Source organism: Tetrao urogallus (assembly GCF_951394365.1).
Source record: "Tetrao urogallus genome assembly, chromosome: 6".
NCBI classification, from domain to species: domain Eukaryota; kingdom Metazoa; phylum Chordata; class Aves; order Galliformes; family Phasianidae; genus Tetrao; species Tetrao urogallus.
The window spans coordinates 53500332-53556142 of record NC_136819.1 but is presented as its reverse complement, the minus strand read 5'-3'; the positions used below and the strand labels follow the sequence as shown (position 1 = coordinate 53556142).

At 42.5% G+C, this 55811-nt stretch overlaps 2 protein-coding genes across 2 annotated transcripts; both read right to left on the bottom strand.

Annotated features, from left to right (window-relative positions):
- Positions 1–10908: 10908 nt before the first annotated feature.
- Positions 10909–12569, bottom strand: WDR89 (WD repeat domain 89; the record flags this gene model as incomplete). The annotated part of the gene is made up of 2 exons (XM_079536685.1): positions 12535–12569; positions 10909–12109 (listed from the first exon to the last, which is right to left on the bottom strand). Exon 2 carries the CDS (start codon positions 12076–12078, stop codon positions 10909–10911), a length of 1170 nt encoding a protein of 389 aa, XP_079392811.1. The 5' UTR covers positions 12079–12109; positions 12535–12569.
- Positions 12570–35642: 23073 nt separating this feature from the next.
- On the bottom strand, positions 35643–49405 carry SGPP1 (sphingosine-1-phosphate phosphatase 1; the record flags this gene model as incomplete). Its single annotated transcript, XM_079537940.1, has 3 exons — positions 35643–36194; positions 39108–39197; positions 48818–49405. 3 exons carry the CDS (start codon positions 49403–49405, stop codon positions 35643–35645), a joined length of 1230 nt encoding a protein of 409 aa, XP_079394066.1.
- Between the last annotated feature and the right edge of the window lie 6406 nt (positions 49406–55811).

Sequence of the window (55811 nt, the reverse complement as noted above, 5' to 3'; positions counted from 1 at the left end):
GTCTTAACAGTAACTGCCATAGTAATGGTGTGTCTTCTTTCCCCTCCTGCAGCAGGATGGAGCACCCGGTTCTGCTTTGGAAGGTGAAACCAAGAGGTTTCTTGCTTAGGGACAACACTGTTGTACATGTGGGGATTCTTTACTGGGAATCTTATGGCATCTTTGCTTGGCATATCCTCAGGAATTGCTTTGATAATTGCTCCACTCTTTTTACACAAGGTGCTCATTTGGTACTTGCCAAACCCTTCTAATGTCCATCTACAATTCATAACACTTTCTTGACACTCTATTTATCAGGGCAGCCAAGTGAGCAGGGAACTAGCTGCAAAAGCTGCTTGCTCCCTGGGCTCCCTCCTTTGTTCAGAGGAGCTCGTCTGAACTTTTATTACAAAAAATACTCAAGAATTAAGATGAAGACCTTAATCCAGTGTGACTTTCCACTCACAGAACTGCACCTGGAGCATGGACCACATCCACACAGCTCTGAAACAATCCAGTGCTGCTCACAGCTCATGTTTCGTTTCAGAGCCAAACTTGGAAAGCTCAGGCTAGCAGTTGCATTTTAAAGGAGCTGGTTTCGCCTTTTAAGCGTTTGAATTTGAAGTTCAAAGTTAGTATCTCAAATTAAGGAAAGCTGATAATGTATGGCAATACAGAGGGCATGATGCCTTTAATAGAATTATTAAACTGAATTAAAGACTACGTTTTTCAATAGGGAGAAAGAAGAGGGAGTAGAAAGGGGCCATGAAAGTTAGTATTCCTATCCAAAGAATTAAAAAATCAGTTCTCCTGATTGTTTTCAGTTAATTAATTCTAAGAAAATTCTAAGAAAACTGAATTTATCAGTGATGCTGTAGTAAATGAGCAGCTCTCAGCAGTCTGCCATCCTGAGTCTACCAGCGTATATTCAAATTTACTGCCTTACAGACAGATAGGACTCTGATGGACCAGAGATTGTTGCAGTCCTTCCACACTTTATGAGCTTATCTTCCTGAAGCCTCCACACATTGACAGGAACCATCAGACATGCCAAATGCTATCAGGTGTACCATTTGGTAGGTGCTAGAACTTTCCATTTGCCTGCTTCAGAATCTCAGCTCTAAAAGTAGAGCTTCCATCGCAACAAAAGAAGAACATTTTCCTCTGTGCAGGTGTTGGAGCACTGACACATGCTGCCCAGAGAGGTTCTGGAGTCTCCTCCCAGACGTGGGCCTGGCCTGCCTCCTCTGGGTCTCTGCAGGAGCAGGGGTTGGACCAGTTGGACCCAAACGTCCACAGCTTAGAAGCTCAAGAATGCTCACTGCAGCAGATATTTTACTTATTTTGGCTAACAAAAGATAGAACAAAATAAAATAAATGCCCCAAAGCCGTTCAAGAGTATTAGTACATAAATAGTAATCAAGCTCAGTAACGTGATCAGTGGCTATTGTGAAAGCTGTTATCTGTTAATCACAGTTTAGTCATTCCAGGTTGATTTCAGAGCTTTCTGTCAGTACCCCAAACCAGCTACACTTCATCTTAGCTGAAGTTATCTTCAAATAGCTTTCTAGATTAGGTTTTGGTAATTCAGGCTACGGATTACAATACATTAACAGCCCATTTAACAGCCACAGCAGATCCTACCTGGAAACTGAGACTGAGGAAATAAAAGCAGCAGTTCTTGATTCTGAACTTGCCTTCCAGTCAGAATCATTTTACCTTTTTGCCTCTGGAATGGAGACAGACGAACTAATTGAGATTTCATCATGTCATCGGGAGCAGCGAAATTCAGAAACACCAGGAACACACAGGAGAACAGCAGTGATTTTGCCCACATCCAGTTGGCCGGCAGTGAAGAGGAGCGATCCCATGACTGTGCAGCACAGCCCAAAACAGCATGAAGCATTTCCGTTCCCAATTCTACAAAAAGTCCTTTGTCACTTTGAGAAAACTCCTTTAACATCCTTTCATATCCCACTGGTCCCCTCTGAAAGCGGCCGCTAGAAAAGGTTTTGTGGGCTGAAGTGAGATTTGGACTAGATTAATGCGTGATGCTGAGTCTACATGCATACCAAACTAATTGTGTTGCAAGACAACTAACACTTGGATTTATTCTAGGTAATATTTTATTTGGGATGGGGTGCAGCTCAAATGGTAGAGGAAAAAGGCCAGAAAACTGTCGTGATCATTTAGTCTGGTAAGAGATACAACTCATTTCTCAAAAAAAATGAAGTCCAGTCTTAGTCCAGTGCCATCGTGCCCTGTAGGTATAGGCAAGTAGCTGGAATGGTTAATTGTGCCCCTATCCCCCTTTATAAAGTACCTTATTTCCCATTTGACTGATGTTTTGAACGGCGTCCCATTTCAGCTCACAGGCATTCATCCTGTCAGACTCTGACTATTGTGATAAGAGCCTTTTATTACCAAATTTTATCTCTGTATAAAGTCATTAGCTGAAGAACAAAGCCTGCAGCACTCACAAGCTGTGGAAGGTGGGATATTCCTCTTTACATCCTTCTGTCTTCGTTCTGCGGTTTTCTCCAGCACAGAGATGCAGTACAGGGTCTGGCAGGGGATGAGTTTGTGGTGCTGGGGCTCATACTGTCCACTATCAGATCTGGAGCGCAGGTCCCAAAGCAGCACATGCCCTCAGTACAGCACAAGGCACCCCATCTTTAGAGGACCTTCACTCACATGCACTTCAGAGAGGCCATGAGCTTCCTAGAATTTGAAATACATAGGATTCAGGCCAGCACAGGATTTACAACTTGCATGGGTTAAGTAGTGGTATTGGCACTTACTGTATGTTTCCTTATGGAGAAAGCAACAAATGCAAGCGAACTTCAATAGAAATGAAACAATGATAAAAACAAACATTGGGGAAAACATCAGAATACAAATTTGTACTCCAAACATTTAGACAGTGCTAAATCTAGATGTGTATCAGGCTAAGCTAACCAGAGACAGGAAGAAATTCAGAAATTGTCAGTCCTAGATGAAAAGCGTATTAGGTGGTTTTCTTTTACGTAGCTACTTCATAAGTGTCCCCTTCACAAAGCACACTTAAAAGCAGGTTCGTGGTGCAGGGGAAGCAGTTAACAGCACCAGCACCATTTCCTTTGCAGTGATTCTTCCAGCAGCGCAGCCGCCCTGTGCAGCACTGGTACAGCTGATGGTGCCCCACACCCTTGCGGTTGCACTGACAGCTTTTTCTGCTCTGTATTACAAAGCCTTCAGAGGCAGCATTGGTTACACCAGAGGATTCATAGTTTTCTGAAAGGGCAACAGCTGCCCGTGCTCCACCTGAGTGCAGCTGAAGAGTTGAGGTCTGCAGCTGAGTGAACACAGCTTTTCTCCCTTACATTATTTAACAATAAAAGGGAGACAGAGGCAATACGTGACTTTAGCCAAGTTACGATTTTTCAGAATAGTTTAGGGCATGTTTTATGTTCTGCAGGGATTTTCCATGACTTGGGGAAAGCCTAAGTGTGTACTGAGAAACATCTTCAACCTTCCCATAATAAAGGCCATGAGTGACTACAGCTACTTAAGACCTGCCTTGGTTTCTTTAAGGGCACTGTCAGTGGCATTAGTGCATTAAATACAACAACAGTAATCTGCCAGTAACCAAACAGACCTGACAGGAAAGCACCACGGGTTTGTCAAACTTCAGTGAAATTAAACACTTGTTCTGTCATCTCTGTTCTTTACAAATTACTGTGCAGCCTTCACACATCTCATGCTGTTATCCCAACTGTGCACAGCAGTAAGAGCCTCTGCTGTTTATAAAACACATCCAGGAACACAGCAAGCAAATCGAGTCTTCAGCAGTGGTCAGAAGGCAACAGCCTTCACGTGCTGCACCAGCTCTCACTTCAGCCACCTCTTTCGCATCCATTCCATTGCTCAGGCTCCACAGAACAGTTTGAGTTGGAAAGGACCTTTAAAAGTCATCTAGTCCAGCTCCCACCCAGTGAAGATGAACAGGGACTTGCTGTTTGCATTCCACCCTTTGGCTCTTCAGCAACAGACCGCAAATAAAAACTCATCAGTATTGCTTTAGCTTCACCCCCAGCAAAGAACCTTCATGTAACTTTTCCTTGGGGCCACTTGGGTCACAGCCTGGAGCCCCTGTCTCTGAAGAGGTTTCTCCCTCTTGCATTCAGCCCAACCCACTGCTTCCAAGTCAGATTTATTGCAGCCTGCTCACAGTGTGCAGCAGTCACACAGGCACTGCCCAGACACACTGAGGCCAGACCACGCAGGGACCACCTCATAGTTCCCAAATGGAGTTACCAATCTGTGCCAGAAGACTTTATGATGACTTTTGCTGTGTTGTGAACAGGTTGGGGATTTCTCAGCCCGCAGCCTGCCTGCCTGGCATTATCTCTTCACTCATCTATTTCTGTTCTCGTGTGCTTTACTCCCTCTGGCGCACTGGCTGCACCTCCAGCCACAGTGCAAGGTGAGCATGTAGCAACACAGCTCAGAAGCCAGTCAGTGACACTCACCGACAGTGGGAAGATTTTCTTGGGGAAAGTAAAGATAAATGCCACTTTATATCACTCGTTATAAGCTGGCATTCTATTCATAATGGTTCTCAAGAACCTCCTGCTCATGAAATGCACAATAACGAAACCATCTTGACAAAAAGAGAAGGCATATTGTATGTACTGAATGCTGCATTTTTCACACACCTGAACTGCACTCGGGTTCTAAGGGCCTGAAGTTTTAATTTCGCTCCTTGAGAACAACTATGTAACATGCCTTTAAAAGTGAGGGGGTTTATTTTTAGTCATACTGGAGATAATGGAAAAAACCTCAAATCCTGTCTAAAATCTGGGAAAAAATAAGCTATGAATGTCAGAACACCATTTCCTTCCAGAAGATTACCAATGGTTTATTATTCCAAGTGTATATTTAGAATATTCCACTTTCATAGTTGCTTTAATATCAACCACATTAAAACATTTCTGATAGCTGATTGACCGCCTCCATAAGCAAATCCCAAGCTCCCACACCTGTTCCATTACACCGAGTGCTCACAGCATCCTTCCCATGTGTGACACACACGTGGAGCCTCCGCACGTTTCTCAGGCACACAGACACAATGCATGAAGAACACGTGGCCCGAAACGTCAGCGAAACAAAAAAGCACACCCTGCTTTTAGAGCACTCGGCAGTGTCCCTGCAGCAGCCTGGTGATTAAAAATGGAGTTTTAAAACTCTGTGTTTCCTGTTCCTGTGGTGCTGAGCAGCTCTTGTGCCACGAGTTAGAAACCAAACATCAATAACGATTCTCCCTGTTTTCTGCTGTAGGTCACCTACATGAACGTACTTTATTCCCCTATGCTTTGGACAGACCAACTGAACATTCTGGTTTGCACCCACGTTAGGTAACACTGTCATCTTTCTTCTCTGAGGTTTTGTGGAGGTCTCAGGAACACACAGAGGACAAGAAACACCTGTGTGGTGGCTCAGCTATCCAAGCAGCATGGAAAAGGCGTTAAGAACTCGGGGGAGGGGGAGTTTTATTTTGCAAACAAAAGGAAAGTTCATTTCCTCTGTTAGCGCACCAGAGCATTAGGTGCAAAAACACGCCTGGAGCTCATGAAAGACCTTTACTTATGTCTGAATCTACCAAAATTCTTCACAGAGCCATCTGAAAAACATTTGATTTCTCCTTTACAAAATACTACAGAGATTTTCTGAACCGTTTCATCAAGAAGGCTGTTAATAAAAAACACACAGACCAACAGAAATTGTGAGCTATAATCAAATCTTTTGTTTGGGTTTTTTGAGTTTGGGGTTTTTTTTCCCCCGTATATTTGAAGAGTATTGACAGAACAGTTAAAACTGCCTTCTTATTGCAGCAGTAGTTAACTGTCCACATGCTGACTGCCATGTAAATAAATCCAGTGATCAGCAAGTGAGCTTGGTATATTGCACACACCTGCAAGAAACCACAAGTACTTACACTGTATCTCATCTGAATGCAGTAATGGGACATTCCAACAGTTTAGAAAATAAATGGGCACAAATTCATAACTGAAGCATGATGAAGGTTTGCTTTAGAACGTAGGGAACAACAGTGAGGTGAAAACAAACACAAATGTCCTGGATGGCAGCGAATGCAGAAGGGAACAGACACTCATTGCGTGTGCCACTGAGCTGGCTCCTAACAACCCAGAGCTCCTCCACTCACTGTCTGGCCATCCTGGCAATAGACCACAACACAAATGTTAAAATAATAACACTAATAAAAATAAGTATGGATTCCGGCTTATTTTAGCCTAGATGTTCTAACAAAACATCACCATTCATTCCTTGGCACGGGGATGGGATGCCTGTGTGCTCCTACTGCGTTCCTTAATCGCCTCAACACTTTATACTCTTTGCAAAGGTTAGGGCAGCAAGTTTGATCTGACTGTAAGAATTAATTCCAACAATCATGTAATTATCCTGTTGCTGTAATGACAAATGCCTACACAGAACGACCCGAGATCCCTGTGAGTGCTGCGTTGTTTCGTATCCAGACAGATTCCTCCGACAGTATCTTAAAACAAGTTTAGCGTTGCAAATGCAGCTCTACATCTTCTTGCTGCAAATCTACAGCTACACAAACTTCTGGGAATAAACACTGCAAAGAACTTCCCACTGTTTCTCCTGATCCCTCAATTTACCAGTCCTAAGTCAACTCCAAGTTCGTTGTTACAGCGAAGCCCTGAGGCTTCCTTCCTCAAGTCCATCCCACAAATTGCTGTTAGAGAACACTGGTTAAGGTGCAGACACTTCCAGGTATCTTACCTGTTACATGTGTGTTCAGTGGGTTTGAATCTGAAGCAGCAAACAGTGGCATGCATTGCACTCCTAAGAGTTCAGTTCTACTGATAATTAACAATTCCTGTATTAAAAACATCAAGAAAAGTCAACTGTAGTTCTGCATTTGTGCTTCAGCTTTAGTCTAGTGTACTTCTCAGCATTAATCGTGCCAGATTGCTACTACTTAGAATGTAACAATCCTTTGGCGATCTACTGAAATTCTGGTTGGTTTTTGCTTGTTTGTTGTAACATTTATTAAATATTTAACCTCCTCAAATGATTTAAATTAGCACACAGAGCCGTCTCGAATTCCTCCTAGCATTTCTTACCACCAGTTCTGACTTCCTATGGCAAAAGGCTGTCCCAACATCACCCTTATAGGATTTTTAGCAGCATCAAATCTTTATTCCAAACATGAGAGGGTAACATTGATATTGAACTGAAAACTTAATGCATTCCCATAAGACGACTGGTATCACCACGCTCACTTTCTCCTTTTTCCATGTCCCAGGAAACCCAGTGGTGCCTGCATGGTAGAGGCCGTAGTACTGGCTCGACCCGTGGCTCTCCTCACTGGCACAAGTTAAGAAAGAAAACCCAACCCTTGTGAGCAGACAGCTTCTGCCTCTCCTGCACGCTTCACTGCTGAATTGTTCATCCCACAGACAAACAGGAACTGGCTTTTATGCTTGAAGGGTGTTTATATTTTGCATAATTTAGTGAAGGCCCTATCCTGCTTCCATCAAGCTCAAAAGCAAAAGCAAGCTGTTACACTTGTGCCAAAGGAAGCCAAGGAGCCTCACAGACAGCCCTGACCAAAGGGCACGGGGGTCCGCCTGCCTGTCTTCATCCATTCATCAGTGTAGTAAGTAGGAGCCCCTCAGCCTACACCATGCTAAGAGAGGAAAGGGACAGGATTCGCCCCACTCCAGAAACAGATATCAAAGCACTCCTACCTCTGCTCACCTGCCCTCACCATTACCAACTTTATTTACATTGGTCAAATAACTCCTGCTGCTCCCCCAGAGCAGGGGAAAATCCTACACCCAACTGAAATAGATTGGAGATTCATGATCCTTGAGCTCCCTTCCAACCCCAGCCATTCTGTGATTCTGTGAAATGCCCCACTTGGAATGGGATCCATCTCTGAAGGTAGGCAGAGGGAGCAGCCCCAGGCACAGAGGGCAGCGTGCACGTGCTGGATTTAACCTGCAGAGAAAGGAAAAGAAACAAAGGGGAAGATTAGGAAAGCTCTGACTGTGAGTAAATCCGTTTTCTTTCATATGTTCACTAATATTCTCCTGCTGCTCCAAAATATGATGCTCTAGGTTTATTCTCATCTCTGAATAAAGATGGACGCTTTTCTGTGCTCAGGTAATCTATCTGGATTTTTAATTTTCATTTACTGGAAAAAAAATCTGATACTGAATTAGATAAGAATTAGAGCTTCCCTTGGGGTGAAGCAGTTAACACAATGAAGATTTGTGACTGCCTGCAACCTGCAGTTGTAATTATATGAGTACCATACAGGTCAGATATGTTTCTTAACAACACCGAGGGCAACTCAGAGACTTCCAAACGAAGCTAACAGGTGGAATACAGTCAGCCAAGTCAACCTGCCTCACTTCAGGTCTGTTATTTCTTTAGTTCCATATTATATCCGTTCTCTGTGGTCTATGAAAATTTCAGTTTACAAAAGCACACAGCATCAATTAGTTGTTAACATGTGGTTTCCACCCATGTTTATTTTATGGATATTAATCTGAAATTAAGTCAACATGAAACTAAAAAGCATGCAGCATTTTCAGGGGCAACACAAGCCTGAGTCTCCTGACAGCTGAGGAAAATGCAAACAGCCGTGGGACTGGGAAAAAGTTGTGTGCAAAAACCAAGGTTGGGGAAGGCATGGCTGGAGCTGGTAATTTGTTATGGATCAGTTTATTGCAGAAACAACAGAGACAGGCTGCACATTTCAAACACTGCTACCAGAACTCCCACCTCTGCTGCTTTACTTGGCAAAACACACATAGTGTCTCTCCCAAAAGACATTTTAAAGAAAGAGGAGGCAACCAAAAGCTCCCTCACTGTGCATTTCCATAAAGCACACCCACCATTTATTCAAGAAATGAAGTGCTGGCCAACGAGTTCATTCCACTGAGCATGCTGAGGTACAAGAAGAGTAAAGGAACTCAGCCCAATGGCCTGACCTGGTCAGAGGGCTCTGAACCTTTCGGCCCCACTCAGTCACAACATTCAGTTCCACTGTCCCAAGCGATGACTCTGTGACCTGGGAGGACAAAAGAGCTGAAAGGGCACGAGGTGCAGATGTGTCCCAGCCACAACACTGTCTGAGCTGTCTCAAAATTGCATGAAGTCATTTAAAAAGCAACAGATGCCTTTTGTGACCTTCCATTTATAAGGATTTTGGGTGCAATTTGAATTTAACACCATTTTTAAAAGAAGTTTAAAGTGACTTTTAAATCAAAGCTGCAGCATAAAAAAAACCAGCAGGGACAGAAACAAGTGAATCACAATGAAGTCACCAACAGGCAGACCCAGCACTACTGCAGATGCACAGCTGTGGCAGAAAGACATCAGTTTGTAAAACACACCACGTGAAACTCTGGTACTTGTTTGAATGGGATTACTTCCAGAGATGATGAGGGCATCTTTGGCACAGCCATAACCACAACTCGAGGTACGCTCTGTAGTCCAGAAACAGTTTTTAAACTCTGAGCTGAACCTCTAAACCTGACATTCTTGTTTTGAAAGAATTACCAATCTGTGCTGATGTGGAAAACCTCTGAATTCTTTTGCCAGCTGTTCTATAACATCACAATCCTTAAATACACTTTTGCTGCTTCCAGTTGTAGTTCACATATGTTAAGTACAGTGTAATTACCAACCAATATTTGACTGCAATGGTACTCCAAGGGCTGGAGGTAATTGTGTGTGCAGAGCCAGATGCACAGATTGGAGTCTGCCAGTGGAGCAGAATAAGCATAAAAACTCAAGTGTTTCAGAACAAAGCAATTTTTGCAGCACTTAATTGCTGTTTGATGGAACACTAAAACAATCCAATCATCGAGAGATGCCTGCACATAAGTGGCTTCTCTGTGAAGAGCCATTCCTTAAAAGACACACGCTAACTTCTAAGAGGTTTTCCTAAAGCCTTCTCACATTGGCCTGTTATTCAGTAACCACATTTTCAGAAGACTGGTTTTGTTTTTTAACATCCCCCCTTGAGCATCTGATAGCAGCTTATTTCAAATGCAGGACTGGAGGACTCCAAGCACAACTGCTGTCATCACATCTATTAATTTCTTTAACTCCCTGACCATCTCCCAGCTTCCAGGTGCACCCACTGAGATGCTCCTACCAGCAAAGAACGAAGCTGCCTGGAAGATTCCTGGGTATTTTCACAAAGCAAACACACCCTAAGTAACACCAGTTCCAACACTTCTCATCCAGTCAAAAAATCAGCTGTGCTGAGTAGTGCATTCCCATCTGGTTGAATACATTCATATCTTCACTATAAAAAATATGATTTAATCAAATGCTGCTTTACAAGCTTGTTATAAACCAGCAATATGACAATGCAAAAAGTACTTATTTTCTGTTTCATTAAGAAGTAATTCCCTCAAGCATTAGGAAGCAACGTAAAGTCTTTTAATATATTGAGCAATTTCATTAAGTTCTCTGTAAAGAAAGAAAAACACAGCTTGAAATACAAAAGCTTTTAAAACATGACAGGGAATTTCACTGGGAAAGTAACAAATTATGCAAGTCACAAGCCTATATTATGCATTAAAATGTTGGCTGAGACACTAAACAACCATAAAAAGTATTTCTGTAAAAACTGATTGAAGATGTATTCTTCATGAACCAGTGAGCAAACATTTACTCTTCTCAGATTAATATTAGCAACTTCAAAAAAAAAAAAAAAAAAAAGCATTCCTCTGATGACTGATGTAAGTTCCCAAACAGAATTCATGTATTGCAGTTCTTTCCACAGAACACCTCCAAGTAAAGCAGCAGCCAAGTACTGCCTGGAAGGATGAAACAAACAGAAAAACCTCTGCAGAGCAGGCTCCCATTCCCAGAATTTTATTTTTTCCTGCTTTTGAGGGAACTGTTGTGAACTCTCACTCTCTTCTGCACAGAAGAAGCAATCTTCATGGACACCTTCTTTGCCAGGGAGCGTTCCACGGCTCCGGGCCTCCACAACAACAGCTGGGCATCCTCTCCTCCTGTCAACAGCGACTCCTCTGCCAGGTTCCAGCAGAAAGAGCGAACGGTGGCAGAGTGCCCCCCTGGAAGGGTACCCACCAGGCTCAGCCCAGCGGCGCTGCAGCTTATCAGGTGAACGTCTCCTGTTGCCGTTCCTCCGATCAGAAAGAGTCTGTCTGCCTTTTCATGGTACATCCCTCCTACCAGGTAATTTAAGCTGCCATTTTCAATGCAGACTGAGTCTCTGGCATCCAGAACACGCAACAGCATTATTGGTTCTTCAGTATCTAACTGAGCAAGGTCCCACCAACAAAATCCCTCATCGTGGGTCGTGCAATAGATCTGTTCATAATCTTTCCCAGACCAGCCAATAAAACTTACTGATGAATCTGAATTACAGGTTGATATCAAAGCATCATCTTCGTTGTCCTTGTTAATGTCAAACACATTCACCAAGCCGTCAGTTGACCCAGAAACGACCAAACTGGGTTTGACAGGATGAAAACAAATCTTAGTGACATCATCATTGTGACTTTCAGAGTACACTCCCAAAGGTTCCCTCATTGTGCTGGCACAGTCTGTGCTGCCTCTCGCATCCCAAAACACCAGGAATGTATCCGTTTCTACTTTTTCTGTTCCAGCACAAATCATGAGATCACTGCAATTGAGATCAAAACTGATAAACACGTTGGAAGGATAGCCACTAAACACCTGCGCAGCTTTCTGAGTTGCTAAACGAATATCCCAACATTTTACTGTACCATCACTGCATGCAGAGAACACCAAGCTGTCACACGCATGTGCAAATCTGACGCCGTTAAGTGTCCCAGGACAGCTACTGTACTCCCGCAGGAAGTTCAGTGTTTCTCTGTTATAGACCCTAATGGATTTATTGGAACATGAAACTGCCACAAAGCGACTGCTTTCAGACTGAGCAGATCCAGAGATGTCTATATCCAGCAGGTAAGCAGGCTCCTCACTTAGCACAGAGCGCTTTGCTATGCGCAGGCAGGCAAACTGCTCCTCGATCTTCTCAACTGCAGACATCTCAAACGCTGTTCTTGAAGCTATCAGGAGTCTGCAGTAAATAAAATATGAGGTTTAATGATAAAAGTCTGAAACAACATTAGCTTTACATACATAGGGATGAAAAGGTTTCCTGCACAGAGCTTATGCATGAAATCAAAGGTCAGTCATCCTGAAGTCCTGCCTACCATTTTATTTACAGAAACAGAGAACCACCCAGAGCTTCCCCCAGCAAAGGAGTTCAATCTCCTCTGATCGTAAGCACTGCATCACATAATCCCCTCAGAGGATTAAATAGGCTGCTTGTGAATGCTGTGAAAGTCGTTTAGCTACATTTGCTTTGTTGTTTTGTTGTTGCTGGTTTTGTTTCTCTTGTAAGTAAATATTAAAGCAACATCCTCTGCAAGTGGAAGCGCAAGGAAGGCATGGTTCCTACCTGAGGAATAACTTCTGCTCTAAAAGGCTGCTTGCACTCACAGCCCACAAACAGTTGTATCACTGCAGCTGCAGGAGACTTCTGGGCCCAACTTCTGCATAGGCAGAGAACAAGGCAAAAAATGGAGTAGAACTACAGCCTGAAAGAGACAAATGAGATACTTTTTGCAGCTATTCAGGTGCTCAGTGACACGTGCAAGCACCCATTCAGCACACCACAGGCTACCTAAACAGGCATGAGGACAGCACCACAATTTGGGAGAACTAAGCATTTTCAACAGTTCTCCCAAGAACCAAAGCCTTTCCCGAGGCTCTTAAATAAAAACATAGCCCTGGCTCTTATTGCAACTGGGGAAAAAAAAGCCTTTCCTTCCAAGGCAATTTTTCTCTGGCATTATTGAATTATTCTAGAAAAAACAGTATTTCAACGATACACGTGGATATTTAAATTTAAAGGAGATGTTTACCATCAAAATCAACAGGTGGTTTTGGTCAGTTCACAAACTTGGATCACTTTTCAACAAATGAAAGGTAGTTGGGATATAGAAAGGAAGCATAATCATCCACACAGACGATTTCTCTCTCACTTACAGGCTCAATTAGACTTCTCTTCTGTGTTATAAAATGAATTTCAGGGGAATCACAGCAGTTCCCGTGGGGGTCAGCTCTCCTCACTCCAATGAGACTTGAGCTACGAGATATGGTTTAGTGGCTTGTGGTTGCAAGGGCAGTGGGAGGACAGTTGCACTCGATGATCTTGTAGGTCCCTTCCAACCTTGTGATTCTATTATGGATGTTTCAGTTAAGGCAGAGAAGGGTAAAGCAATACTCCAAAAATGGACTTATTTCCTTACAAAGTAGGCCAGCGCCCAATGCCAGTGGTCACACACATGGAAGGATTCTTTCTGGAAAAATAGAAACCAAAGAGAAATCAGGCAGGCCCAAAATGCAGGAAAATACCATCATGTCTCCCCAGCTGTCCCATCAATTTTTTTTCTCCTAATTCCTCAGGCTGGATTTTGGGAAGGGGATGAAATGAGCAAAGTGCTGCGTACTCATTGGCTTTGGCTCATTATTTTAATGTTCCACAGGAGGCCAGCAACAAAAGAAAAGTTGCTATGACAAAACTGCATTCTGCTTGTTTTTAACATGGTGTTGTTGGTAGTTTCAAGGCCTTGCCTTCCCTGCTCTGTTTGGTACATACAGATACACAACGCACCACGTGATAAACGAGCAAATTCTTAACAAACAGCTTAAGCAGACCCACTCGTACAAGCTTAATTCTCAAATCACAAATAATCTAAGCCATCCGACCTGGTAATATCCTGACAAAAGGTCCCAGGTTAATCATTTACATCAAAGCAACCTTTCAGAACACATCTACAAGTCATTTTTGCCATCAAATGCAGACATCCTGTGGAAACTCCTTTCCCCTCCAAAAAGAAGAATTTCAACATGTTTTCTGGCACTGTGTACAGCCCTACCCACAGAGCCTGCTTCTTACATACTCAAACGGGACAAGACTTCAGTAGAACCAATATAAAAGCAGACAGCTGTTGAACGCTGCTTGCTCAACTGTGCACAAGGCTAAGGCCCAATTGTAACCAGGTTTGTTGAACTTTATTTCTGAAAAATCACCAGCTGTGAAAAGGTAGAGACTGCAAAAAACACACTTCATTCAGATTTAATAATACTCTCAGGGAAGTAAAAAGAGCCCAAGGTAGTGCCTCAGCTTTCACTCCCAAATGATACAGGTGGAGCTGTTTTACACTAGCAGAAAACACCACATATTTTCCAGATAGATGTGTAACATACATCATCAGGAAGGTGCAGCCTTCCCTTCTACTTCCCAGCAGCAGTTAAGGAGCTGCAATACCACATTTGATGGCAGCAGGGTTTTTTGCTAAAAACTCAGTAAAATATCTGTCCCAGTAAGACGGTCTTCAGGCTATTATGAAATTGGGATTGAAGGTTATATAAACAATTTGTGCTCCAGCGTCAGGGTGTAGCTGCCAGCCCTTCCTTTTCAGGAGGGGAAGTCACTGTTGTACTTTGATGGGAAAGTTTAAATGGCAGGAATAGGATCTGTGTTAAATTTATGGGACAAATAGGAAACAATGGTCTTCCAAACACAATAGAAGATCACTAAGCATTGGACCGCTGCCACCTCGAAAGCACATGTCGCTCTGCACTGCACCAGTGAAGCGCTTTTGGTTGGGCACTCCTCAACTTTGACAACCCAGGTATCCACTTCATTACAGCCACCAGGCACCCAGTGCCAAGTAAGCTGCTTGGAATGCTTTGGTCATGGCACAGGAGCCACTCACAGCAATCAGTGCAGAGACCTGCCTGCGAGAACCTGACACCAACCCGGCGGGGGGAAGGGAGCTTGCTCTGGAACTGCCTCTGAAGAAGTGACAGAGATCCCTTGGGAAGAGAAGAGGGCTTGGCTGCTGCTACCTCTTTTCTTTAGGATATGCAGTTGTTAGTAGAACTCAGGATCTTCCTCTGTTCCAGCTCACAGTAGCCCAAGGTTTGGATCTGCGAATGCAGTCTCAACACTGGTCTAGTATTGAATGTGGAGGTTGGCCCTACCTGTGGCAGGGAGGTTGGAGCTTTGATGATCCTTGAAGTCCCTTCCAACCTGAGCCATTCTCTGATTCACTCTATGAACAGAGACAAAAAGCAGGTGATGTCAGCATGATAGGAAACACCACGGCCTGGATTGCACAAAAGTATCTGGCCCAAGTGTCTGGCTAACGCCGCTCACTTTCATCTTCAGCGACTGCCACTCTTTGCATGGACTGCATCTCCCACCACCATCCTCATCAAGGTGAAGCCACGTGTTACAAATCAGCCCTACTTTACGTGATCCTCCAACCTACAGCTGCTTGATCTCTGCTCTGCATTTACAGTTCTCTGTAACCTCGGAGCATCTCTTTGATATCGCAGCACACCATTAATGGTAAGCTTCTCTGCATCTTGAGAACTCAAAATAAATACAGTCAACTGAAACAGCCTATAATATTTTGACCTCCAGGATGCCCTACAAAGTTCTGTTAAAAAGAAATAAGCTTGGTTTATAGAACAGAAGGCACGAAGGGGCAGGAGTGCCAAAGAGGAAGAAGTTTGCAGATGCTGTGGTTATACATTTCTCCCTAGTGGAGCATGGAAATAAACATACAGCAAGACAAGATGCAAGCAGTCACAGGTGCCCAAAGCAGCCTTCCATAGGCAGAGAAAGGAAAGGTAAGCACCTACGAGCACAAACTAAATGTTCCATTTTGCCTGAGCATATACTGCTGTGCTCTTTGTGTATTACTCCAAACCTCACAGCCTAAACTCAAGCCAGCAGGCTCGTGAGTCCTCTCCATTGCAGAAAGCTTCTCAAAAAATAAAGCAGCAATTCCTAAGTTATTCCTTCTCATTGTGCACATTTGCCAAATCACGTAGTTCTCAATTCCAAAAGGGAACATTAGCTCTGCAACATACAGCAAAGTAAAATCACCTGTGAAAAAATACCACAGAAAATGTGGCAGAAATGGATCTTTGCCTCAAAGACTTGGTCAGTGCCTGAGAGGAACTTGTAAGAGAAGAGAAATGAGTAATAAAAAAAGAAAACGACCTGCAGATTTGGCAATCTTCTCTGCAAAGGTCAAATACCAGAAATAGCAAGGGATCTGAACAGCAGTAGATGAAATCTTGCGCTGTTCTACTACAAACAATGCGAACAGACCCTCCCTTTATTTTCACAACTATCAACAGTTCAAGAACAAGTTAAGAATAAACCTGAAGCTCTGGATAGTGGAAAGCAATCCACGCATGCAACATCACGTGTGCTCAGCATTTTAAAACAAAAACAAAGAGCAGTGTTGGTTGAGGGGAGCACATCAGTGCTGCACTTCACTAATGCGAAACGCCTTTGGAGCCCTCTCCTCATTGGCACCACTTCACAACAGAAGATGGATCAGCCAAATGATCTAAGAACAGAGGTGAAGCACAGCAATCCCATCAGGCACACAGAAATTCCTACAGGATATGCACTCCTGTACTTGGTTTTGTTATTGTACTGAAGCAGTAAGATGAGGTGTTTTTCCAGCATTCCCATAAAGGCATTTTTAGGGCAAAGAGGACAGCATCTCACCAAGCACACAGGAAGGGAATATTGTGCACCAGAGGCTAAGCTGAAGTGCAGAGATGAGATGTAAACTGCCAAGAGAATTATTTCATGCTTTTAAATCGCTACGTCTTGTTTCCAAACAAAGCACAGCAAGAATAAAGCTCCTCATCTCCTCAATTTGGCATCTGTAGCACAGAGAAAAATACATTGAGAAAGCAGAGGGGAGGAAAAAAAAGATAACAGCACTGCCACAACAAATTCTACAAAGAGAACAAAACCAAGCAAACAGAGATAATAAACTTTCTGCATTCCACTAAATGAATTTAATCCTACCAGCACGGAAATGGCCTTAGCAGCACTGATTAGAGGAAAAAGTACGAATCAAGGAGAGAACAAAGGGAAGCAGTCACAGGAGGTTGTACGTAATTGTGATAATGCTCACATTATTAATTTTAGAATCACAGAATCATAGAACGGCCTGGGCTGAAAAGGCCCACAGTGCTCATCCAGTTCCAACCCCTGCTGTGTGCAGGTCACCAACCAGCAGACCAGGCTGCCCAGAGCCACATCCAGCCTGGCCTTGAATGCCTGCAGGGATGGGGCATCCACAGCCTCCTTGGGCAACCTGTGCCAGTGCCTCACTACCCTCTGTGTGAAAAACTTCCTCCTAACATCAAACCTAAACCTCCCCGTCCCAATTTAAAATCATTTCCCTTGTCCTATCGCTATCCACCCCTGCAAACAGGGTTCCCCTCCTGTTTATACGCTCTCTTCAAGTACTGGAAGGCCACAATGAGGTCTCCCCACAGCCTTCTCTTCTCCAAGCTAAACAAGCCCAGTTCCCTCAACCCTTCATCACAGGAGAGCTGCTCCAGCCCTCTGCTCATCTCAGTGCCCTCCTCTGGTCCCGCTCCAAGAGCTCCACATCCTTGGACTGGGGGCCCCAGGCTCGGACGCAGCGCTGCAGATGGGGCCTCACAAGAGCCAAGTAGAGGTGGACAATCGGCTCCCTCTCTCTGCTGGCCACCCCTTTTTAGTGCAGCCCAGAACACAGTTGGCCTTCTGGGCTGCAGGCACACACTGCTGGCTCTCATCTTCAAATCTAAATCAAAATTATTGAAATACGATGCTCAGATAGCTGAGCTTCCTTCTCCAGAACAAGTTTCAAACCTTCTTTCAAACGGATCGGAGGGCTTTCTTGTTTCTAATCTCTGCTCATCCGCTGCCACACACACGACAGACCTACGAATTGAGGCGCAGCCACTAAGTCCTCTGCCACCTAAATCCAACTCGGACATGAAAGCGGGGTGTGACTGAGCACTGATTGCCGAAGGAGGTTTCCCAGCAGCGACCTCAGCAGGTTGACGCTGTAATTACACCCACGTGCTGGAGTGGTCCAGCATAAAAGAGGAGGGCACAGTAATAGAAGGATACAGGGCTTTGCTCTTAGGGCTGCTCCTAAAAGAAGATGAGAGAACCTACAGCAGACACATTCCTACCTCATAAAGACAGGAGATTGCGCAGGAAAAGTTAAATTAGAGATAGAGATAGATTAGATTGGAGAATGGCTGCTGGGAAACCCGTCCTAGCAAGGCCCTCAACTTCCAAGAGTGCCTGCAAAGCCACCACAGCCAGCCAGCCTGCCTCAAACCATGAGAATCCAAGTCTCAGCCTTCTGCATTTGTGCTTATCTCACACCACAGAAGAATCCTTTCCTTTCTCTTATGAGCACTTCCCATTGCAGACATCACATCGACCTCGATTTTTGTAGCCGCAAATGTAGAACAGGAGAGAAAGAACTAATTAGTCTCTCAATCACACAGGACCAGCAGCAGCTGGAAATCAGATGTGTAGGGTACAATACACTACTGGGTGCAGTATTAACTCTGCCTCCATTCACACTTCCACAATACAGTCATTATCAGCTACAAGCTGATATCAAAGCTCTCTCTGAACCTGCCTCCTCACTAACAGCATTTTCTTTTGTTAGGAGAATCAGCAAGGTTCAGCTTGGCGCTAGGGCTGAGATGGCCTGCACACTGATAAGGAAGACAGAATTGAAGCTATTTATCCGAATGAGAGGCTGGACTTGAACCAGATGTTGGCGTACAAACACTGTCTAGCCTGATGACAGCCAAGCAGCCAGGAAGCTGCAACATTTACTCTTTAGTTTCTGAATGTGTGTGCTACTGGACCAAATGCAAAAGGCACAGGAACACTGCAACCCGTGACCACAAAGTGCTTCAAGGTCCCTTCAAGCCTGGGATCACAATGCAAGACTCCTAACAGCAGTGACCTGCAGTGCCATTTTAAATCAAAAGAAAGCACCACACAGACGGGCAACCCCCAGGATCCAGCCTACAGAGGAAGGCAAAGAGGAAGAATTACTTACACAGCTGCATGAATAATTCAGTGGCTCTGAAATAAGAGTATTTATTTCCTTTGAATTACACACTGCTACTCGGTATCAACATCCTCATATAAAAAAAAAAATGGAAATGTGGAGACTCTTCCCACAGACTGGTAAATTTTGCTGAAATACTTCCAAGGAATTTATTTCTACATCACAGAGGAAGCCTGGGAAACTTCAGCCTAAACTTAGCAGCAATCAGAATAAAAGGATACAAAGACACTTAGCTACAGCAGGAAAAATAGCTCCTGCCATCACACACTGGTGCCAAATTACCTATAATGAGATGAAATGTTTTATTTACCAGGAGATTTCAGAAGTTCTTTCACAACAGTAATTTCACTTAAGCACTCTCATTCTTCAAAACAAGGCTATTATGTTTTCAGGACGCTTTTCTTAAAAACCCAAGCCTAACTCAGTACTGCAGTTCACATCTCCACTAGGAGTGCTGCTGGGAAGCTGATAAGACGTTCTCAGCTAAGCCCAGACGTGGCAGCTCTACTTTCCAAAGAACATTCCTGTGCCTGACCACTTCTAACTGCACCAACATCCCCAGTTCCAGACGTGTTACGCAAGGAAAACAACTGCAAAACCCAAGTGGAGGAAACAGCATTGCTGTCTTCCCCTCATTTGCTTCCCAGGAATGTGCAAGTTCCGAAGGTATCCCCACCAGTCACACCCTGCAACATCCCCGTTTGATATTTAGCTAATGCAGAACGTCACCACATCAACATGATTTGTCAGAGCCTCTCCAGTATAAAAGCAACAGTGGAAACTGGAGATCCCTGTGTGCCCGTGACAGTTCACAGACGATCGGTTTCCAAAACAGCTCTTTGTGCACGACAGCTGGCAGGCTCTGGTGAACCATTACCATGCCCTAAGGTCGCTTTTCAGTGCTTCACAGCAGACAAAAGGAAAAAGCAGCCATCCAAGCGACAGCAGTAGGATGAAAAGGCTGAAATAAAAGTTTTTAGAGCTATGTCCACTCGATCCTGTTGAAGGGAATTTACCTTTCAGCTTCCATACAAGATAGTGAGGCACCAAGTCTGCACGCACTGTAGACACGTGAGGCATTCTCTTCAGCTCTTTGTTTTCAAGGGCCTTTCAGCAGTGTTCACACTTGACCCAGACACAACACTCCTGTACTGGTATCACCAATGCACTACACAGACATAAAAAGGGAAAAGTGATTTTTTAACACTCAAATACACGTTGATTTTGCAGCATACTGCACTGAAAGTTCATATTCTGTATGAGAGAAACTTCGGTCTCAGTTGTTAGAAGCAGAAACGAGGAAGGGAAGGACAAAAGAAGTATTTACGCATTAATACTCCTTCACTTTCTGAGCAAGAGACCTATTGTATGTGGCAACACAGCCGAGCCCTGCTGGCAAATCCTAACCAGAGCTGTGTGCTTTTGTTAGCACCCACAAAACCTCAAGGATCTGCAGTGGATCCACAAAGACTTTTCCCAGTATCTTCAGCAGACAGCACTGCTTCAAAACAAGACAAGTTGAAGTAAGGCAAAAGTTTCATGCATCTTAATACCCCTGCTCTCCAGCCCTATTTGTTCTCAGTGCTTCAGTCAATCCAAATCTCACAGGATCACGGCAGGCTGCCAGAGGGACTCATTGCTGAAGCCAATCTCTTGATAACTAAACCATAACGTAGCCCAGAGGACGGGTTAGATGATCCAGGGAATTGACTGTTTATTTTACAAGACGTAGCTGGGATGCTTTGCCTTGTATAGCTTGGCAGAGACGGAGACCAAGAGGGCATATGATTACTATCTACAGATACATCAAAGGAATAAATGCAGGGGAAGGAGGGGGCTACTCAAGAACAATACTGGCACAGTTTAAGACTATAAACTGACCATAAAAAAGATTGGAGCAGAAATCACAATCAAGTTTAACCGTTAAAACAGTTCCCGGTTGGAACAGCAGGGGCAAAAGCTCTGATTTACTTTATCTGTTTCTGCAACCCCGTCGGCCTGGCACCCACAACTGTCCCTGCACAGCCAAGAACAGACAGGAAAGCTGACTGAAAACCAAGCCACTGTGAGATAAGCGGGCTCAACGCTTCTTTCTGGAAGACACCAAACTGGCAGCCAGGCGGCACACGGCACAGCAGCTCTCACTGCACGCTGTCACAAGCAGAACTAAGCCCGCTTCCAGCCTGTGGTGGTTTCCTCTCCCCATGCACTTGAAATCACAGGGATAAAAACCTAACAGCTTGAGCGTGCTCCTACTGCATGGCCACATCTTCTTATAGAGGCCGAGCGGAAAACACAATGTGTCCCTCTCACATCAGAACGTTTAATTGACGCTGCCAGGAGAGCTGGGGGCTCGTCCTGCAATGACTGCAGCCCTCAGCACCACAAATAGCCAGCAGCGTGGCTCAGATCGATCACACGCACAAGGAACTCAGTGAGCTGACGGCACCAGCGTGCAAGGGACAGAACGTGTCATTTCACACTCAGCCCACTTGATGTCACTAATGACCAGCAGTCAGACAGCTGAACCAATCTGCTCAGCGCTGACGTCTGACACAACGGGAAGACTCAAAGAACAAGAAATCGTTACAGATTAGCAGATTTTTAAAGGAAATATTAATGTGAAATTGTTAAAATGAGCTTTGCATAGCTGGTATTTGTTTCCTTCCACCACTTACAAAATATTCTGATTGTTGAAAATGCTTGAACATCCCTAAAAGCAGGACAGAAAATGCATTCTAAGCTGGAACTTTTAAAACAGCTTAATCAAACCACTCAGTATTTGTCCAGCAATTCAAACCACTTTTCTTAGCGCTACAGATTGACTAGCTTTGTTTTTCTGGTGAGCTATTTGCCCCTATTACTTGTTTGCTTCTGAAATACTTTGTCAGAACTCCCACTAAAATATCAGCTAAGAAAGAAATACTTCATAGAAACATTTAATCCAAACTACTGAAATTTAAGCTGAAGGTAAGATTTCAGCATCAGACATCTCCCAGTCTAAAGCTCCATCTACCAAATAAACAACTTTGAATATACTGCTTCATAATTCTCCTTTCTCCCGTTTGTTTCCAGGCTAACAATGTTCTGCAGTTGGTCTCATTCATGCAGTTACCTTAGCTATTTAACCAACCCTACAGGGAATGCTCTGAGCTTCTTTACAGATCGCACTGAATGCATCCCATCTCTGCACACTGACTGCGAGTCAGCAAAGCAGCGCTCACAGAATGGCCAGGGTTGGAAGGGACCTCAAGGATCATGAATCTCCAACCCTCTGTCACAGGCAGGGCCACCAACCTCCCCACTTAATACCAGCCCAGGCTGCCCAGGGCCCCATCCAACCTGGCCTTGAACACCTCCAGGGATGGGGCATCCACAGCCTCTCTGGGCAGCTGTTCCAGCACCTCATCACTCTCTCTATAAAGGGCTTCCTCCTGACATCATCCTACCTGAATCTTCCCTCCCTCAACTTGAAACCATTTCCCCTTGTCCTGCAGTTATCAACCCTTTCGAACTGTTGATAGAGCTCCTCCTTGCTGCAGATTCTGCCACGGGCAAGTGGGAAGGTGGTAACAGCTGAGAGGGGAGGGAAAAGGGAATGAAAAGGAGGCCACAGGAGGAAATAAGCGAGGAGGACACACTGAGAATTTATGTAACCCTTCTGTTAAAGGAAAAGAGCACAGCAACAAGATAAGGAGAAGGAGGTAATGAAGAAGTCTGTAGTGTGTCAGGGTGAACTTTAAAGAGGACAAAGGCATGCCGGAAGCTGAACTTCCTAACCTCAAACAGCTCAGGCAATGGTAGTGCTCCCACACGGAAGCCCACACTGCTGTAAAGATGCCAGCGCAGGCTCTGACGGCTCTCGCCTGCCTTCCGCTGTCCATCCTGCACATCCCAAAACGCACCCATGTCCAAAAGCGGGCACGTCCGTGTCTGGCCCAGCAGCCCCTGCGACAGCAGTGACAGAGCTGCTGCCATCGCACAGCAGCCACAGATGACACAGCCCAGCTCCCCCCCAGAAGCACCGGAACTTCACAGCAGACTTGGGGCCCAGCAAACGTACACCCCTAGGAGACAACGAACTCGGAACCACACCGTTACAACCGATTGCAATCCTTATCGTAACCCGGCGTTTTCCCTCACGCACCCCCTACCCAGAGGCCGCACGCCGCTCACCTCAGCCCGGCGCCACGTGCGCCCCGCCCGCTACAAGTCCCGCCCTCAGAGCCCTCCCCTGCCGCCCCATTGGCTACTCCTCCCGCCCCGCCCGCCATAAGCCCCGCCCCAAAAGTAATCCCCTGCCGCCCCATTGGCTGCTCCCACCGCCTTGCCAGCCGCCATTTTACCTCCTCGGCGGCAAGGGAGGAAGTGACGAACCGGAAGGGGCGGGGCGCACCGCAGCGGCCTAGTCCGGTTGCCATGGCACCGCCTCCTTTCTACCAGTTAAAATTAGATTGGTGGTCTTCACCCCCCCTCCCCCCCCCCCCAAACGCTGTAAGTTATGATAAGCAATGATATTCCCAACCCCGCAGGTTAAGGCTTAGTTTTTACCAAATACTTTTTTTTCCTCCATCACCAGCCTGGAACTACATTTGCTCCCACAATCACTTTTAAAGCCAAAACCTAAACATTTGCACTGATCTCATGTTTTTCTGGCAAGGTAAAGCAGCTTTATCTAAACCAGAAAAACATGACCGCATCATGTGGGTAATTAGCACAGAACATCATCGAAACCCATGCAAACCACATAAAACACTCCTGCAGTTTAATAGACTTAAAGCTGACAGGTAAAGCGAGCAGAACTTCAGCCAGCAGCTAATTCAAAGCACTGACATCTCAGCTGCTGCCCACTTGTGTGGTAAACCTTAATTCTACATGCTCCAAGTAGTGTTGCTATCACCACAGCTAGCTGAGCACCTAGCAACACTGCAGTATCCCGATGAGCAGAGAAAGCCCATCTCTGTGATCACCTCAGTACTGCAGAACGATCAACTCGTATTTCACAGACACGCTGCTGATTCACCTAGACTGCAGCTTAATGACAGCTTGCTAAATTATTGATTAGAACTAAATTTAACAGTTATTTACATTTGTGAGGAGCCGCAGGCACACAGTTCCCAGAAAGCTACCTGCCAAGCAGGTATCCCAGAGGACGGACCTGTTCACCAACTGCCATGAAGAAACACCCTTGGTTTTCTTTTTCCCTTTATAATTTTTTTTTTCCTGAAATACAAAAGCACATGTGACAATAAAAGCACAAAGAGCCAAATTACCATCCCAGTGTTTTTGCAGTTAAATGCCTTCCATAAGTCTGTCACCCAGCACTACAAGCACTGCTCAGATTAGCAAGTGTTTCTTAAGGTTTCAAACTGAAATCTGTTTACATTAAAGAAAATACTGAATTTAATACAGTAAGGCTGTATTGTAAGTTTTGACAATACAATGAAAGATATTTTTAGCTGACAGTTTCATATCTGAGTTTCCCAGGGTGATCAGTATTGTCGCAAGCTCAACAAATACCTTCTGTTCATAGTTCACATAGTGAAAACAGCTGCAAGATCAACTGGAATGACATAGTTCTACAGCCACATATTTGGCACTCAGTACTGCCAGATGAATCCAGCCCTATTAACTAAGTACAAATTTCATGATGGTACACCAATGCTGCTGAGTCACAGCGTGTGTTTGCTGGAAACATCTGTAAAATTCATCACAACAATTGCACGACTGCCTCTGGAGATCTCTTAACTCTGGACAGTCAGTTCACAGACAGAACTTGAATACGTTTTTAGAAAGGAAACTCTATGAATCCCACCTTAAAAGACAGAGTAGCTACATAGACAAATCTGAGTTTCAGTGTTGTGCTCCGGGACTAAGGTCAGGTATTCACACAGCAGGTGCTCTGCAACAGTAACTCCTTGCTGTGTGCCCACACAGTGCCATCACATACGTTGCAACACGACCATCCCCAACTACTGGCAGCAACTTCTAGGTGCTGCCCTAATACACCATAAATATTTCTGGTATCTGCCTTTTCAACCTGCTCTCAGGTTGCATTGTGCCAAATGCAGGTCAGCAAGAACTGCTTCTTCCTCTCACAGCAAAGTTAAATTTAAAAGAGGGAGAGAGAATAAAAGCTCCGTTGTTTTTAGAGTCATTTGATGTCTAACATTCAAAGTAGAAAAATATTTATATGCAGGTAAAATAACTTTTTTCATAAATAACATTGGTAGGGCTTGATAACAATCTGAACATCACTTGCTGCAGTTTTAACTCGCACTACTCAGTCAAGATCTATCAAATCAGGCAGCAGCATGCAAAGTACTTCACTATTTAATTAATCTGATGTACAGGGAGAGCTTTCAACTTACAGGCTTCTTCACAGTTTTTTGCCTCATACAGAATCTTCTTCCATGGCACATCACTCCAGCATGCAAAGATTTATCTGGTAGTGTATTTTAGCCACCTATGCCAACTTGTACAGTAAATCTGCAGTAAATCTGCATATGCATGAAGTGTTACACACCTGGGATCAATGAATATAGCTCCATCCACAGACTTCCTACAGCTGACATACCAGAAGGCAATGGGATTCTCTAGGGTTGATTTAAAACGTCTTCAAAAATTACATCTTAGTAGACTGTTTCAGTTTGCAGTTTTTGCCTGTTTGATACGAGGGTGTGTGGGTCACTTCTCTATACCATTTTTTAGTTAGACCTACAGAACTTGAAAGAAGATGTAAAAAGAGGCAAATTTATTGTCACTGTGATTATCAAGGTCCTGAACTACTGAAACTCTAATTATATACAACAATAGAGGATGGTTTGATTGCAAAGTCAGACTGCTTGATGAAGACACTATTCTCTAGAGTTCAGCTCCATGCTACCTTTTGACCTCGGAGAAACAACACTAACTTCAGCATCCTATAGTAAAAGCTGCATCCCTCATCTTTTCCAGCATGAATTCTTTGTTAGTAACATTTCTCATGATCTGCACAGGTTGTCAGTTTAAGACTTCATAGATGACCCTACTGAACCCAGAATTAGGCCACACAATGTGGGCTCATCCTCAGCTATTTTCTAACCCTCTCTAGAAGTCTAGCAGGTATTCCTACCACAGCTCAAGTATGGGAAATAGACTGCACACAGGTATTTGTCTTCCTGCCTTTTAACAGGAAACCCACTTTGGGTGCATGTGTGGAGATTTGTTTTGAATTGGCTGTTCTGTTATTGGCAAAATATATTTTCCCTGAAGCAAAAAGATCAAAGTGGAAGCAACACTAGAATTTTCCATCTAATTAGTAACCAGAGACCACCCAGAGGGCTCATCTGATAGCATTCTCAGATTGGTGTTTTTTTTTCCCCATTTGTACAGAGACTAAAAAGGAAGGCTTACCACTCAGGCATTTCCTTTCTTCCTGGCTTCCTCCTTGTCAAGCTATCAAGCGTGCGAAGCTCCTGAGTGCAGCAATGCCAGATGTTGTCATGAGCTCAAATACGGCACCCAGTGACTTATTTTTGGCAATTTCTTGTGAGAATGGATATATTTGTTGGATTGCATGTGCTCTAAGTTTTGTTGTTATTGGGAGTTACCATTGCTATCTTTGCTTCAAGATCTGGTCTGCTAATTAGCTGAAACCGGTTGACTACGATTTGAATTACGTAAGATTTGATCCCAAAATGCTCAAGTCTACTCTCCCTGGAAAGAGAGAAATAAGGACTTCAAAGGAGTTACACAGTTAAAAAAGAAAACTGCTGTATCATCAATACTGCTTTATATAACTACTAAAATGTCTCGTATGTAGAAGAGAAATAGGCATTGATTTGCATTGACAAGAAAATTCTCAGCAACCAAATGAAGATGCCTGGACGCCTCTAAGTGACAAGAGCTAAACCTGACCACAACAACTTTTAATTTTTCTTCCAACCCTCCATTAGCAAATTCAGTACAAAATACAGGGACATCACCAATACTAAGGAACCAGAAAAGAACCCCCAAGCAAGGCAAGCATGATGCATTGTGCTACTTAACACTGGTACGAGATCAGCCCAAATGTTAAACTGGTTTGTTCTTTTATCACTGGCTTAAAGACAGGGATAACTTTTATCCCTTCACAACTTTCATACCACTTACCCAACTGCATTACATCCCATGGACACCAGTCCAAAGAAAATATTTTAATTCTTAAAGCAGCATGGGACCACTTGACCAAAAATAGCTTTATTTAATTTACAGCTCCAACATCTGTAACTGATCCACTGCAGTCCACAGCAGTAATCATTAAGCAGTCAGTAAGTATTACAGCATGAAAAACGCTGTAATCAGTAAATCACCAAAAGTGAATGATTAAAGTCCATTCTAACTAAAGGGAAAGCATAAGTAACTGGCTTCGTAAATCTCAGTTCAGAAGTTTGTGCAGGTTAGTAGAAATCTGGGTCATTCTGTTCTGAAGTTTAATCATTCTTTGCAAGGCAAGTATGATTACATCACTTTGCTTAACAGCAGGAGATCAGCAATTGCAAAGTAGCACTTCATATAGGCATTTTTGTTGGCAGTCTTCCCAAGGCAGCTGTGGACTTGATTAGCCACTAGGACTGAATTTTCTACGGCAGGAATTATCCAAATACAGCTACTGGAATACCAAAGGAGATAAACATGATGCATTAAATAATACAGCAAGGTTGTGTCTCTAACTGATTGGGAAGTAGAACACGCTTTCTTCCATGCTTTATTTTTTTTTTTTTCTTTAAGATTCTAGCAATCTGTCTACAGACACATCTGAGACTACCTGGCATCAAACCACATGAGAGTTAGTACAGAAGATGAACTATATAATAGATGTCACTTCTAGATAACCTCTAAGCCAAAACAGTTCCCCGTTCTTAGGGAGGAATTCAGCTTTTAACTAAAGTGAAGACCTTGCACAAGCTAATAGGCAAGCAAAAAGTTCAATCAAACTAGACAACCTATTTGCAAACCATGGTTAAACTACGTCAAAGAACTATTAAAGATAATTTGTACCTGTGTAGTTTACGCATTTCTCCTCATCTGGTCCACTCGTGATCTAACAGTCTCACAGAACGGAAAAGGAACACAATAGAAAAATGGGTCTGTCAGAATGGTAGGGATTGGAAGAGGCCTCTGGTGGCTGCCTGGTCCAACCCAAGCTCACAGAGGGCCACCTGTGGCAGCACTGCCAGATGCAGATGGCTTTCAGGCATCTCCAGGCCTGCAATGATACAGCTGTTGGTTCAGTATTATTTATCCAAGATGGGCTGGTCAAAAGAGCTCCAACCACATCTTTGTATTGCAGTTTATAGCACAAACTATCAGTTAAGCTCTATCAGATGTTTGAGCTACTCCAAGTCCTTTTCAAAATTATTTTATTCAGGAAGAAAGATGAGATAGACCAACACCTTAGAAGTTATTTTAATGGAACCAAGGGACTCAAGCTCTGCTTCGATAACAAGTTAAGTGCTTTTAATAGACCTTCTTCCCACCTCCCCATCCCCAGCAACCACAACCAGTTACAAATATCAGTAGAACAATTAAGAACAATTAATTCAAATTGCCAGAGAGGTGAGGTTTAGTTGCATTGGTCAAGGTTTTCACAGTATAGTTCCTTTATCCTATTTTGGGTTTATCCTTAGGAGTTCCTTTGTCAGGACTAACAGAGGCCAAGGAGGCCTTGACAGGACAAAAACCACAACCTCTTCAAGTAGCAGGAGAATTGCATGTCATGAAGTTCTTACCTTATGTAAGTAGTAGAATTCTGCACACCAGCACCACAAAAATCCTTGCAATTAGCACTGCAAGGAGAAACACTGCACGATGCTCAACAAATGGGCTTGAAATAGCATTTCTACTTCCTTTCAAGCACAATTCCCTCCATTCCAGTGTGTGCAGCACTGCTTCTCAAACATCACTTCACTGCTCAAACTTCCTCACTTAGTATTAACTGCACAACTGCAGAAAGAGAAAAAGCAAGACTTACAACAACTCACTTCTTTTGCTGCACTTCTCAAAAAAAACCTTAAAGCTAGAGATGGTTATGCAGATCCTAAATTAAACCAATGCTTCTTGGTGGTTTGTTTGTTACATAGGAGTTACGGCAATACAATCTGAAGCATTTGAAATTAGTACCCTGCAATTGGACTCGTTTACTAAGGAAGCAATGCTCATGCAAACATGTTGCCTACACGCCCTCTATGAAAAGCTGCAGATATTCAAACAGTCTATTAAAAAACAGCCACAGTCAGCTGATTTTCAAAGCATATTTGGGAGATGAGTTACTGAAGGGTGGGCGGCCCAACAGGATACAAACTCATGGCAGTGAGTTCTTGAAGGATTCTGACTTCAAATAAAATCATCCGCCTCATTAAGCTAAAACTGCAGTGCAAGCACCCATCAGATAGCCACCAGAAACCCAAACTTGAGCACTTTCAAAATTTGTGGAGCTGTTCCTTCCTGCCCACAGCAGGCACTGCTTACGGGCAAAGCAAGTTCAGCCACCACAATAAGAGCTTCTTACCAGATTCTTTCAGTGTGCAACTAGAAGAAAATTAAGGAAGGATGTAACTTCAGCCTCTGCATGCAATTTGAACAGTAACTTTATTATTTAATATATGAAACTCAACAGTACCAATGTTAAGACATCTAAATCTTTCTTCACTCTTTTTTCCTGGACATTTGCACCTAAAACAACACCTCAGAAGGCAACGCTGCCCTAACAGTCCTTCTACATGGCAGCCTGATGTCACTGTTTGAGATTTCTGTGATAGTGTTCTACATTTGTGATCTGCATCCAACTAGAAGGAAGAAAGACAAGAGAACACAGCTGAATCCAACAGTAGTTTATTACACACTCTTGGCAGATGAAGCTAGACACTTCAGTTACCGTGAATTTAAATATTAGTTGACGACTGCAGAAAGTGTACAAGTACAAAAATATCATTAACAATAACCAAAGGTTCTGACATTAACTTCTGAACAGTTGTACGCTATTATACAGCAACCACGTGATCCTCAACCTAAATCAGGGCTTGCACTTGAAAGCACTTTTCGTTCTGTTTAAAATAAAAGCTCTCCAAAAGGTGGAGAGACTGGGGGTACAGCCACATCATTTCCCAGATTACTGTCAACATATATCCTTGCCTAATATGGAGAAACCTGGGTTATATTTTATGGATACCTGCTTTTACTGGGGAATACAATAACAAGAAAATTATATGCATAGAATTTTAAAAGCTAAAGTCCAATATGCACAATATTTTTAATATATATTTATGTATACTACTACATATTTCATATAGATCAAGAATAGGCCAAATTTTGGCCCAATTTTAAGTGCATTATTATAAAATCCCCTTCAGCCTCTGCTCTGACATTTCAAGCTATTAGCTATCAAATTATCTCTTTCAGTGCTGGTATTATAAACACCCCTGTTGTAAAATCTTTCTTTCATTACAGGCCTATCAGCCTTGACTTCCACTAGACTTTCTAATAAAATAAAGTTCTCAAAAAATAAAACATCTCAGTGACAGGTTTAGTCACACAGTTTAGTCACAACTGTGAGGGCTTCTTATTTACACTTCTGATTAATATTTTCAAGGTAGCATTCTCCTCTGCACCCTTTACACTCTTTGACCTTGACTACATCCTGCAAGCACATACTACTTACTGCTTCATTTTATTAAATGGACTCTTACCAATATGCAACTTACTTCAAGTGCAGAACTAAGTGCAAAAAACATTTTCTAATTAACGTAAGCATAATTAACTTGCTTAAAAACTCAGCATCTGATACAAGCATTTTAGAGAACACCTAAACAGTAATACTCTCTCTGCCATGTGATACCTCATTTTGGTTCCAAATTAAGTTTTGCTTGCCTTTGTTTCACAAAGTAGCATAGGAGGAACAACATTAGTGACCCAGTTATCAATCAATCTGACTCAAAGTACTTACAGTATATTTTCAGTATGTTCATATGTCACCTGGAACAAAAACACACTTAAGCTTTCTATTGGAGTAGAGGGGAAATTTTTCTTTACTTTGGAAGTAACAGCATTGGACCAGGCTGCCCACAGAGATGTGGCATCTCCTTCTCTGGACATACTTAGGACCTGCCTGGATGCTCTCCTGTGCAGCCAACTGTCAGGAACCTGCATTAGCAGCGTTGGACTACATGATCTCCAGAAGTCCCTCCCAATCCCTACAACTCTGTGAAACTGTCAGACGTGGCATTAAATGATTCAATGTAACTTCCTGACACAAAGTCATCCAAAGCTCCTCAAAGCCATTTGTAGCATATAGCAGGAGAGTGCTTCTGAGTCATACCTTAAAACTAAGGTTATTACGGAAACTTGAGTCTCAGTAACCAAAAAAATCAGTTCTCCTGCCATTACGTCAGCTACTGACAGCATTCTGGATCTTGTTACTCAGCACTGCTACAGTATAGAGGAAAAAATGTCAATTAACTGCTGCCGATGTACAACCAGATCCAGCTGCTGTGAAACAACTTCCAAGTTCAGCTCTTTAAAAGTCATGTAAGAACTGGGATAAGAGATCTTAAGAACAATCTCCCAAATCTCAAAAAGGCAAGGATATGACACGTACACCTTAGCAGGCAAGTCACCTAACACACACTAATCATTGGATGCATTCAGGGTTCATTCTCAATGAAATATATATGGAACTTGGTGCAGAAATCCCAACAACGTTAATAGGAGCTCGACAGCAATGGCCCCTCATACAACTGAATTGTTAAAACATCTTATATTGCATGTGAATCTCCTTTTTGTATTGAGAAAGCAAATACTGAAATGGAGACAACTTTTAGCACAACAGATGTATTTACATACAGCATGCAAGGCCTGTTTTATGTATTTGAGCAGCTACAACAGCCACTAACAGCCCTTAAGTATTTACAAGTTCAAGAGAATCCTCACAAAAGGAGAATTACAGGAAGTTTAGGACACTCATTAGGAAACAAACAAGAAATGTGTAAAAAACACCAATAAAGCAATAATAAGATCTAATAGCAGAGGAAAACCTGTCAGCTTTTAAAATCAGGACTGTTTAACACTGTTTTGGTAAGAAGCAAACAAAACTACACACCACGTTCAAAGACACTGTTCATAAAGAAGTACATCTCTCTGGTGTCACGTTGGTTACTTTGTTTTCAATTTTTCCTCCAGAAGAAAAGCTGCACCTAAGCTTGAGAAAAGTTTCTAAGCAAAGTAACAACTCCCTTTGCTTTGCCAATTTACCCTGATGTTTCATTTTTATTTGAATTAGCAAGGTAAGTAATAAGGCAATGTGACCAGATGCTGAAGAGCCCCGTGGGTGACTCCATAGAAGAAAGATGCTTTAACTGTGGTTCACAGAACAGGAAGCAAAAGTAAGAGCTTTATTGTAAACAAGAAACTTTTCTCATAAGGAAAGGTTCTAGAACTTGCATCTGCCTTGCACTGTGGAACAGGTCAGGAAAACAAATTTCTTATGCATAAGCAGACTGGGACAGACTGCTGTCTCTTCTGTCTCATGGAAAAAAAGAATTGAGTTCCAAATTACACTCTACATTACTTTTAGCTTCAGCTTTGCATTTCAAATGGCAACCAAATAATCCCAATTTAGCTTATATCTTTTAGTAAAAAACGTGTATCTGTACCTGCTTCAATAATGTAGTGTTCTTTCCTAAAGACTTCATAAATCAGAATTGAAGTGAACAGGAATCGACGTGTGAGTAATGCTTTTGCTTCACTCCAGGAGATGTATGAAGTACATTGCCCTTCTGAAAAGACACTTCACCACCTTTTAAAAGCTATGTTAAATGCATTTATAAATAATTTGGTACCAGCTGCTGCTCACACTAGAATCATTTTTTTCCACATCCAACTCCAGCAGTAGTTTAGGGAAAAGAAAGTGCTCTGGTTTTACCTGTTTTATTATGACTAATTGGAGGAATCTTAATTTATTTTTGGTTAATAATGAATTAAAATGAAAATATTTCAGTTGGCTTTTTTTTTTTTCTTCTGCCTTCTAATACTAATCCATACTAGATGATGTTTTGTGCTAAACATGAAAACAGAGGAGTAAAAGTCCATTCATGTAAACTCCACAAAAGCAGCTGCAGCCTTAGCGACAGGGCAGTAATGCTGTACAAAGCAACATCCCAGTACGTTTCCTACAGACCAAACCATGTGCTACGTGGAACGTGGCACTCTGAAGTATGTATGAAAATATAAGATGTATACTTTGTGTAACGGCAGAATAAGCTACAGTGCAATTTTCCTTAGCCCAGTGAAAATCCTACCTGCATTTTCCCCACCCAGCGTTCCAGATCTTCCACAACAGGTTCCATTAATAGTACAGCAGAGCAAGCACAGCTACAGAAGACACTGTAAGAACATTCCTATTTTGTAAACTTCAAGTTCCTAGAAGTCAAGTACGTACCTTAAAATCGGTTTTTGTGCACACATTCTTTCTATGCTACAGTTTAAATATGCTTTACTACAAAATACCAAGTTAAGACGTTTAATGAAAATGTCCTATGTTTTAGGAAAAGTCATCCCATTATTGTCCTCTGACTCTTTTAAAGTAATTGGGACTACAAACAACTTGTTGAGGGCTTTTAAACATAAGGCATTTTGTGTACATTCCTCCCAGCTATTCATTCAGTGACTGCTTTAGTGCTCAAAGCCAAGCCAGAGGAAATCAAAACCCTCAAAACCTTGGGAACAAATTTATCTTTCATATACATTCAGCATACAACTGCAATAAAGGAAAAGGCAAAAATTAGAAATATGACTGAATTAAACTAACCATCTTTCACAGGGTAAGATCTTTTCAGCTGTAAAAGTAGTTCAACACACCATCAATTCTTTTGAATACATTCATAGCTGTGCATTCTGAACACACATCAGAGAAGTCCAATTTCATGTCCTCTATTGCCAACATATGGAATCTTGGACTGCTCTGAGGAAAGAGATACAAAGTTCTGAGCTCATTCCTCCAGTTAAAAGAACCTCCTGATTGCAAATATTCTGTAAGAAAATGTGAGCTTTGTATTTTAGCTAGATGACTTCCTAACCAAATTATGGTTTTCCTGAAAGAAACACCGATACAAAACAAAGTTAACTCACATCTGATCAAACAGGAAGACAGCTCTGGCTGCAACACACCAGTTCCTAACATGGAAACAACGAATTGGGTAACAGTAACAGACGAAATGAAACTCCAAAAAGAAGCAAATGAAATCACAATTAAAGGGCCACATCCTGCTCGCCACTGCAAAATGAATCATGAAAAGCCCAAAAGCACGTGACAGTAAAACCCAGATATGCACAAACCGTTCATGAAGTGACCATACTGTGTTCTGCTCACACCTACCTGCCAGAAGGCCTGATGAATTTACATTGATCATTATCTTACAGCTGAGCTGAGTAAAAGTGATTATTACCTTTTAACACAGTGCATTAATGAATTAAAATATTTACTTTTTTCAAGAGCAGGGATATTTTCTAAGTGTATATCTAAAAAGCACAGTACTTCTCAATCAGTTTGGAATACTATGTGAGGTCCCTTTCTTAATAGAATGCAGTATTTTTATTGTTTTTATTTTCATACAATTTTGAACATCTTTCCTTTGTAAAAACCATCTCCAGAAAAATATATCCTCTTCAAGGAGCTTACAATACATGTTAAAAATACCTACAAATAGGTTATTGCCCATTTACAATCTCTTGAGGTCAAGAACAATTCTCATGTCATTTTACATATGCTATTTCAACAGGCTAAACCCTGAACGTTCCAGTTCACTTGAACCTCCTCAGCAACATGGACAGTCACCATTTAAAAATACCTGCCTAATTATAAACCATTTTAAACACAATTAGTCTTTTTACATCACAGTATACGTGGCGTTTCTTAATTTAGCAACAGAAAGGCACAGTTATTAAACTGTAAGATACAGTACCTGAATCATACATGCTCTAGTGTTACCTGCCACCAGTGCAAATCCAGACTACTTACCCTGCAGGGGATGCTAAAAAAAAAAAAAAAAAAAAAAAAAAAAAAAAAAAAGCTTCTATTTGGAGTGACTTTCTTTTAGAAAACCTCAATCAAATTAAAAGTTTGGTCCGTTAAATATGCCTATTAGCCAAAACATCTCACTCCCACATTTAGGAGATAAGTGAGGAAAACCAACTTAGCACTGTATGACCCAACAACTTGAATAAGTTACTATGAAATGGCAAAAAAAAAAAAAAAAAAAGTGAATGCAGGTTTCTGATTAGCTGTCAGACATACATGTTAAAGCATCAACATACACAGATACAGTATGACAGACATTCCAGGTACATTCACTGCATCACACACAGACTTTGTGACAGCAGTAGGTCCAGACATAGCATTTATAGACATCAGCACTTTTCAAGGTACCCACCTTCTGGCCCCACAGCACACCAGAGATGTGCGATGTCTTCTAAATGCTTTGTCTGCTATGTACTGCTGTGGAAGTGAAGACCCTGCTAAAAGCCAAGCTCACCGGCCTTCCCTTAGCAAACTAGTGCACCTCTTCCAAAAGCAACTAGCTCTGTTTTCCTACTGTAAGTGATAAATTTACATCAGGAAAGACCGATGAAGTGGAAGACGCAAGGAACAACAGACATGAGGGAGAAGCCAACCATTCCATACGTGATATAGCGATAGGGCAGCTCAACTTCCATGCGTTGTCTCGCTTTCCGTACATCATCATGCGGTATGCGAAATATTTTGCATGCCAGTGGAATAGTGGCTTTCTTCATTGCTATTTTTGTTAGTAAGAGAATTATTACGCCAATCAACAACCGTAATATGGCTTTTCCAAACACAGTCACGGTGAGAGAGGAAAGAGATAAAGGCAGTGTATCAAGAGGGGGATCTAGTTTCACACCCATCATGTAGTTAACATGAGAACCACAGGCTACTCCAGCACCACAGCCCAGTATCTGAGCTGTGTCTCCACGCGATGTGCTCCACGTGTCCAGAGTAAAAGAGAAGATGCCCAGGGCTAAATGCAGACTGATGATAATTAGGGGCGCATACTTGTAAGTTAAGTTGAAGTCATCAATCAGGTCCACAGCTGGATGGAAGACAATTAAGATGAGAATTGCATACAGAAATCCAGCAATAACATCCTGTTGAGGAGAGAAAAAGATGTTTTCAGTGTAGAAACTATTTTAAAAACATAGTTTAAGTTACATTAGCATGAAGACAAACCCAGCTGCTCCGTTGCTAAACTCTAATTGCAAATTCCCATCTTTTCATATTTACAGGACATGTCTTTTTTGTTAAGGGTAAAGTAAGGAACTGTATTTGATCAAATGATATTGTAGAACTGCCTAACTGCTGGCTACAAGGGTGGCAATGAGTAATGGTAAGGCAGCAGAAGACTACAGCAGCCAGACATTAGAGCAGCAGGGATTCCACACAACTCCAGATTCAGAATAAGCAACAGCAAAACCAATGAATGCTTCCTATTGTGCAAATACTGCAGAAGAGAAGGGGGAGGAATTTCTTCATACCTGAAGTTCAGTTTTGTCATTTTTTAAAAGCATCTTCATGAAAATGTTCCTCTACTTATTTTTCAGCTTATCACTAAATTTCAGCTACTGTTGATTAATTACTCTGTTACACAGAATTACCTACGAATTTTTTCACCTTTATTTGTTAATAAGCCTGTTGAAGTCTTTGTAGACGTGAAAGCACTGAGGCCAAATCATTTTTATCACATGCTTACCAGATTTCCCACACAAGTCAAGAGGTATGATTCCCATCTGCAGTATTTGTGCTGCAGTCTTCAATCAATCATTTGTATTCACTTCCACTAACTAAATGCTTGATAAAAGCTCTAATGCAATTTGACTGATACAAAGTCAGACCTGCTCATTTCAGAAGCTTCCTACCATATGCCACCCTACCCCAACATCATGCAGCAAAGTTCATCTACATTACAGGTAACAAAATTAACAGGATTCACTCAACACTACAGAGATACAAGAGCTCTGAGTAGCCCAGTCTACATGATGCATTGCTATTTCTTGCATGACTTGGTTCAAGGGCATTATCTGTCTTTAGCTGAAATAGCAGTGCATCCCAATTGTTCTCCATACAAACGGATCTGACTTGGTAAGCCTCCAATTGCTAATGCAAATCACTCATTGAGCTCTTCCCCCAGCTGCCTTATTTTCACATGCTCCTTTTATACTTCCCCCATCCACCAGCTTATTTACTCACTACCAACTTCACCACTTTGTCAGCTTTTCTCCTTTCAGAACTTAAACCTCCTTAGCTATCTTAGATTCAGATTGCCATTTTGTAGTGTTCTTTAGTTTATATATTTTTATATATTACCTGTGTCCATATCTAGTTTGGGTGGGTTTTTTCCCTAATCTTTTTTTAATTAAAAATTCTATTTCTTGAGGATGAGAACTTTGTTATTCATTTCTTTTGAAACTTTGACATGTAAAACCCCAGCATATGCTCTGAAACCTGAGCACACACTGACAGCCACTCTATTATCCAACAAAACTACTTCTGCTCTGTAGGGGAAAGTCAGTCTATGCTTTGCTACCTCTATCACCCAATTTTGCACTAAATCTGCTGGAGTATAAATTAACAGAAGCTTGATGTGTACTTTTAGCTACTGTGTCAGTTCTGTAAGTGTTTTGCTAAACCGCCACATACAATTTATCTCAAGCAGGAGTGCAGAAAGATCTCTGTAGGATCAGCCTCAAGTAATAATACCTTCTGAGAGAGATACAGAGTACCTCAAGGGCAGATACAAAAACCTTTTATACACAAACTCTGCAGAACAACAAATACATCCCCAACATTCCACTGGTACTTCAGTAAATGCAGCAGCCAACTGCAGGAGGCATTTCAAAGTTGTTCCAACTGTGATTCACGCAACATGCCTCTTTTGAGTGGTCTGTAATTCAGTTTTGCTTATACACCTAATATAATCAGTTCAGCCTACATTGCTGTCACACCAGATCATGATTCAGAAATCAGTGCACGCAAGTCTAAAAATGAAGGGGAAAAAAATCCAAGCATGAATTACTTTGCCAATTAAAAAAAAAACCCAACTAACTTCCAGATGTTGTTCTCACTCCACTTTTGTTACTTGCAGGACTTTCCTAGTTCTCTCCATTCAGTATAAACAAATTCATGCTTGAACAGTGTTGGGAAAGATGATGTAATGCAATCTGAACTCTACTGAATGAAGGCTGACTATAAGCTTTTTTTTCCTGCACTGAAACTGAGAACTGGAAAATGTGAATGACAATTCAGTGACACAAACTTTTGTACAGAATATTAATGCAGACTGTTTCAACACAGCTCAGCAATTAACTTTAGGTCATGCAACAAGAGCAAATGCAATCTTAAATATTGTAATCATACACCACTAGTATCCTAAAAAAAACTGAATGAGGGGTACACATTACTGTAAATCTTGATAATGTATTGCTTTACATTCTGCTTACTTTCATTCTGCTTCTAACACCCTCTGAGATCATCTTGTAAGGGGCTTTGTGCAGAAACTAGCAGAACTGCTACCCAAACACAGCAGCCAGGTATTAACATCACTATTTGTATTGATCTCAAATTTAATAAACATCAAGTTACAGAAATAACAACATAGAAATAATAACAATAACCTGATAGAAAGCTGCTCCAAACTGCTCACTTCTACTGTCCTTTACTGGAGCATCCACTTACTATAGGACAGCCTAGTAATTCAGTTAACACGTGTCTGGGTGCCTTGTTCTTTTCTATACACACTTGCTGCAAGCTAAGGACAGCCTAGAAAAACTGAGCACATATGGCAGATCATATTGCTACGTGTTTTCTCCACTGAGGAAATGCAAGTATTCTGTTCCTATAGGTATCCTACAAGTCCTGTATACCCTGCCCTGTACCATGTAGAAGATAGTCCAAAATAACATTAGATACAATGACTGCACTGTAGATGCTCCTGCAATGAAGTTTATGAAGTCAGAAATTAACAGAAGTTGTTAAAATGAAAATTCAGTATGATTATTTCTTACCAAAATGGAATGCATTCCCATATAAATTCTACTGCAGCAAACCAAAGAACACCAGCAGAACGCAAGGATCAGTCCAAACATAAGGGGATACTGGTAGGAAAAGAATTGAAAGATTGTATTAGTGTTTGGGGAAACAAAAAAGTCACTAAGAAATCTATGATTAACTACATAAATGTAACTTTCAACACTTGATCCATGCATCTCATGCTCATCTTTTTCTTGCCTGAGTCTACCCAAGCCCACCTGGCTACCTCCACTAAGTCTGCTTTTAATTAAGTCAAAACACTATAAAAATCAAGCTTCTTCAATTCTTTCCTTGTCCTGTTCCTCTGCACTGAGGCCACGTGAATTTCAGAGCGTTAGGACTCCTGGGTTTGGGTTGTTTCATTGTGGGTTTGTTTGTTTTTCCCAGACCAAGCAAGAACAAGTTACCAGATCTTTATAACAGTTCGCCTTGCCGAGCTGTGGTGCTCCAGATTTGAACCACAGCCAGAGTCAATCCTTGTGCTATAAGCTGGGGAACAGTTTCACCCTGGGTAACACAGCTATGTGATATGCTGGCATTGTCAGCAGCCATCCAGGCAGAATCTAGCAGCTTTACCTTTCTCATGAGAAAGCAGAACTCCATCATTTACTGCTGAATTCAATACCCTGCAGACTGTTTTAGAGGTGCTGCAATCCATGATGTGATCTCCAAGCCAGGGTACTAAACTCCTAGCATAGAAATCTTTGATCTCTAGGAAATCATATAAGTTTCTCTTACAAGACTTAATCAAAATCCATCAAATTATCACCAAGACCTTCTGGCAAAAAAAAAAAAAAAAAAAAAAGTTTTCATTGTTATAAAGACTCCTCATTAGGAAAGAACAATTTACTTGGTACTAACTAGCATGTAGCAGAGTGTGGAACCAGCATATTAACTTTTATAGGTTTGAGATGATTGACAGAGCACCACCTCCACATCTGACACCGCAGTAAGAAACTCCTTCCTCACCACTACATTGCAAGATGTTGTGTAAAGCAAGATACAACTTCCCTTTTCAGCTTTCAAAATGCTCAGTAGTTACAAACAAGAAGCAGTCACAAGACAAAGCATTTCTTAAATTGCTTCACTTCCTATATGAAAGCAATGATATCAACATCAACTTTTTCATTATTTTCAATATAAGTAGTTTGAAGGGCAGAATACCCACCTCTTTAACTCCTTTAATCAGGTCTTTAATTCACCTGAAGTTGTACATTCTTTGTAAAGGCCATTTAACACATCTACAGACTTTTAAATCAGTATTTCAATGAAAGCCTTAAGTATTATTGGCTTTCCATATTATCACATCACTCCTTGAACTCTCAGCTTCAGGTTGATCTTAATGAGACAAACCTCAGAGAAAAAAATTCCCAAACTATCAGAAAATCAGGAATTCTACATTTCACACAAAAACAGAAATGATTTTAAGGTGAAACCTATGTGCCCAGCTCCCAGCTGTGCTGCATCTAGTTTAAACTGATTAATGAAGCAAGCAGCCCTTTTTCTACTGCAATTGCCTACAAACTGTACCCAAACAAAGTCACATCCCTAATAACTTATTTCTACTGGAAAGGAGGGAAGAAGCTCAGAAGCTGGAGGTTTGACAGGAAGACTAATGAAGTGACAGGACCAGCAGGGTACAGCAGCTAATGACACTGCTATGATAAGTTTGGATGGTGCAGGGGATGATGTTAGAGCATCTAACAGCAAGAGCCTCAGAAGAAAGAACACAAAGAAAGAGGCATATGTGAGGAGCCGTGCTTTAAGAGCTCTCAGCAAGTCATTATTACAGCAGAGGGACAGGAGAAAGTCTGGAAATGAAGCGATTGCTCGCAGGGATTCTCACAGAATCACCAAGGCTGGAAAAGACCTACAACATCATGCAGTCCAACCATCCACCCATCACCAATAGTTCTCACTAAACCATATCCCTCAACACAACATCCATGCGCTCCTTGAACACCTCCATGGTCGGTGACCCCACCACCTCCCTGGGCAGCCCATTCCAGTGCCTGACCACTCTCCCAGGGAAACAGTCCTTCTCAAGGGAGGCGTTAGGGGAAGAAGCAAGCTGTGTCACTAACTCGCACTTTGAAGAAAGTTTTGGAAAGAACACCTGGCTCTCAAACTACTATATACGTATAATTTTCTTATGCTGTTGAGAACAGTTCTCCATTAATACACCTAAAAACACTGGACAGCCTGGTTCATCTGCACCAAAGCATCTGAGCTCTTGGATATAAAGACTTTCCTATCATGCCCCCAATAAAAAGCCAATTACATATTTTACAGTGGTTCACATATTCTTAAGCATAGCAGAATTTTTAACCGAACCCCAAGCAAATTACTCTTACTGAAATGGTTTCAGTACGACCTGCCAACAAACATGCCCACAGTATGAAGCACATTCTGATTGTTGTTCCTTTCAGTGCACGATGCTGATATTTGTAGAAGTCCTAAACCCAGCCAGTTTCTTTGCACCCAGATGAGCTTACTCACCACAGTGTATATCACACAGAACAGTCTCCAGCCCACCAGAAAGCAGCAGACTACCAAAACAATAATTATTCTAATTTCCATTGGAATAATATTCCACAATGAAGTAGTTAAGTAGATTCCCATCCCCTTCCCTGCTCCCAACAGGCACATGTGGGCAACTGTTGGGTTATGAAAACTGATAAGTTACTTTACTGATAGAAAAAGAAGCTTCAGATAGACATAAATACGTATAAGATGAAAGAATAAAATTTGACCTAAGAAAAGTATTAGCCTTCATCTGTCCTGCCTTACTCCAATATTATTTCTGCACTCCCTGCACAGCACACACACAACTGATATGATTTTGCCAAACCCCAAAACCCCCCTGTGGAGCATCACGAAGCTGTAAGTATGTGCTGGGGCTCCAGAGTTTGCTGGATTTCTGCTAGGGAGGTGAGCAGAACAACCTCCCCTGTTAGAACAAAAATAAAGCATGATATCCTGCTTCTCCAGGGCCTGTTTTCACTCCTGCCTTTTAAAAGCAACCACTAAGATCAAGAATTCTTAAGCTGGTCCTACCAGTTTGGTGTTCTAAGATCTGCCTCGAGGTGATACGGCAATGGCATATTTTGTTCTCACACAAGGAATACGTGTACCAGGTGACTAAAGGAGAATATTAACACTCTCACACGCTTTGCAGCTCAGTCAGAACACAGCTCAGCACCATGCCAAGCTGTAACACCACCTGGGGACATCACTGTGATCCTTAAAAAGTGAAAAGAATGAAGTATTAGCAAGCACTTTCCAGATGACGTTTCATCTGGAGAACAACGTGCCATTTCAATATGTTTACGTGCACACAGTGAGGTAACACCATTCATAACCTCCCACTGCGTAGGCATATGAAATCCCCCAAATATCATTTATCACTTACTGGCATAATGCCTCGAGGGTATTACCATGTGTTATCAGGCCTGCTTTACAACAAACCATGTTTCTCACAGCTCCTCTCTCAATCACAAATGAATCTTCAAAGAAAGAAACAGCTTCTAAGATGCTTTTGCCTTAAAACAGGCACATGTTATGGAATATTCAATTGAAAATGTTAATAGAAACAAATCAAGTGTTCACAGAATACATGCCTATGCTCTGTAAAATTTATTAGATATCTCAATTGCTTCTATGCCAACAGTTTTGAATATGTTGAATACTGATAGAACTGTGTAAGGTAGTTGTTTTTCTAAAGTAAAAAACCTTGTAACTTGAAATTCTTAGCCTTATATTAAAAAGCTCACCAAGTACTAAAGCTGAACTTTAAAATCACACATTGACTCCAAGGCAACATTTCTCCTTGAGGAAAGCACCCACTTTTCACATTAGGTCAAATCACCGACCTCCACCTCACACAAATCTTTCTCCAAAATCCAGAACAAGACTTGGGTAACATGCATAAACATGTAGCACACCAAGCACTCCAAGGAGAAGTAGAGGCAGATGGAATTGACAGCATAGATAAAAAGAAATGCAACAGATAGTCAAGCTGCAGCCATTGGCATTTGGTTTTTAAATGTTTGCATTGATGCAATGCGTTATGTGAAGGCAAAGAGTCTCCATCTTTTTATTTGTAAACCAGGGACAGATCAAGAAGCGTGTTTTTTAAAAAACAAAATTGGACAAAGTACAAATGAACTGATGTACTGAATTCACACCTTCAGTTAAAGGTCTGGCAATAAAGCTGACTACCAGAATGCTGACCTTCCCACAGGCCTCAGTTTTGTTCCCACATCCAGAATCTTGTTCCAATCGAGTACACAGAACCAAATCAGTACTGTTTGGAAAACAGCAGTGAATCCACTCCCAGTTAAGTTCTTTAGCATTGTATGCCTTGTGCTTTCAACGGAAAATTCCCATTTTCTTTGACCACATCCTCCAAAGAGAACTTGTGAGCTTCTAACTGCATCACACAACACATGTCCTGCCACCCCTTAGCTGACTTTATGCCAAGAGCCTCAATAACATAACCATTGTTTTAAAATGCTCATAAGGAAACAATCTGTCTGAAAAGCTTTGACCTCGGTCAGAAAAGTCTTTCTTTTAGAATGGAACATTTGTTAAACATACTCTAGATGCTCATTTCTTCACAGTTTAAAAGCACATTCTGTACTAAGTTTCCAGTACCCACAAAGGGCTCCAAATTAATTTTCAAGTATACTGAATCTTCTACAGTATGATTTTAAAAGATCACTGAATAAGAAGTCCAAATCTCAGGTTGAGTTTGAATTTGGGCCACATAGAAGAAAGAATAGGAACAGAAATTGCAGCACCATGCTTTTACCAGGAGGTCTGGGCTACATACTGGTGACAGCCATCTGAAAAGCTATAAACAATTTTGACAGAAACTACTGAGATGCTCTTTGGCCACATGAATACAAAACACAGCATTATTTTCTTTCTTCCACTGATGAATCTTAACAGCAAAAGGCATAAAAATCTGAATGCTGTATGACATTACTAGAATCTTCTCTTTAAGTTCCAAGATAAAGATTTCAGTGCCAACCTCGTAGAGAGCTACAGGCTTAATTCTCCACTAGGTATCTGAAAAGAAATCAGGAGTTAAATAGGAACGTGAGCCTGTCCTTTCTCCTTGCAAGCATCAGAAATAACCTCCCTCCCCACATCCCACAAGAATCACCTGGGACTTCCTCTGTTTATACCCTCAAAGCCTGAAAAATAGTTTTTTCTGCAAACTGATGTTCTACACTACTTAAAAATTTGCTTACGTGGAACTGAAACCTATTTAATGCTGATCAACACAATTCCATAGGACAGGCTGCTTCACAGCCTTAGCACAGACCCCCCAATGGAACTGTAGCAGGCTGCTATGCTCAGCTAACACAGACTTGTTAAGAGTACATGCATCAAACAGGCCTCACCACTCTTCCCTAGCTTTCTCCACAAGGAAGCTACATTCACATGGGCTACAAAATACGCCAACTCAAACGCACAGCACAGGGCAAATTCTTCCAAATTCACAATTCTGTCTCAAGATCTCTTTACCATGCAAGTATTTGGGGGTTTCAGATCACCTCTTCAGCCAGGCTTCCCACATCAGAAGGGTTTTGGGTTGATTGCTTAAGAAAAATGTAACTCAGAGAAGCACGCATGTCGCTCCCTGTGCAATCCCCACGATAGCAGCATTACGATGAGACCATTCCCCCAGCACCAACAGTTAATCATTCCCCATTCCCAGGGGTATCTAACAAGTCAGTCTCTTGAAAAAGAAGAGGCAGACAATTCTAACGCTAAAACATGGTAGTGGTTCAACTGAGTGATGCAGAACTCTCTGAAATCCCAATACAGAGCCTGTCCAACCCACCTCATTTTATCAGATTCATCAGTGTTGCATGACAGAAGTGATGGTGCAAATGAGAGACTTCTGGAAGGGTGCCTGTGTTGGTACCACACTGCACACACAATTTGTACTGTGGAGAATCAGCATGGCATTAAGTAAATGAAAACTACAAAATGCTTTGAGATGTGTCAGTCAAAGCAGCAGTTACAAAATGCTTGGGCTCTGCTGGGAGTCCAGTTGTAGGGCTTAATAGGCCACCATTCTCATCAGTGGAGTCATTGTTAGAGGGATTTGTATGTACAGCACAGGCAGACAGGGAGGATAATTCTGTCATGCTCAATGATCTAAACTGTTTTGCAAGATAAGCCCTACCCAACAATGTTAGTTATCACAATTAAATGCAAACTGCTCATTGATCAAGGCTCCATGCTCCCACTGAACATCAGTTTAACCAAGCAACACAGGAAGGCAAAGCCCGTAAGCCAGAAACTGTGGCCAAAACCAGGGTGTACTAACTAACTAATCAGGCCTAACTCAAGCACAATATCTAATTGAAATCAGCAGCTCAAAGCCATCAATTAAAATTTAAATAAAACTTTTTCCCCACAGTCTCACATCAAGGCTTTTGGAGATCTGGCAGATGACAACCAGCAGTTCACACCATCTCTTCCACCCCACTCACAACACTGTTTTGAGCCAACCTGCATCTCAGAGAAAGCAGGCTCTCTCCAGTGTGATGGAGGAACTGCATTCCTTACGTTGCATGGGGATCTACAGCCTCTCTGTCTGTCCTTAAGCATCTGTCCTCCTCTTTCAGGGTATCAGAACATTCAAGATGGGAAGAAAGATACCATTTGTAATACTCCTTAATTGTTGATTTCATCTTTGTAATTCAAGCTTACCTAAATGTCTTTGGAACAGGTAGTGCATCCAACTGAGATTTAAAAATATATCTAATATTTAATAAAATGATGCAAGAATCAAAAGTTTCAGGCAGGCTCTCATAACAAAAGGACAAAGTGAGAAACTACATTCCGCACTAGAAAGAACAGCTAGCTATCATTCAACTTAACACCTGACTTTCATCTAGAAGAAAACACTTGTGCACTTTCACAGGGAACATTCAGTGCAATCACATTTAAAATACACCATCTCTCAAAATATTTTACTTCAGTAGCTGCATTTATTAGCAAATATTTTACTTTTACTACATGTAACCTAAACTCCTTCTGAATACAACATGAAATGCAAGTTGTCGTGATAGGATTAATGATAGACACTGAATAATAGGGAATCTTAAATTTAACAATTTAAAAGAAAATCAATTGGAAATGAAATGTTGTGCTTCCAAATGGGCGATTTGGGCTGTACCTAGGAAAAATAAAGAGCAGATTTTCCTTGTACTCTATATTGTTTAAGGGAAAGACTAACAGATCGTTTGATAGAAGAGTATTACACAATACTAGGAAGTCATAACCCAATGAAAGCAAACTCCAAGTAAATCATACAGGAAAGCGATTCCCCTTTCACTTGCGTAAGTTCTCCTGGGGCAAGAGCAGATCTCCTTGGTGTAAGAAAGCCCCTGAAGTGTCCAACTCAGTTACTTTTACTCCAGGAAAGCCTGCCAACAGTTACAGCTCTACCTCCTAAAACTCAGCCCCATCCCACTACGATTGTTCTGAACAAACACTGCTAAGATTTGGAGTCGTAGTTACCACGATAAGGTCTGTGCAATGCTTGCTTATACTGAGTACAGAGAAAGGCTGTACCTCAACATCTGCAGCAAGTTTAAAATCTAACCACCTGTACCTGCTGATACACATCTGCAACTTAATAGCTTGCCATTAACAGCTTGCCAAGTAAGTTAGATGTCAGTTCCAACTACTTTTGCTGGTGGTGGCTTTGGTTTGAGGCATCTTTTTGTTAATAGTTTTTGCTCTTATTCTCTTTGGTTATTTGAAACTCTTCTATTTACAAAATAGCACAACGAGAAGTTCTCATATAGATTCTACCCCTTTTTCAAAGTCAGTAAAACATGGAAAACAGCAGGAGTGTTAGATGAAAGCTTAATTTCTATTAGAAATGTTGAATATCTTCCAGTACATCTTACGGGTTAACTTTTAATATCTGGAAATAATTTTTAAAGTCAGAAAGATTTTAAATGGTAGAATCTGGTTTCAGAAAGATCTGTTTTTCAAACTCATTTCATAGGAGGAATGAAATCATGTTGCTTTGCTCCCTCATTTCTTAAGTGTGTTCTAAGTGAAGAAGAACAAGGCTGCCTGCATATAACTTCTTAATACACATTCATTAAAACTGTATCTAGCCAATTAATATAGTATTTCATGGACTGCAACTGCAGAACTAGCAAAGAGGAGATTCAATCCAGTTCACTGCCAGAAGAACTATTTTACACATTGTCAGTTTGCTGGTTTTATAAGAGCAATCAAGGCAGGTTCTGCTTAGTACATATGTCATCAAAATCTGTGCAAAAATAATTGACTGATACTACTAAATGAGCTTTCCTACACACACAAAAAAAATCCCATTCATCTTTCATAGACATCCCTCTCACACCTAAGAAAACCAATAATATTCAGATATGTAGACAGCCCTAAAAACCAGTTTCATGATGAAGCACCTCAGAGACAGAAATACAAACATTTATTTCATGAATACGCACAACATGTGAAACAAAAGCCTGCCAGGCTGTAGCAGAGTAGGCCATCACATCTTCCTAGCAAAGAATATGAATCCCCAACAGCTTTCTTCTAGGAATGCTGCACCACCTCACAGAAGTAGATATGTAAGCTCCGGTTAAAGAGAAGACAAACACATCACAGACTCCAACCTTCATCTCCTTCTTCCCTCTTGGGCACCCATTTAATACACTGAGATAAAGCCACCGAGTGGAGATTGCAAACCATCACTGGAAGACAACAGTTCAGCTTCTGCACAAAGCTTAAGAAAAGAACTCTCTTTACCAAGGCAGCACACATGGCTTAAAACAATCAAGTTTCATAACAGAGTTTGTAAATATTAACTGCTTAAAAGTAGAACTATTACTTCAACTTTATACACAGAGCCCTCAAAACCTCACACTGAGTGTTTGTCGCCTGGAAAAGCGTTCTGCCTCTCTTACTGCAGGACCTGGCGCAGTGATTTAGAGGACTGAGTACACGTCGGGCTTCCTTCGGAACCCCTGCTGTCGGCCACACAGCTAACAGCGTGCCACAATGCAGACCGTGCCGCAGCGTGCACAGATGGCCAGCAGCATTCCTTCAGCTTCGTGCACTGCCTCACAGTGCAAAAGACCCCCGAGTGCTTAGAATCATAGAACAGCCTGGGCTAAAAAGGACCACAATGATCACCTAGTTTCAACCCCCCTGCGATGTGCAGGGTCAACAAAGGTTCGGAGATTGGTTCCTGCTATTTATTGGCACTTTAACAGCTATAAAGCCATTCGAAATTAAGCGTAAGCCTCAAAGCAATAAATGAGCATCACCAGTTTACAGGCTGTTCAACTAAAAATAATGAGTTAAAGAAAAGGCAAACTGATTCAAGCTATAAGGTGACTCGAGGCAAAGCAGGCTCAGCAAAAAGCCCTTCAGCTCCTGGCTCCCCACCAAATTCTCAGTCAGTAGAACCAGAAGCCTATACAAACATCGGATGCCTATCGCAGCTGCGTGCACAAACCCTACAAGAGAAAAGCTGAAAAACCTCACGGGAACAATGCGCCCGTTTTTAACGCAGACTTGCAACGCACGCAGAGCTGACCGCTCACTGCAGAAAAGGGGCAAGAAGGAAGGAAACACGGCACGCCACAGCCTCACAGGACGGGGAGCTGAGCGTTACCTGCCAGCGGCCGTAGCTGAGCAGCAGCAGAGCCAGCGGGATGGCGGTGCCCGACATGGCGTGGGTGGAAGGCATGCTGTACTCGGAGTTGTAGAAGACCTCCAGCTTCACCACGGGCGGGGAGGCGGGCCGCGGCCAGCGGATGACATCCTTGGTGCACTGCCCCAGGTACATCACCCACACCCAGATGATGATCAGCCTGCGGCCCAGCCAGGCGTCCAAGTTCCAGATGCAGAAGGGGAAGAAGAGGATGTAGAAAAGCTCGTTGCCCAGCTCGGTGCCTAAGCTGAAGAGGTAGTAGAGGAAGCGGCTGCGGGCGTTGAACTCCTGGCAGCCATCCTCCTCCGTCAGGGAGTTGCGGCGCGGCCTCCGCCAGCGCCGTGGGGCGGCCGCGGCCCCTCCGGGCACGGCCCCGTTCCCCGCGGGATGCCGCCGCCCTCCCGGGGGAGACCCGCCGTTCGCCACCGGCCCCCGGCTCCCGGCCCAGCCCGCGGGCCCCTCCACCCCGCACAGCCGCTGGAAGGCGGCCACCCCGCGCGGGTCTTGCAGGTTGGCGGCCAGCCGGGCCAGGCGGCGGCACACGGCCATGGCGGGATGGACGAGGCCGCCGCGGCGGCGGGTCGAGGACGGCTCCGGAGGCGAGGAGCTGAGATGGGTCGAGGAGAAGAGGGGCGGCTTAACGCCCGGAGGGACGGCGGCTCGGGAACAGATCTCCGAATCGTCGCTGGCCGGAGGACGAGACGCAGCGCCCCGCGCGCCCGCCGCCGCCGCCCCCGCACAGCGGCGCCTGCGCGCTGCTCCCGCCCATACGGGCGGAGACCCCCCTGAGGGGATTCCTTGCGGCGCGGATTGGCCGTGATCCTCTCTAGGTCCCGCCCTCAGGGGAAAGGGGAACCAATCAAGGCTTGGCGCTGCCTGGGCGGTGTGCCTCGGCCTCGAGCGTGAGGCGTGGAGGCGGCCGCGGGCGGGGTGTCGGCGGTTCCTGCCGGCCCTGAGGAGCGCGGGGTTGGCGGTGCGTCCGCCTCGGCAGCAGTCCTGTCGAGCTGGCTGTCCTTCCCTCTGCCGCAGGGCTCCTTGATGCTCCTGGCTGTCCCAGCAGTTGTGTTTCTGGACTCAATTATGCCCTAGTACGTTTGTACCTCGCCTTAAAATCAGGAGGCTAAACAAGTGTTAAATGTGCCTCTCCTTGCTGCTTTTGTGAGCAGCGTGATCCAAGTGGCACTGACCATTACAAGGACTGTAGGAAAGCTGGGCTGAAGGAGGACGTATCTGAGGAGAAGGCCCAGCCTTGTGCAGTACTTACAGCAGTGACCTGGAAGCAACTGCAAAAAGTCATCTCAAAGATTAATGGAGGCTTGAATGAAAAATGGCTGGAATGTTGGTAGAAACATCACGTCCAAACAATGAGCCGAGATCACACTCTATCAAAGAGCCAAGTGTGGAGGCTGTAACTATCAGATATAAGGCTAAGCCTTGGGAAGATACTGGCACAGAGAGGGACTTAGGGTTAGAATAAATAAGCATTTTCATAAGGGCTCTGCCATACAATGCTATGACAGAAGAGAGAAAAAAGGATCAATCAGGGTATAAACAATGGAATAAAACAGTGCTCATTGTACTTCTCGTGTTTGGCCTCAGCAGTGGCTTCCACAGGACAGTTCATACAGTTCTGGTTTTCATTTCTGAAGAAGCATATTGGGAAGTAAGAGAACAAGTGCTCAGGCAATAGGCTCTGGTGTTTAGGAAAAAAGGCCTTATGCTGGAGGTTTTAAGAACTAAAGCTGTTAGAAGTAATCTAAAGGAATTGAGATTGCAGTGTATAAGAACATTCCTGGGGGAAAGTACAGGATATTAAAGGCTTCTTTAATCTATTGAAGAAAGGCGTAACAAGAAGCAGCGGCTGGAGGCAGGCATTCAAATGAAATAAGACACACATTTTTATACGGTTAACCACTAGAAACCATTCCCAAGAGAAGCTGAGGATTCTTCATCATTTTATGTCTTCTGTTGAACATTAGAGCATTTCCGGAAATTATTTTTTACCCAAGCAGAAGATACACTTCAGCTTATTGGATGAATACAGGTTGAAATCTGATGGTCTGTGATATGCATCGTGTCAGGTTAATCTGGTGGGACCTTCATGTTTTAAATTTTAAAGGCCTGAAGCAGACATTTCATTAATAACCATGAGCATTAGAATCTTTTTTTTTTATTATTTGTCCTTGCCTTAAAATACTTCCACTCAATAAAAAGCTGGTCAGAATTTAATGCTTGACTGCAGAACATACGTACTGAGACAAGATCTGGGGGTTCTGGCCATTTTACTTCCCAAATTTTCCCCTCTCGGGGTTACTTAGAAAAAAAAAAAAAACAACACTGTGTTTCCATTTAGATTTCTGAAGGAATAGATCCTTACACAGAAATTTCATATAAAACCTGGATAACGATCCTCCCAGAAATATTTCACATCGAGCACATCAATTATGTAAAATTGCCTCAAGGCTAAGAGGTTCAGAGAGCACCAAATGAATCCTGATAGATCATCTGTATTGTACATTTTATGTATTTACATGTTGCGTGTTTGCATTCTAGAGTCTTAACTTCACTTGAGGTTTGTGGCATAAGCAATGATATTGCCAGGGAAGGGCTGTTATTACTGAAAGAGGGATAAATGGAAGATGAACAGTGTTTTAGATTAGCAGCTTGTTGGAGAAAGACATACAAAAACCCACCCCTGAAATGGTACGTGGTAAATTTTGCTATCTTGAGATGGAAGGTGTGCTGCCATTTCTCTGCCTCCTGAGAAATGTGCAGTGTTAATCCTGCAAGGCATACATGCTTCCTAATTTAAATGCTTCCCTTTTTCCTGGATCCCAAGCAGAAAATGCAAAAGCAGAAGCTGAAAAACAAGCTGCCGCCTTCTTTTGTGTTTTCTTTTTCCCACAGCCAAGACACAATCTCCTCTTAAATACAGAACAAACTGAAATCTGGTAATTAACTTGATGATGAATTCTGGAATGTGATCTGAATAACTGTACTGCTAAAACAGTCACTGTGGTTATAAAGGATGTAGTGAAACTTGTCTTTATGGTATGCTCTCGGTAACATAAAAAAGCTCAAAGTCTTTATGTGTGTGTGGTTGAAACTTTTTACTTCGACTTTGAACTATTAGCGTGAAAATTGGATGGCACTGAAACTGAGGAAGGTTTTAAGTTTCTTTTGTGTTTTTGAAGTGAATAACTGCTGCCATGGGCACTCCATAAGGAGCAGTGCAGTGCACCCTACCACTGAAATGTGTTTCTTTTCGCTGTCTGCAATAGATGGACCCAAAGCTGTTGTGCATACCTTTCAGCTGATAGTGCAAGTGTGACATTGTACCACATGCATTTCCACAGGTGGCAAACCAGCATACTCGTGGCCACATTCCCAAAGACCATAAGATCCAATGGGACAGCTGTAGGACTGGTGGCCTAGAAGGTACAGAATACATCACACTCACAGCTGCTGCCGTGACCATCCTGTAACATGACAGAAACAGAGTCAGCAGTCATTTATGAGGCAGAACATCTCACTTGCTGTCCCTGCAGATGGCCTCTGGTTTCTGGGTGTATTTAAGGCACTGGTTCTGCCTTACAAAGCCGTAAAACATTGGAGAACCGTTTATCTGTGTCATTGGCAGCCAGCTGTTTTTCTCTTGTAGTGTAATTGAAGGAGCAGGTGGCAGGGCGTTCTCCAGAGCTGCAGGGCTTGTTTTCTGTCATCATCTGAAATAGCTTGAATTTGGTAATTTCTTGTGCACAAAGCATCTGTTTGTTAGTTTTGTTGTTTGTCTTTCTTTTGTTGTTCTTTTGTTGTTGTCTTTCTTTTGAAGAAAATGAAAATAATTTCCTAGCAAGATGGAGGACAGAAAGGGAGAGGCTGTAGAAGTCTAGATACCTGTTAAGATTATTATTCCAAGGCTTCTTGGAGTTTGTTGTATTGCTAATAATTTTAATGTACCTAGAGTTAGAGGCAGGCTTCTTTTAGATAATTTGGGATACAAACAAATAAATATGTGCTTGTCTATAGGCTATGTTATTCCCCATGGCTATAAAAATGTTGGGTAGATTGGGAAGAATAAGGCTTGGTTCTTCTGTTTCTTGTTGTTATTCATTGCTGTGCTATAAAGTTTACCAGCTGCAATAAAAAAGGAGTTCAATGACTTGCTGCAATCCCCTAAAGCCAGTTTGGCCTGGTTGTGCATTTATGCCTGCTGGATAAAGCTAAAAGTTAAGTGTGTAAAAGTGCCTTGTTATTCTTTGTTTGCTTTCACAATGCTTTCCACCTGTTATTGGCTTTTGTAGATCTGTTAAATTCTTTAGGCAAGTATCACTGTTCACACACTATTAAGTTGTTGCAGTATTTTAGTGTGGTAGGGGAAGGTCGCTGTGTGCCTAATCTCAGCTGTTGGTAGAGGAGATACATTGAGTCAAACCGGCCCAAATAGTGGCAGGAACATCAGCAACAAAAGCAGAAAGTCCAAGCTGTGTTTAAGTGGTGAATGTTTCACTTTAGAGCCTGGATTTTCCAGGGAATGGACTAAGGTGACTTTAGTTTACCTTGGGGTGGTGGAGCACGAACTTCCGTGGCACAAGATGTACTTTATATCACACTGCTGCCTCAGTGGGTGAAGGCTGAGTGTGCCCGTGGTCACTCAATCTCCCCAGCTCTTTGCTTTTTGTTTTTAATCCACATGTCTGTCTTGGAACACTGTCTTGGAAATGCAGTGATTAGGTAACTGCATGCAGATGCAGAGAGTACAATTTTATGATTTGCTACAGGAAACAGGAATAAAAGGTTTAAGTAGTAAAAGGGTCTGTAGTGATATGATCTCCCCTGCAGAGTCATTCTGGGAATGCAGTTGGTATCACAGAATCACACATAGGATTACAGAATCGCGGTTGAGTGGTTGGAAGGAACCTCAAGAGATCATCGAGTCCAACTCCTCTGCCAGAGCAGGTTCCCTGCAATGGGTCACACAGGTAGGTGTCCAATCAGGCCTTGAATATCTCCATAGAAGGAGACCCCATAACCTCTCTGGGCAACCTGTTCCGATGCTCCGTCACCCTTTCTGCAAAGATTTTCTTCCACATGTTAGTACAGAACTTCCTTGGTTCAAGTTTTTAGGCCATTACTTGTCTCATCGCTATGCACCACAGACAGGAGCCTGGCCTCATCCCTTTGCCCACCTCCCTTTAGGTATTTATAAACATCAATTAATTCCCCCTTCAGTTTTCTTTTCCCCCAGGCTGAACAGACCCATGTTTCTCAGGCTTTCCTCCAGGTCCTTCATCATCTTTGTGGCTCTTCGCTGAACAGTTATATTGTTATAAGTTCTTCTGCGAACTTCATTCCAAGTGTTCAGCCATATCACTGGCCACTTCAAGCATAATTCAGATAAGGTGACCTTATTTAAGGCATGTTTCTGTTATGTTAAAAATGAGATTATTCTCTTTTTTTTTTTTTTTTTTCTTTCACATCGTCTTAAATTATTTTATGTCCTCAGTAGCATTATGAGAGTGCCTTGCAGTCATTACTTGTTCAATCCATAGCACTGTTTCATGGGGGACTGGTATGCATAATTCCTCTCCGCCCTGATTTACAACTAGGAAGAGATACAGGCTTTTAACAATTTCATTAAGCTTAAATTTGTTCCATTTTCCCAGGTTCCCTCAATTTTAATTATTATAATTGTTTAACATGTTGTCTTCATGATGAGAAATTGGAAATCTTTCTCCGAAGAGACTAACGAGCAATGAAAGCCCCTGCGTGTTTTGCCTCTTAGGCCCAAGATTTGGAACTCAAAATAGTTAAATCTGGGAAGATGGGAGAAGTTTGTTGCTTTGTGGGTGGGTAGAGTTTGTTTTCTCTTTTTATCAGGAACAAGGAATCAAACTCTGAGGAAGGAGGTTTGATTCTGGCTTTTTCAAATGTTCGGGTTAATAATATTTAGCTGTAGGAGTGAAACTCATTTCTAGAAGGTGTTTCTTCACTCTGCCTACCAGGGATTAAATAGAACAGTTTGTTTTCACTTGGAACAGCTGACTGCCTTCAATCTCATGCTCTCCTTTATTAGCCACAACATTTACACATCGAAAAGACGAACTGGTTGCTAACCCAGGGCATGCACTCCTACCTGTAAGTTCTTTTATAGCTATATTTTATTACTAACAAGGCATCAGAGAAGAGATGGAATGAAAAATACACTCGTGCACAGCTCTTAATCAACTCAGGGCCCTGAATTAGAAGGCTTCTTCCACATATCATCTGAGCATTTCTGCTTATACAACACCTGCAGCCTTTTTATCACCACGATATCTGCAGATCCCTTAAAGATATTTGTCCTCATTAAGGCAGGAATGAGTCCTTTCATGCATATTTGCATCAACTGGAGTTATTGCATATTGAGTGGATTTTTGGGTGCAAGAGCAGGAGTTACATCAGTACCTGCAAACCAGCTGTGCTGCAGGTGAAATGAGGGCTGGGCGCCTGGGACAGCAGGAAGCAGATTCTTGTTGGAGCATGCAGGGAGCAGCAGGGATCCCAGCTCCAGGATCCCCACTGGCACAGCCCATGACAACATACAGCCCATGAGAACATCTCTCTGATCCTAGGAGCTACACCGAAAGTAAGCACATCGCAAAAAGAGGCTAGATGTGTTCTGATTCCTCAGGCTCATCAAAGGGTTATGTCCCACACTTCACAAATGGAAAGGAAATATTGGGGATCAATCTGCAAAGGAGGTGCAGGAGAGTTTACCATCCAGGAACATGAAAAGGAGGAGAGATGGAAGTTGTTCACTTCCTGCCCTCAGTTGAAGCAGGGGGAGAAAGGCAAGGCAGAGATTTGATATGTTATGGGAAACGGTATGTGGAGCATAAGATACAAAAGAGATGGGAATTTGCCTTAGCATGTGCACTTACATGTTTCAATCAGTTCCAGACATTTTTTCATG